The sequence below is a fragment of the Ictalurus furcatus genome, chromosome 19, assembly GCF_023375685.1.
Source record: "Ictalurus furcatus strain D&B chromosome 19, Billie_1.0, whole genome shotgun sequence".
In the NCBI taxonomy this organism is placed as follows: domain Eukaryota; kingdom Metazoa; phylum Chordata; class Actinopteri; order Siluriformes; family Ictaluridae; genus Ictalurus; species Ictalurus furcatus.
The window spans coordinates 1248527-1310828 of record NC_071273.1 but is presented as its reverse complement, the minus strand read 5'-3'; the positions used below and the strand labels follow the sequence as shown (position 1 = coordinate 1310828).

Genomic DNA, 62302 nt, shown 5'->3' with positions numbered 1-62302 from the left:
ACAAATATAATGTGTCTAAAATAATAACACAAAATAAATTCTGATCTTTCATGTCTTTATTGAGAACAACCAAAAAAACCTCAGTGCTTGTGGAAAAAGTATGTGAACCCTTGAGTTAATGACTTCAAAAATTGCTAATTGGAGTCAGGTTTTAGCACACCTGGAGTCTCGTTAAGAAAATGAGTTTGACTACAGCTACTTTGATGGATAAAAACCCCTCAAACTTTTGGAGTTTGCTCTGCACAAGAAGCACACGCTTATGTGAGCCATGCCTCGCCAAAAAGAGCTTTCAGAGGATCTACGATCAAGAAATGTTGATTTACATAAAGCTGGCAAGGGTTACAAAGTGATTTCAAAGACTTTAGAAATTCACCAGTCTACAGTTAGGCAAACATTCTACAAATAGAGACACTTTGGAACTGTTGCTACTCTACCAAGAAGTGGGCGCTCAGTCAAAATGACACCAAGAGCACAACGAAGACTCATCAATGAGGTGAAGAAACAACCCCGACTGACAGCCAAAGATTTGAACTCATCATTGTAACTGGCTAACATCTCTGTTCATGAGTCTACAATACGTAAAACATTGAACAAGCAGGGTATCTACGGCAGGACACCACGAAGGAAGCCACTGCTTACTAAAAAGAACATTGCTGCACGTCTGAAGTTTGCAAAAGAGCACATTGACTCCACAGCAGTATTGGCAAAATGTTTTGTGGACTGATGAAACTAAGATTGAACTATTTGGAAAAACCACACAGCACTACATCTAGCGTAGAAAGGGGACGGCATATCATCATTAAAACATCATCCCAACCGTAAAGTATGGTGGAGGAAACATCAGGATTTGGGCCTGCTTTGCTGCATCAGGGCCTGGCCAGCTTGCAATCATTGAGCTGAAGATGAATTCCCAAGCATATCAGACAATTATTCAGGATAATGTGAGAATGTCTGTACGTCAGCTGAAACTGTGTAGAAGTTGGGTGATGCAACAGGACAACGACCCAAAACACCAGAGCAAGTCCACAACAGAATGGCTTCAGAAAAACAAAATCCACCTTTTGGAGTTGCCAAGTCAGAGCCCAGACCTCAACCCAATAGAGATGCTATGGAATGACTTGAAGAGAGCCAAACACATGAGACGTCCAAATAATATGACAGAGGCAAAGCAGTTCTGCCAGGAAGAATGGGCTAAAATTCCTCCTGAATGATGTGCAGGTCTGATGCACAGCTACAGGAAGTGCCTGGTTGAGGTTATTGCTGCCAGGGGGGGTCAACCAGTTATTAATTCTAAGGGTTCACTTACTTTTCCACTGCCATTATGAATGTTGAATGTGTGTTCAATAAAGTCATGAAAGATCAGAATTTATTTTGTGTTACTATTTTAGACACATTATATTTGTCAATACCCTTGACTTAGATGAAGATCAGATCACATTTTATGACAAATTTATGCAGAAAACCATGAAATTCCAAAAGGTTCACATACCTTTTCTTGCCACTGTGTATATATATATATATATATATATATATATATATATATATATATATATATAATGGAAATCGTTGTCAACGAATCTCATTATTGATTAGTTGGTCTGCACATGGTACATTTACTCATTACGTTACTTCTGTTCCGAAAACATGCTTCGAAGTGTAAATAAGTTGTGTCCCAAATGATGTACTATACACTATGCACTGCATACTCTACCATCTTGTGCACTGTTTGTGTTGAGATGGAGTGTTCCAAGACTGTCCTGCTGAATTCTGGGACATGTTTTTTGCAAGAAGAACTTGCAGAAAAACTTACAAGATGCCTACTCTGCATCACACTTACCAAGAAGGAGAGTGGGAAGCTGTTGCATGCATTTTAGCCATTGGATGGCTACGCTTTGGTTACTTGCCAATTCAGCTTGCACCTCCTTTTCTTAAAGAAGCACTGTCCCTTCCTTCAACAAAAACTTCTCTAATGGAGGTGTTTTCAATTACATTAGCCCAGTAGAGAAGGATGTCTTAAGTGAAGCACTCCAAGACTTCCAAAGTGTTGATATAGATGAAGTGCTCAGTGTACTCAGCAGTCACAGCTGCTCGGTGCTTCCAAATGAAAACAATCTCCAGAACATACTGGAAGAAATTGCACATGAGGAGATGGTGCAACACACAGCCTACACAATAAAGTGCAACCTATTCTGTGAACTATTGGGGAAACCATGACTACAGAACGCCTTGACAAGATAAGTGGAAATCTCCAACCAAAGGCAAGAATTGTGGCAAAATCCATTACAATTCCACAATCAATGTCCCCATCTGAAACAACTGTATCAAATCATCTCCTGCGATTCATTAGGTAAAGAGACCAGAAGGAGCTTGATCTTTTTCTCAGATACTGTACAGGGTCTGAGTTGTTTCCCTCTAAGACAATTCAAGTAACATTTAAAGAAATTAATGAGTTTTCAAGAAGGCCCATTGCCAACATTTGTACACAATACTTGGAACTGGCATGTGAGCACAGAACCTATGCTGAATTTAGGGCAGAGTTTTCCTCTGTGTTAAACAGTGGAGTGTGGGTCATGGATATGTCATAGATGTATGAGTGTTGAAGTAAACATTGAACTGCCTGAGCCAAACAAAAAAAGATGTCTGAGTTATGTTAAATTATTGTTAGAAATTTAAAGTAATATTTTCATGTTTAAATGTTATATCCTGTTCATGAAGTTGTAATAGGAGTCATTTTAAAAATATATTGTTTGCAATAGTGTGGTTTACACTTTCATACTGTTTTTCATCGAAATTCAGTGGGCTGATTTGAATGGGACATTTTATGTTTTCCCCATCAGGTGTTTTTTTTTCCATGTTCATACTTTTTTTTTTTTTTACCATTTATATGTCCAACAGGTAATCTAAATAATCTCTTATTGAAGCAATACAGTTGCACTTTAATTGTTTCAATTGCATCAACTGATTCATATATTTTGTACACAACTGTATGGATCTTTCCATTTCTCTTGTATTAAAACAATGTTCATTAACTCATGTTTTGATCTAATTACTTTGCTACTGTTTTCATTAGGTGTCAAAATTAAACTTTTTATTTTAATAAAACATAGCTAGTTAATAGAAATACAAATAGAACCTGCAGTCTAGAAAGAAAAAAAATTGTATACATTCACACAAAAAAATGCACTTTTATAATATTGTTGTTATGGCATATGTACATCAGCTACACACCTAAAAGTTCTCTAACTACAGGTCAAACATTTTTGTAGAGTCTCAATGCCTCTAGGGCTGTTGCACTTGACTGTAGATTATTCTCCTCCATAATAAGAACACAGAGGTCATATAAGTCATGGTGACAGGGCATGTCTGATTTCCACAGGCAGACATTTTCAGAGGTAATCACATCAAATCTTTCAGGATCTATAGGATTCAAGTAGGCTTTTGATTGATAAAGTTCTGGTAAGTTGTACATGAGGAAGGGTCTCCCATGTGGCAAGTCACCGCCATTGCTAGGTCGGATTCGGTGGTTGTTCCACATTTTTACAACAGTATCCAGTTCATTCTAAAAACAAAGCACATTAGGGATTAATATATGGGTGTAATGACATGCAGTGAATTGCAAAACCTACTGGCAGGGTTTACCAAAGCACTAAGTAGAACGTTAGTTGCACATTATGCTAAAAAGCATTAATTAATCTGTACGGCACATTTCCAAAAGGCATATCTAAGTAACATGTTAAAACATTCCATTAAATGATCTGCTTGTTTTCACAGTTTTTAGACACAAAGGAATACATAATAAATTGTATTGATACAGTTTGATGATCATGGCAAAGCATTATCTGAGAATACAAAAGTGTCTGACATGATGCTCAGCATTCTGTGCATGAGACACAATATGCCTGAATTTACATGACAGACAACAAGGCATCATTTAGGCCAACTTTAATAAGTAAATAATTGCAGCAGATATGATACTTTACTATGATAATCATTCACAAGGAAACTTATTAAATAAATAAACTAAAGATCACTCTCTCGTCCTTCTAACAACCCTATTGTTCCTCCAATGACAGGTTTAAATCTGCTGCAGCAGTCTAGTCTGTAGAATGGCAGTTACATATGGCTTGCTGCATGATGAGCTGCCCGTGGCTCAGATAAAGAGAACCCAATTAAACAAATGTATTATACTAGACAAAAATATTATACTTGGTCATTTATTTATTGAGGAAAATGATTCAATATTACGTCTCTGTGAGTGGCGAAAGTATGTGAATCTTAGCTTTCAGTATCTGGTCTACCCTTGTGGAGCAATAACTGCAACTAAACGTTTGCGGTAACTGTTGATGAGTCCTGCACATCGGCTTGAAGAAATTTTAGCCCATTCCTCAGTACAGAACAGCTTCAACTTTGGGATGATGTTGAGTTTCCTCACATGAACTGCTTGCTTCAGGTCCTTCCACAACATCTATATTAGATTATGGTCAGGACTTTGACTTGGCCATTCCAAAACATTTACTTTATTCTTCTTTAACCATTCTTTGGTAGAACGACTTTTGAGTTTAGGGTCGTTATCTTCTTGCATGACCACTTTCTCTTGAGATTCAGTTCACAGACATATGTCTTAACATTTTCCTTAAGATTTCACTGGTATAACTCAGAATTCATTGTTCCATCAGTGATGGCAAGTTGTCCTGGCCCAGATGCAGCAAAACAGGCCCAAACCATGATACTACCACCATGTTTCACAGATAGGATAAAGTTCTTATGCTGGAATGCAGTGTTTTCCTTTCTCCAAACATAATGCTTCTCATTTAAACTGAAATGTGATCTATATATGATCTTTAGCAAACTGCAGATGAGCAGCACTGTTCTATTTGGAGAGCAATGGCTTTCTCCTTGCAAACCTGCCATGCGCACCATTGTTGTTCAGTGTTCTCCTGATGGTGGACTTATGAACGTTAGCCAATGTGAGAGAGGCATTTAGTTGTTTATAAGTTACCCTGGGTTCCCATGTGACCTTGCAGACTATTACATGTCTTGTTCTTAAGGTGATCTTTGTTGGTCTCCACTCCTGGGGAGGGTAACAATGGTCTTAAATTTCCTCCATTTGTACACAATCTGTTTAATTGTGGATTACTGGAGTCCAAACTCTTTAGAGATGGTTTTGTAACCTTTTCCAGCCTGATGATCATCAACAAATCTTTTTCTGAGGTCCTTAGTAACCTCCTTTGTTCATGCCATGATACACTTCCACAAATGTGTGTTGTGATGATCAGACTCTGATAGATCCCTGTTCTTTAAATAAAACAGGCACTCACTCACACCTGATTGTCATCCCACTGACTGAAAACACCTGACTCTAATTTCACCTTCAAATTAAACTGCTAATCCTAGAGGTTCGCACACATGGATTTGAAATGAAGAAATCATGATGTGATTGAAGTATAGACTTTCAGCTTTAATTCAAGGGATTTAACAAAAATACTGCATTAACCATTTAGCTGTTCAACTGTTCCATTTTCACAGGCTCAAATGAAATTGCACAAACTAGCATGATAATAAATATTACAATTATGTTTAATACTTGGATGAAAATCCTTTGCAGTCAAAGAACTGAAATCTGGATCCCAGGGACATCACCAAATGCTGAGTGTCCTCCATTGAGATTCTTTGCCAGGTCTTTAGTGCAGCTGCCTTCAGGTGCTGCTTGTTTGTGGGTCTTTCTGCCTTCAGTTTGTGAAAAGCAGCTCAATTGGGTTGAGGTCATCGGACATTTAAGAACATTTAATTTATTTGCCTTAGGAAGTTCTTGGGTTGCTTTAAAGGTATGTTTTAGGTCATTATCTCTCTGTACTGTGAAGTGCAGTCCTATCAGTTTTGCAGCATTTGACAGAATGTGAGCAGAAAGTATAGCTGTATATGCTTCAGAATTCATCCTGCTACTTCTATAAGTAGGCACATCATCAGTAAACACCAGTGACCCAGTTCCATTAGCAGCCTCTTTAGACCACATATTGAGAGTTCCCATGAACAGCTACCAAATGCAAATTCACCACATGGAATCAACTCCAGACCTTTTATCGCCCTAATTTGTCATGAAATAATGAGGAAGCAGGCCACACCTGGCCATGAAACTGCTTATCAGTCAATTGTCCAATTACTTTTGAGCCTGTGAAAATGGAGGGACGCTGAAATTCCTAAACAGTTAATGTAATATTTTTGTTCAACTGCTTGAATTAAAACTGAAAGTCTACACTTCAATCACATCTCGACTGCTTCATTTCAAATCCATTGTGGTGGTGTCCAGAGGCAAATGTACCAAAATTGTGTCACTGTCCAAATACTTATGGACTCTCTCTTTCATGTTAACTTAACCTATTCAGTGATAAGATAAGATAAGATAACCTTTCTTGATCCCACACTGGGGAAATTCCCTCATTACAGCAGCTCAATTACACAAAAAACAGATAGGAAAGAATACACATTAAATAGGAACAGAATTGAAATAAAGTATCTAAAAATATATATATACAATAGGAATAGAAAAATAATAATAATGGTAATATGTACACTATGGACACCTCAATGTATGTGTATAATTTGAATATGTGCGGATGTGTAACACCTTGTTTATATACATGAGTGGATAAATGGATTATTAATATAGGGCTGAACAACAAATAATAATAATGTGTGGGTTGCTGGTGCAAAAAAAACTGTTAGCAGTGCTACATTATGTTGTTGTTGCATTAAAGAGTCTGACTGCTGTAGGGATGAACGACTTGCGATAGCGCTCTTTCTTGCACCGAGTTTGCAGCAGTCTGCTGCTGAAGGAGCTGCTCAGGGACCCCAGAACCTCATACAGGGAGTGAGAGGAATTGCTCCTGATAGACACCATCTTAGCTAACATCCTCCTCTCCCCCACCACCTCTAAGCTGTACAGAGGGTAGACCAGGACAGAGCTAGCCATCTTGACCACTTTGTTGAGGCGTTTCCTGTCCCTCTCTGTGCACCCAACTCCCCAGCAAACTACTGCATAGAAGATAGCAGATGCTACCACAGTGTCATAGAAAGTTTTAAGCAGGGTCCTGCACACACCAAAAGACCTCAGTCTCCTCAGCAGGTGGAGACGACTTTGGCCCTTTTTGTATAGGACATCTGAGTTTGTGGACCAGTCCAGTTTGTTGTTGAGGTGAACACCCAGGAATTTATATGTCTCCACCCTCTTGATATCAATACCCTGTATGCACACCTGTGTAGACGGGGTTGGCCTCCTGCGGAGGTCGACTACCATCTCCTTTGTCTTGCTGGCGTTGAGGTAAAGGTGGTTTAATTCACACCAGTTGACAAAGTCAGCGATGACCTCCCGGAATTCCTGATCATTCTCCTCTGATACTTGTCCAACAATGACAATATCATCAGATAACTTCTGCATGTGGCAGCTCTTAGTATTATATCTGAAGTCTGCTGTGTACAGGATGAAGAGAAATGGAGCGAGCACTGTACCCTGCGGTGCTCCTGTGCTGCTGACCACCACATCAGACATACAGTCCTGGAGCCTCACATACTGTGGTCTGTCAGTGAGATAGTTGGTGATCCATGCAGACAGTTGGCGATCAACTCCAGCTCTCAAAAGCTTCCCCCTAAGCAGTGATGGCTGAATTGTGTTGAAAGCACTGGAAAAATCAAAAAACATCATCCTCACAGTGCTCCCAGTATTCTCCAGATGCAGAAGTAACCTGTGCATCATGTAGATAATGGTGTCTTCAACCCCCATGCCTGGTCGGTAAGCAAACTGTAGAGGGTCTAGCTCTGAGTTCACCAGGGTCCGCAGCTGTCGCAGTACAATTCTCTCCATGGACTTCATCAGGTGTGAAGTTAAGGCTACCGGTCTGAAGTGGTTTGGCTCACTCGGATGCACAATTTTGGGTACTGGAACCATACAGGAAGTTTTCCACAGTACTGGAACTCGCGTTAGTCTCAGGCTCAGATTAAAGATGTGCAGGATGACCTCACTAAGCTGATCTGCACAGTCTCTAAGCAGTCTGGAGCTGATTCCATCTGGGCCTGGGGCCTTTCTTGCCTTGATCTTCTTAAGCTCCTTATTCACCTGATTGAGTGTCAGAGAGAGACTACAGGGGGAGTTATTGGCATAAGAGTTTCTGGTTGCTACATGTAAAATCCAGATGTTGGTTTATCTGAGAAATATTACATGTAATCCACTTCGTTTGCAATAAAGAAAGCAAACACAGCGCAAGTGTCACTACGGGAAGCAGAAAGTGTCAGATTTGATGGTTCCATTTTCACCTCCTCCCCCTACTGCAACTGGCAACACTCACTGATCGGTTACATGCAGCCCAAGTCCAACACACCTTTGTGTAGATGCCACAAGTGGTCAAAGTCATAAAATTCCACACCACAGCAAATGGACAGTGACTGATCAACCAAATGAATAAAACAAAACAAAACAAAAAAATAGGCTACATGTAGATCTATCCATTTTATATATATATATATATATATATATATATATATATATATATATATATATATATATATATATAAATTCATGAATGTCACAGAGATTAATTTACTTAAAGACATTACTTAATTTACTTCAAGGTATTGGTCTTTTGAACAAATGACCCGACTTATAAGCCTATGCGTGGCAAAACTCTCATGGATATAACCTATGGGTTACCCAAAAGCCTTTAGCCTTCCCCTCAAAATATTTTATATGAACAAGCAGACAGGCTACTATATCTGAACTGAATAAGAACAGCAGATAACACCAACAGAAATAGACTAATAATATGAAGGGTCAATCGAGCAGTTGGGCTAGACATCGGTCTACAATGGACTTAATTTAGGCAAACATGAATAAACTTGCTAGAAGAGATGTGCCCTGTGGATATCTATTTTAAGTTGTGTTAGATAATTGGTAAATGATTAAGATAAATTAATAGCAGGCTAAACAACATGCAGTTACCTGAATTAATTGAAGAAAACAAAACTGTACAAGGCCTTTTTCAGTTGCATTGCCTGTGAAATCACCAGTTGACTGACGTTCTTTGAACATATCCATCCAGTAATCTGCATTTTGTCGTCTGTAGATACCCAACAAATTTCTATTCTCTGGTTTGCTGGGCTTGTTCCTTGAAAGACACACAGTCCATGGACAGTTCCTGTCAAATCTTCATGGAGAAACTCTTGAAGCCTGTTCATGTGGACATTTTCCATACCCAAATCGGATCTGATTATTTGAGAACAACCGCCTCTTTCAGCAACAGCACAGAAATAATACCCAGCGATTACTCTAGGATTATTATTGGTGAAGTAGGCTTGCATCCAAATGATGTGCTTCGAGAAACCATCAATGCAGACATTAACTGCAATGCCATACAGCTTCAATTTGTCGTATGACTCCATATACCATAGATAGTTTTGGCCCGGCACTCGGTAATGTCTCCTCCGCTACCTTCTCCCTCTTCTTTCTTCCACACCTGATGGATCCAGACTTAACTGTACATCTCTCACCATTTCTCTAGTCAGCCGCAAACCATTTAAATGGCATCTTTGAAACATCATTCTGTAGCCATGCAAACTGACTACTCATTCAAGGTTGCTATATTGTTGCTGACGATAAAGTTGTAGATGTCAATAACTGAAACACTATTTCAGCTTGACTGAAACAACTTTTGTTATGTCGAGATCACGAGAAAATTAAGTCGAGATCACGAGAATACAACAGAAAAAAGTAATATAGCCCAGCTGCTTAGGGTACCTTCTGATACACTTCTAATGACTGTTTTCCTTTTAACACACTCTGCCTTGCCTGTCCAGATAAATTTAAATAAAACTTTGTCAGTTGTGGCACACATATTAGAATCTACATAAAGGGATAATGCAGGATATTCTGGAGATCCCTTCACCCTTGGAAATCAACACACGACTTGAATAGATAAACTTCTTTGAAGCCAACAGTTAAAAATATTTTTTGCTTTTTGTAATCTTTGTGAAAATTCTGTAATTCTCTCTAAAGATGATTTGCTAATTACTATACCCAAGTATCTAACTACCTGTTTAACCTGTATTCCAGATGTACATGAATCATCTAGTTGGTGTACCTCCATAATTTCATTCTTAGACTGATTCACTGATAAATGGGAGGCATCAGAGAACAATTTAAGTGCCTCCAGACTAACAGGGCCCTGACCTTTATTCTTCAGAAATAAATAAGTGGCACTGGTGAGTTGACTAATAGTTAAAGTGAGATCTCCTATCTCAATACCTTTAATTTGGGAGCAGTGTACAGTGTAAAGATTTAAAACTTCAGTTACTAAAATAAAAATATATTTTTAAATGTGTGCATCATATTTAAAATCTAAAAACAAAATAAGAGCTTCCGCATTTACTAGATCTGAATAATCTAAAAGGTCTAACACCACATATTATTTGTAATATTTCTTCCCTTCATTAATCCAGACTGGGTGACAAATATGATTTCCTCCAAACATGGTTTTAGTCTACTGGCATATAGAGATGCTAATAATTTGTAATCAGAGTTAATTAACATAATTGGGTGCCAGTTATCTAAGCACAAAATGTCTATTAGGTTTTGGAAATAGGAGAAATTACTCCCTGTTTCATAGATTCTGCAAGTTCTCTTTTGTAGCACATTCATTAAACACATTTAAAATAAACTCTCTAATATGTTCCCCCCAAAAAACTCTGCAAAACTCATCAGGTCCTGAGCTTTAATAAAAATTCCCAATTTAAGGTATGAGAAATATTATTATTTATTTTAAAAGAATCCATTATTCCTTTAATACCAAAACAATAATTAGAGTTCTGTAACAGAGAGGTATTTAATTTCCAATATCCTGGCTTCCTTAGTGAGCTACAAGTAATGTCAGAAATGTCTCACTCAATATCTGCATGGTCAGTTAATGGTGCAGTGGAAATAGTACATGATTTAACAAAAGAAATCAGATTATCAGATAATAACCAAAGATTAATACACGATTATTGTCAAGTCAGATTTAAACCAAGTAAAGGAGGAGGAAATGTCATTATATAAGAATGTGTAGATATCCACCAGTGAAAGATTGGAACATGCATAGCTAATTAATTTGTTCGAGGTGGTAGTGCTATATTTAGGAGGAAATCTGTCATAACATAAATCAGGAGCCTTATTAAAGTCCTCACCCAAAATTAAGGATGTAGATGGATATTTCATCTTTAAAGATATTAATTTGGAAGTTAATTCTGTGAAGAGACAAGTATTAAGATTGGATCTGTTAAAGCCATAGACATTAGCTAGAATAACAATGTATCCCCAAAATGGATAACAATCATTAACCATCTGCCTTCATTTGAACAATGTGATTTAAGTAGTGTTAAAGTGCTGATTAAATAAAATCATGACCCCAGCAGAATTATTAGAACCATGACAATAAACAATTTTACTCCCCCATTAATTGGGCCAAAAAGTTTGGTCTTTCAAGTTTGAATGCAGTTCCTTATCCAATCAGTCTATGATGTCCTCCCCAGCCCAACCAACCTATTTTCCTGGGGCCTGATAGACACCCCTGCATGCCCTCTGTGCCAAAGAAGAGGATCACTGGTGCACATATTAAGTTGCTGCCCTAAAGCCCTGGGAGAGGGTTATCGGTGGCACCATGACCAGGTGCTAAAGGTCATCACAGAAGCCATCAGCACAGGGATCTCTCTCAGTAGGCACCGGCAGCCAGCACAGCACTTGAATGCATTTGTTAGGGCTGGAGAGGAACCAAGCATGAGGACTTCTGGCAACAGCCCGGGACTGGCAGCTAAAGGTTGGCCAGGGAAGGCAGCTCAAATTCCCAGAAACCATTACCACAACCACGCTTAGGCCTGATAGGATCCTCCTTTCAGAATCATCAAGACAGGTGGTCCTATTGGAATTGACTGTGCCCTGGGAGGACCGAATGGAAGAGGCGTTTGAATAGAAGAGGGCCAAGTATGAGGGGTTGGCAAGTGAATGCCATAGCATGGGGATGGAAGACCCACTTCCTCCCCATCGAGGTTGGCTGCTAAGGGTTTGGTGGCCAGTCACTCTGCAGGGTTCAGAAGCTCCTGGGAATCAGGCGACTGCACAATAAGAAATCCATCATGAAGCCACTGAGAAAGCATCTAGATATGGAACGAAAGGGGTGATCCGCAGACCACACAAGCTACCTAGACCCAAGTTGGGGACTGATCATCCCTGGCTGGGTTGCCCAGGTGAGGGTGTATGATGTTGAAAGACCCGAAACACCCGATGACCCCAGGTTACATCACTGATGATGTGTCTAAGTTGCACTTGCAAGGTGTATGTTAAATATGGGTCAGATGATGGTGAATATATTGTACCTCCTTTTATGCTGGTTTGTTACATCTGAGACATTGTGTTGAAAATAAAAAGTTCAACCTGATACAGCAACTGATGTGTTGGCTGTGTACACATATTTTAAAGGCATGGATTTTTAGGCATACAGAGACATTTAATTACACCAATCTGGATATGAACACTATTTACTGTTTAAAATAACTCCCTTAGTGTTGAGCTATTGATACCTCTAGTGTAGATTCAACCCTTGTTTAGTGTAAATGGAGCCGGTGAGGAGTAAAAAAACCCCCAAAAAACTCAGGTGTTAACAGCGAACACTTACAGTGCCTTTTTTTTTTTTTTTTTTTTATCACTATGCAGGTATAGAAAAAAATAACACTACTTAAAGTGTAAATGTAAAACTACTTAGTGTGGACCTATATAAACACCAGATAAATTAATTTTCACAGTGAGTGTGAATTTAACACTTTAAAATTTGCTGTGTATGTACATAAATTGTGTGGATTTTCACCAATGAATTTGACATTCTGCTTCTTTTCTCTCCATTCAAGAGAAAGAATAGTTTGTCATCTTTCTTTAACACAGTCATTACAGCCCATTTTAAGAACAAAGTAAAAGATTTCTAGAAAACAGGTTTAACCAATAATGACTATACGGGAAAATAATATTTCACTTGATGCATATCAACAGAGTATTTGACTTAAATATTTTTAGTATATAAAGTAGTATAATAGTTTTCTATTTTCTGTTTTGTTATATCTAATATCTCAGTTTTTTTCAGGTGTGAAAGGGAACAACACTGAAAACTTTTGGCTGTGTTGGCCATGCCCCCTCAGCCGATAGGTGAGGTGGAACAAGCTCAGTTCTCTATTAGGATTGGTTGCAGCGAGCAGCCCAGAACCCAGTTCAATTAAAGTTGAACCCCATTACTGCTCAGGAGGGTTGCACTATATACCGGTACTATGGCAGTATCATGATACTAAAGCTTCAAAATACCACCAATGCCACTGTATTTATAACAGTAGTATTGCCTATATGGTAGTATCGTAAGTCATGTTGTATGCGGCAGTTAATACTATTTTCACTAAAACCACACCTCTCACTGCTTTAGCAGAATACACAAGTTAGTGACACTTCATTTAACCTAAATTCTTTATCTTAAAAAAAACTACTGTTTGATAGTAAGCAAGCTAATTTTATGCTAATCGCTGTGTAAATACTCAAATTAGCTGAAACGAGCTAAGTCATGCTAACCGCTGTGTGTAAATACTAAAATTAGCCGCATTTGCTAGTAAGCAGAGATGGAAACCCGAGTCTACGACTTGAACTCAAGTTGCACTTAAGTCTATATAATAAATAAATAAATAAATAAATAAACAAACTGGTCTTGGACTCATGAAAAACTAAGTCGAGACTTGACTTGGACTTGAAGTCAGACTCATGAAAAACAAGTCATTTTGGTTTGGCATTCCCGATTACGGGACCCCACACGACAGCATCACACACCATATTTTTCTATTTATTTCTCATTCATTCATTCCCTATCAATAAGTGCTGCAGCAGCAAATATCAACAATTCATCTCTAAACACACAGAGCCAGCATTATTATATATACATGTCATGTATCTAAAGGCATGTGTTCATCACGCATTGGAAAAGTGATGTTACATAAATTAACAACAAACAATAATATAGCCAAGTATTACCTTGTGATAATCTTCGTGTCATTTCATTTGAAAAGCAATCAATTAATCTGAAGGAAAGCTGCGGTGTTACACAGCTGTCAGGGTCTTGCTTCAGTCCATTTTCAAGAAGTACAAAGGTTTCCATGTCCTTTTCATGCCCCCCCCCCCAAGTATTAGCTACCATATGCATATAATATCCATGTTTACCAGGTTAAATACACTCTATGCATGATCACTTCAGTGTTTTGTCTCGGTCAGCTCAGTTACATCCAGTGCTGCATTGGAAGCAGTTTTCACTATTGACACAGGGGTTTTGTTACAGTGGAAGTCTACTTTACCCATCACTGCTTGAGAACTACAGCAAACTAAGGCAACTCAAATCGCTCAAAATACACAGCACACTGGCATGTTGCACTAAATGGCAAAAAAGTAATCTTTCCTGAAGTTTCAATGAATGTTCTGTTTTCTTGTAATTATATGGTGAACTTTTGGATCAAATGTAATAATCTGAAAATAAGTTTCTTGATTAATGATTTAATTTATAAATAATGATTTAAGTAAAACCTTGTGTGCTTTATTAGACAATTTTGAATAAATGAACAAGACATTGCAGAAGTAATCAGTTTTAATATTTCAAAATTGATTTAGCCTCATACACTGTTGCGAAAAATAGAACAAAGACTTGACTTGGACTCCACCTCAGAGACTTGACTTGGACCTCAGGGACTTGTGAACAGGTCTGCTGCTAGTTAACTATCTATAGTCGAAACACAGAAACAAATATATCCAGGAGGAGACAAAGGAAGTTAAATCTAGATATGTTTGATAAGATCTTATTGCAAACAGAATATTTGAATCATTTTCAGTGTTATAAAGGATATAAAGGTCTATTATTCAGCATTAGCAATAGAGGAGACAGTAAGCCTAGTGCACACTACATGAATTTAAGCCCAATTTCCCAGTCACTGACTAATTTTGGGACTTGATGACTATACCCCCAAACTCTGTGACTACACCTTGATCTTGGCTGTTAATCTCACAAACTTTAGGAAATCTAGCAGAATTTGTAACCTGTCACTTAAAAGGTGTCCAGTTCAATAGTATACACAACGCATTATTTTAAAAAGCTTATATATTGTAGCGTTTGGGGGGAAAAACAGGAAAACAACATAAAATCATGAACTTGGCTAAAACCCAGAGAGTAAGCAATAAAATCCATGCAACAGAATACTAGAGTCCATGACAAATAATATATTATAGTTTAAGGCCTGAATGTCTCTTTACCTCCCCTTTAAAAAATTAAAAACACATATTTTAATTTGAGAACTTCACGTCAAAATCTGATGGTTTTATGTTAGAGCACTTGTGTGCCCTTAATGAACTTGAATGCGTATAGCTCCGCCCACATTGTCTGCAGAGGTACAGCTTCTGTCCTGTATGACTCTGCTGGTGGCTGTGGAGGGTCCTCTGGTCACGAAAACTTTTCCCACACTGCGAGCAGTGATACGGCTTCTCTCCTGTGTGAATGCGCAAATGCTTTTGGAGATTACTCTGAAAAGTAAAACTCTTCCCACACAGTCCACAGTGATACGGCTTCTCTCCTGTGTGAATGCGCAAATGCTGTTGGAGATTACGCTGGCAAGTAAAACTCTTCCCACACTGTCCACAGTAATACGGCTTCAGTCCTGTGTGAATGCGCTCATGTCGTTGGAGAGTCCATGGTTGGGTAAAACTCTTCTCACACTGTCCACAGTGATACGGCTTCTGTCCTGTGTGAATGAGCTCATGTTGTTGGAGATTACTCTGAAAAGTAAAACTCTTCCCACACTGTCCACAGAGATATGGCTTCTCCCCTGTGTGAATGCGCAAATGCTGTTGGAGAGTACGCTGGCAAGTAAAACTCTTCTCACACTGTCCACAGTGATATGGCTTCTCTCCTGTGTGAATACGCTGGTGTCGTTGGAGACTACTCTGAAAAGTAAAACTCTTCCCACACTGGGAGCAGTAATATGGCTTTTCCCCTGTGTGAATGCGCTCATGTTGTTGGAGAGTGCTCTTATGAGTAAAACTCTTCCCACACTGTCCACAGTAATACGGCTTCTGTCCCGTGTGAATGAGCTCATGCTGTTGGAGATTACTCTGTAAAGTAAAACTCTTCCCACACTGTCCACAGAGATACGGCTTCTGTCCTGTGTGAATGCGCTCATGTCGCTGGAGATTACATAGTTGGGTAAAACTTTTCCCACACTGCAAGCAGTGATACGGCTTTTCTCCTGTGTGAATGCGCTCATGTCGTTGGAGATTACTCTGAAAAGTAAAACTCTTCCCACACTGTCCACAGTAAAATGGCTTCTCCCCTGTGTGGATCTGCTCATGATCTTTGAGATGATGACTTTTAGTAAAACTCTCCCCACAATCTGAGCAGTGGTACATCTGGAAAACACAATAAAATTATTCAAGTGTGCATTTTAGATTTTATCCCCATGTGTTTATGGAATTGTTTTTGGAAACGCCTCCTACAATACTGTAATACGGCTTGACCACCCGATCACCCACCTTTAATGGCTGTAACAGCTTTGTAATTTTAGATTTGTAACGTTGCGATTTGTAACCACTTGTACATGTGTAATAAAATTGTCATTTTAGATTTGTAACATAATTCCAGTGATTGCAGCCCAATTTAAGTAATACAAAAACCACTGTGACGGATCGTTGTTAAGAGCCAAGATGAACAAGTCAGTTGACCATACACATAATTTCTCATCACTAATCACACAGAAATAGTTCATGTAAATATTTATATGTTTATAAAATTCAGAGACTAGCCCTACAAAGATGACCTTACTCTGGGCGTCAATGTTTTTTAAAGGTGAAGCACTGTATGTGTTTAGAAATCAACATGGAACTTTGTGTTTCCAAATACAATGGTTTAAAGCATTAATATAATCAAAACACGTTCTCTGTTGAAAAAATAATCTGACTATCAATCAGTTGTGAAGTTATAGCTCATGCCACATGCATGCTTCTTAAAACTCCAGTAATCCCTGTGGACTTGTATGGTGATCCCCAGACTTGTTCGATATAATTAATCCGTACAGGATTTCACAGAGTTTCTTGTAACTGTTATGGCCAAAAGTATTGGCTTTTTTCATCTGCTGGCTCACACATTATTCTTTTGTTTTTGTCTGTGGAAGTAGAATGGAGTGGAATAATTGGCACCCATTAAGCAGCATTCTTTTCTGGCTCATCTTTATGAAGAGAAAAGAGCTGAAAAAATGGATATTACCCAAAAGTGGCAGAAAGTTTACAGCACTCTGGCTCAGACCACAAACTCACATGGATTATTATTTAGAAACCTAAGTTTATAGCCTTAGAATCATATCACACTGGTTTTATTGATGTATCTGAAACAATGACGGAAATCTTTTTAATGATAATGTATATTTTTATGAATTGCTACGAAACTATAAACATTAGTTTTGAACTTGTGCATAAATCTTCATCAAAATCGTTGTGAAGACATAACTCCGCATTAATCCGCAGACCTGCTCGACTTTGTTGTTTGGATGATAAAGTCTCTCTTTAGACATCAAGACCCTGAGACTCTTAGAGCGCTTTTTGCTGAAGATTCTATGACACTATCTAACAAGTGGAGCAAGTGTTACACATTTATGCTAATTGTTTCAGAATTTCCAACAAACATGAAATGAAATCAGTTCCTATATTAATAATCTAAAGCCCACATGAAGTGTGAGCCCTGAACTGAACCCAGCTAACATAGTTACGTTGTATAGACATAACCATATTTGTTGCAATGATGTACCAATTAACATTCCAGCCATGTAACCTTGTGATTCCCATATTCGTGGCAATGTTATAGTTGTACGTTGTTGGAACGTGGCGAGCATGTTCCAAACTGGTACGTTGTAAAGAAGTAACATCACCGGATCATATTAGTCACAGCGACGTACCAAATAACGTTCCAACCACGTAACCTCATGATTCCCATATTCGTCGTGGTGATGTTACCCGCTTATAGTACGTTGCTGAAACGTAGTGAGTATGTCCCAACGACCATGGTCGGGAATCTGATCATTTAATCCTTTCAATCTCAACTCACGAATATATGAGCGGCTGTTTACCTGTCTCCCATGACAATTATTATATTATAATTATTATAATATCTCTACAAAGATAAAATGACAGTAAGTTATCTGGATACCAGGGTACCACCTCAGGCGAGAAAGGAGGGGAAATCCGCAGGCTTCCTTATATAGATGGTAAACGTATTATATGAGCCGGTATTAACAAGTTCCATGTGCGATCAGGTGAGATGGAGGACTGATGTTACAGGAGACTGAAACTGCACTTTTCTTTTTATTCTCTTTTGCACTATCTGCTGAGTTGTAGGTAACAGAGAATTTTGTAGTACTAGTTATATATCTTGTTTTAATCGTTCAATAGGTTTAAATGTCCTAATTGAATTCAAATATTTCCTTTTCTTTGTTAAATTGAGTCTAAAAGATGTTAAAAAGAAGACAATTTTTCTGTTTTGCAAAAATCAAAAGTCACAGATCATTTATATGTTTACAAGGAACTCATTCGAGTTTTCTGATACCATATTTTGGCAAAGACAACAGAGAGATGACATGCTGATTAGTCATGGATCAAATCGATCTGCTGGAGCTGCTATCTATTTAAACAAATGTCCAGGGAAAAAGATAACACAGAGTGGATAAAGATGGACATTGGATTGGTACTTTTCTTCAGCTAGACGAAATTTCATCATTTTGGTAAATGTTCACGGTTTTAATAACCGTTTCCAGAATAAGAATTTATTATTGACAATAACTGAGGGTAAAAGACTTTAAAACTAACTAACCCACCAGTCATGTTTTGGTAGGAGAGGAATTCAATATAATGCCTGATGAATATTTAGATAGAATTCCATCCAAATATAGCAATTCGCAAGTGAAGGGAATTTTGCAAGATTTCTGTCTCTCCAATTTACTGGTAGATATTTGGAGAGAACTAAATCCCACTTCCAGACAGTTCTCATGGATTAAACCAAATGGAAACGCTTGATCAAGAATCGATTATTGGTTAGGTACAAGTGAGATCTCCAATTTGGTTACCAATTGTGTATCATTTCTAATGCCCCTTTACAGATCACTATATTATTAATCTTGATATAAAAGCAAAGGAAAAACCTTCAAGAACAAAAGGCTACTAGAAGTTTAACGCCGAGCTGTTAAAAAAAAACAAAACTATCGTTCCTATATTAAACAAATGATTACTGAGATTAGAAATAAAGATATGTCCAGTGGCAGTAAATGATAATATATTAAATACAAAATTAGAGAATACGCAATTACATTTAGCAAAAATCTGAATAAATGAAAAAGGAAAAAGAATTTAAATTCAAGATATAAATCATTGTTGTTGCAAACCGTTCTTATGAGACAAAAACAAGGAAAAAGCTATTTATTTACAATCTGAGCTAGATGAAGTATATATTAGGAAAACAGAAGGTGCATATGTAAGATCCAGAGCTAAATGAATGGAAAAGGGAGAAAAGAACAGTTCATATTTCATCAAGCAGGAAAAAAGGAGACAAGAAAGAAAATGATTAGTAGCTTAATAGTAAATCAGGAAGAAAACTCTGATCATAGAGTAATTACTAGAGTTGTTTCAGTTCTAGTCTAATTTATATTCTTCTTTGCAAGTGGCTGAAGATTATCATGATTTTTTTCAAAGAAGTGAAGAAGGATATTCCAACAATTGACAGTATTTTTAAAGATATATGTGAAGCGGATATTACATTAGTAGTACTAACATGAACTTTGTTAAATTGTTTGATTTATGACCCTTCCATGTTCCCCTGACTGACAGTTCTGTAGGGGCGTGTGATTTACGACCTATGGATCTCAACGTATGTGCGTGCTACTGGCCATTGTCTGTGTGTGTGACATAATGGAGTTTCATGGTTTTGTTGACCAGAAAATGCTTAGGATGTGTCTGCTAATGAATGTGGTGTGAACCCTACTTTTTACAGTTTTAATCCACACACAATGTATACATTTTGTGGTACAAGTGAATTTGTTTCTGAAATTACCTTTTGTGGTAAGTATTGTTTTAACTTGAAGCTTAAGCATGGTTTAGGTGAATATGGATGATGTAAGAAAAGTGTATCGAATGGTTAGCTATGACGCGTGTGTATTAATGCGGTCGATCCGTTTTGTGTAACTATGCTGTTAGAAAATACATGATGATTGAATGTGGTAGATGTATTAGAATCGTGGATATAAATGTGGATATAAATGAACAGAATGTTATTTGTGAAATAACTGAAAGATTGGTTGATTACAAATGATATTTTATTTTATTTTTTTGTTTGTTTTCTACTTTGGTTTTGAATTATGCAAATGTGATTGTGTCCTCAGTCTGTTATATAAAAAAGCTCATGAATAAGTTGCCAATTTTGCTGTAAACACTGAATACAATAAATTATTGCAAACAATAAATAAAAACACATCTTCACATTGTTCTTAATGAGACTAGTTAGAGAGTTTTTTGAGGACGTGGCCACGACGTTTCTGGACCGTTAGCCAAGATTATATATAAAAATAAACGTTACCAAGACGTGGTAAAGTAACAATGCTGTCATAGAGTAATATCACACTGACGAACAGAGACTAACTGGTGACGTCATCAGAACGCGCGGTGTTTGCGGGGAAGTTTTCTGCTTGTTGTATATAGTGTTGTCATGGTTACTTAATTATAAACAAGTTCTCAGAGTTTAAAAATGAAAAGAGAAATCAGACACATGACTATACTTTACCTCTGAGCCAGTAGCAGCAGGAGTCTGTGGAGATTTTCTTAAAGAGCGCCGTCGGGACTCTGATTTCATTATAAGAGGTGTAAAGAATCAGGACACTGGAAGAAAAATACAGAGATTCATGACTCCAGAATCCCCACTAACCTGTTAACCGAGTAGCTCAGGTGGTCAGTTTCAGATGAACTCACCTTTAGTGATGTCACACAGAAGTTCAGAGCTTCTAAGCCCGTGTAAAGAAGGAAGCTCCGAGACCAAGTGTGTGTGAGTTTCCTTCGTCTTCGTTTCTATTGTTTTATGGCGGTTGGCAAACCAGCATAAGGTGCATTACCGCCACCTACTGGGATGGACTGTAAAGTTCAGCTGGAGATAAAAAAAAAATAAATATAATTTTTAAACCACCTACATCCTATTAATCAAACCGGTGTCCCGCAAGTATTTAAAGAGAATGCTATATACTCTTACCTTTGTCAATGTACATTGAAATATATTTTCTAATGTTATTGTATCTATTCCGAGATGACTTAATTTTCCCACAAAATGAATTATTTCTATATTGTATGCCTCACACTGCAGTATCACATGCTCAACTGTTTTAGCCATTTCACAATCGATCTGAATCACTTTTTCCTAGGGTGTATAGGGAATACTTTAAGAGATTATGTCCTATACAGAGCCTGGATATTACAGTATCTTCCCTTCTGTTCCATACTTGGTTCTTTCGATCCCTAGTAGTAGTTTTGCTTCAGATATTGTGTCACTATTTCATCTTTAGGCAAAATCCTTTCCTTATCATTTATTTTACTGTGCAACTGGAAATCAACCACTGGCATCTGAAACAGCCAAGGAGGAATCACAGGGATAACCACCGTAGGGCTCATTCTATACAGTCAATTCCTATTTTCTTTGCGTCTTTATCAGCATTCCTTCCAAAACTCCTTAACTCCTTTAATAATTAATACATCTCTGCAATTTCCACCTGTATAGCTGAGACGGGAGATGTTCTAAACGCCCCACATCCTGTTCTTAGGACTTGAGACTGTATGCCACTTATTTTCTTTAGCATAGATTATGGTGCTGAGCTATACACCATGCTACCATAACCTATTATTAATCTTATCATTGCACAAAACACTCTTTTCAATGACTGTCTAGTTGCACCCCAATCTACCCCCGTCAGAAATCTTCATATATTTATTCCATTTTACATGTATCTACTACTTTCTTTATATAAGACGCAAAGGTTAGTTTTGAATCCATCCATACTCCTAGAAACCACATTTCTGGAACTTGCTCCAATGTTTGACCATATTGTTTGAACATAATTTTTGGGGATTTCTTTTTCTTTGAAAAACACATCAATTTAGTTTTTTTCTACTGATAATCTGAAGCTCAAATTATTGGCCAATTTTTCTACTTCTTTAACTGCTTTCTGCATACTACTTTCCACGTATGCTGCATTTCTTCCCCTTTTCCACAATGCACCATCGTCCTCATAAAGGGATTTCCCCATTCCTTGTCCAATTCCTGAAAAGATGTCATTTATCATAATGTCGAAATTAACTAGGCTACAAACACTTCCTTGTGGTGTACCATTGTCAATATTATATATCTTAGAATACCTTGTACTGACGCTTACTTGGAAGGTCTTGTCTATTAGAAAATCCATTATCCATTATATAGTTTACCTTTAATTCCCATTTTATCTAATTTGATTAGGAGTCCCTCTTTCTATAGCATATCATATGCTATTTCCACATCAAAAAACACTCCTACTAAAGATTTCATTATTCACCATTGCCTTTCTAACTTCTGATTCTAGGCTTATGATTGAATCCATGGTATTATGTCCTTTTTTTAAAAAACTGCTTTGGTGAGAGTACGGTAAGGGCCTCATACTGTAAAATTACATTGTGGTTAAGGCCTCATACTGTAAAATTATATTGTGGTAAGGGCTTCATACTGTAAAATTAACTTGCAGTAAGGGCCTCATACTGTAAAATTAAATTGCGCTAAGGGCCTCATACTGTAAAATTAAATTGTGGTAAGGGCCTCATACTGTAAAATTAAATTGCATTAAGGGCCTCATACTGTAAAATTAAATTGCAGTAAGGTCCTCATACTGTAAAACACATTTACAGGTAAGCTACTGTAAAGGGGCAGTTGCAGTAAATTACTGGCAATAGTGCTGCCAGTAAGTTATCGCAAAAATGCAATAAAATGTCTAACAGTGTAGACAGAGTACAGGTAATACAGGCAATTATTTTATTTGAGTACGTATAGGAAGGGGGAAGGTGAGTGCGTGAGGTCGCTCCCCTCATTGGTTGCCAGCTGTGTGTGTTTCTGCCGCCCCGCCTCATAGCCACGTGCTTCTGTGCTTTCCAAAACACTTGTGGTGCTGAAGCAGAGCTTACTTCCATCATTAAGACACACCAGATCATTACAATCTAACATTTGTTTTACAGCATTCCCATTTTGATCACTATATTCACTTCCCCACAATGTACTGTGCGCATTAAAGTCCACACTAATGTAAAGTTTCCTTCTCCTCCAATGTTTTTAATTAAGTCCTTATTTAATCTTTTACACAGATTATGAAAATCAATTACCCTTATACTCTGATTTCCAGCTCTTACTTCAACCACTACTAATTCAAATTCCTCGTTCACACCCACCTCCCAGTATGCTACTCATTGTTTAATAAAAGTTACTACTCTCCTTCATTTCCTTTAATCCTATCTTTGCGCACTGCAGAATATCCTTGAAATCACAAAGTTTAAATATGATTTTAACCAAGATTCTTATACACATATTATATGAGGTTTAGTCTTGAAATTATCTATATATTTTAATTTCTTGCCCATTTAATATTAAGCTTCTTCTATTCCAGTGCAAGATTATCCTCACCATTATGAGCCTCCACATGCAGTCTGGGTATTAGTAACTTGCATTTTTAGTTTTTCATTTATCTGATCAACTGTTATTCCATCTACCTTCAAATACTTATCTGCTGCTCGTATGATTGTTTTTATTTTTTCTGTTCTACACACTTTAGGCCGGGCAGTTCACTTCCGCAATAAAAGTAACGAATGCCAACTTATCTGCCATAATATTATTTTCATTTGCCTTTTCTTGGTTCAGACATTCGTTTCTCATCCTCGAGACTGCATCTATTTTCTCTGCTTCTTTCTGTCACATGAAATCCTTTGATTGCTTCAGCCTATGTTAATCCTTCTGTTATCTTAACAATTTGTACCTTAGTAGCATTGTTCCTTACTTGACATCCTCCGTATCCCATGCTATATTCTCCCCCACAGTTGCAGCATTTTGGCTTGGTACCTTCCTCACACTTTCCATATTCATGGTCCCCATCCCCCCACCTTGCACATCTTTGTTTTCCTCTACATTCTGTTGCCACATGACCATACTTCTGGCACTTCAAACATCTCAGTGGGGGTGGGATATATGGTTGAACTCTGTAACTCATAACTCCTAAAAATCTGGCAATTTTTGCTCATCAAAATGTAACATCACTGACAGCCTACCAATCTTCTCCTTGTTTCAAGTATATTTCACTCTGCTTGCATCCATCACGTTTGCTCCTGACAAGCTTTTCTTAATTGTATCAACAGAAACATTAGTAGGTATTCCTGTGATTATTCCTCTCATCCATTTCTTTTTTCCCCTTACATTACATGTTAATTTTGTCCTAATAAGGTCTTTATCCCTAAAAAATGCCTTTTGTTGCTTGCTATATTTACAGAATAGGATCATTTTACCATTTCGCAACATCTTAGCACTTTCAATGTTTCCAATCTTTTCTTTCAATGTTTTTGTCAATTTTAAAGATTCACATTATTTACTCCTTCTAACATAAACTTCACCAATACCTTATAATACTCTTTCCTTCTTATAGACTGGATATCATCTTTCTCACTTTCTGTACCTGATGTTCAACTCCAATCTTTCCTTCTTTTGCACTTTTCAACTAAACTCCACTTGCCAGTTAGTTTCTTCCATTTTCCACACCATCTAAGTCTTCCTTGATATTTGAGTCACTTCTGGCCTCTACGCCATTTCAGACCATCATGACTTCAGTCACAACCCAGTGATGCCAACTGCCACCGTGTTGGTTTCCTGTAATTATGTCATCAATTATGACATGAAGCTTTCATCTGTGTTCAATTTCCGCCCTGTCCCAAATGGCACACTATGCCCTTGTGGACCTCCTCTGAGTCCACAGTTTGGTGATGTCAGCTAATGCAGACCTATGGGGCACAAAGGGGTGAGTCCAATTTCATAATTTATATAATAGTCTAACTAAAAGTAAGTAAAGGTTGAAATTGACCCGAGCAGAACAAAAATGGAAACTTGAGCCATTTCATGCACATGATTGTATAATTATATGATGTTTGCTCTTTTATATCAGTAAAGCCAATTACTTTTAACCTTTCTCTTGTCTCTTGTGACTGATGACACACATCGAACCTAGACAATTTGGTCCACTGTGTAGCAGTTTATAATCTGCAGGTCCTCAGCTGCACATTGCTGCAGCATTACTGGTTAGCAAACTATTCATCTAAAATCTCAAGCAGCGCTACACACTTTCACAACTGCAGTGCAGTAGAGAAAAGCACACAAACAGTGTTTTAAATCCCTGTCCAGTTATAATCACCATCAGTGTTATTTGTGCAGTATTAGATTTCACACTTCCTTGTAGGTCTGTTTAATGTTTTTTTCTATAAAATTTTTTTTTCACCCTTTTTACTGTTTAGCAGAGTAAAAAATAATAAAACTGAAAGTGACGTTTTTGACAGAAATATTCCAGTGGCATCCCTAAAATATACTAAACTGATAGTATATACATATTTAATGATGGTTAAATTGATCACATTGAGAGATTTTATTTCACATTCATAATGAACTATATTAAAATCTCCATTTCCTGTGACAGAAAGCAAGAGCGCCACATCAGAGCATCTTTCAAGGGGAGATTCCAAACACCTGCTCACCTGTCGATCATTCGCCGGTTGATCATTTACACGTCAATAATTCACCTGTCAGTCATTCTGGATTCACATGATTGGCTCATCATGTTTTTATTTGGTAAAATAAGTAGTCTGCTCTTTTTCCGCTGTTAAAATGTGAAGCGCTAAATGTGTAAAAGTTAGCAAGAAAGAGAGGAGTGGTTTGTATGATTTGTAACCTTGTAACCTTATTTTGACAGGTCTAGGTCAAAGGTCATCATCAATCATATTTATGTTGACAGGTGTTGACAGGTGTAGGTCAAAGGTCATCACCAACCGTCATTATCTTAACAGGTGTAGGTTAAAGGTCATCACCGTCATTTTCTTAACAGGTGTAGTTAAAGATGTACAGTATAATGTTACATGTTATTCCCATAGATTAATCATTCTGTCACTTCACGGCGAGCTCGCAACTACAGTTCCCAGAAGGCAGTGCCAACTACAAACATGGCCGACGAGAACTACACCTCCGGACCATGCACGCGCTCACGTTCACCAGAGTACTGAGTCAGTGCGTTTACATGGGCAACAATAATCCACTCTTAACCCAATTAAGACCATACTTTGATTAAGAAACTACCATGTAAACAGCAATTTTTACTTACCTTAATCTAATTAAGGTCATACTCGAAGTAAGCAACAACTGAATTAAGACAGGTAGAGTACTCCTGTTTTAGTCGCATTATGGACGTGTATTACAGACATGTAAACACCTTAATCACATTATGAACGTCGTGTGAGAGTTTTCACTGCATTTTGCAACAGGACATGATCACACACGGCAGTTTTATGTTTTACAGCAGACAAGAGAGTTCAGCTGCGTCCCAAATCGCATACTTGCCTACTATAGGCCTGTAGTGGGGAAAAATACATGTATCTCGGCTACTATATCGATGGTAACTACGCGATTTGGGACACACCCACTGCTTCAAGCAGCTGTCTATTAGCAAGTACAGCATGACAAATAATTAACTGCACTTAAACGTTCGTAAAAAAATTTAATAAAAACACCCCAAACTGTATACGATCCCATAACGAAGACGAACTGTATGTTGATACGTGAAATTCTGGAGGGACGTCGGACGGCGTGGCGCGGTGACGTAATGACGCAGGCTGTTAATCTAATTATGTTCTAAAACATGTAAAATGGGAACATGTTATAGGAGATTTGGATCTCAGATATATGTAGCCTCAGTCCTACCATTATTTCCAGCTTAATGTAAAATACAAGCTGATGTATTATGTTATGCGATGTTATGTGAAAATTATTAAAACTGTATTATAATTATACTATGTAAAGAACCCCAACCTTGACAGTCTGGGGAAACAGAACCACGCGAGGAGAAAAAGAAGAAGAAGGAGGAGGGCAAGACAGCAACATGGAGGAAGACGGATTGGAAAGTCTTCTGGTTCGGGGGCCGCTGAGAAAGCTTTTCCGGACATTATGCACATCCAGCAAGACCTGAGAGATCTACAGCTCGACATGCTGGATATAAAAAGAACTGAAAAGCTGATATGGAAAAATAATTGTGTAGTGAAAGAATGTGATAACATACTGAGTGTGTTAAATCAAATGAAAGCTGAAGCTGAAATGTTAAAATAACGTGCTAAATACAGGAGGACTGAATACATTAGGAAATTAAGTCAGAGACATGGGAAAATAGCGAGACTGTCTAACCTTGCTAGACAAATAGATGAAATGGAAAAATTGATAGAACGCTTAAATCTGAAGAAAGCCCAGTAAAAACATGCATCCTGTTTTTACTTCCTGTTTTTTTTTTTTTTTTTACAGCCAGCGCTAAAACACACACAGCTTTAAGGCGAGTGCTCAAAAACCACAAATCCCCTAACTTCTGTCTATCTGTTAAAGACCCAAATAATGGCATGCTTTCTGTTTTCTACATGCAGCTTCAGAGTTTTCGCTCGTAACCGCATCTGGACACCGTTGAGAAGGCGTTGCGGTTTTGAGCGAAAACTTGAAACCATAAGTGAAAGATGTATATAAGCTTCGAACAGGTGAAGGTTCAGGGCTGCGCCTCGGGTGAAGGTTATTTGTTTTTAGTTTCTTCTGAAGGAAGAAAAACTATCTGATCCTGCGTGATCAAAAAGTATTTTTATGCCTCTGCTTAAAAGAAAACCATTATCAGATACTGTATAGTCACTGGTTTTGCTTTATTTTATTTTCTTTATATTCTGAGTTAAGATAATTGTAATCCTTTTGTTCTTTAATAAACCGAAGTCCATATAAAGGACGATTCGTATATCTTACTCCGTGAGTAGAATTCCTTTGGTACACACCCCTTCAGCGAAAGGGAAAGGATTTCATTGGTTCTCTAGCCCAGAGGCACAAAGACACCGCCTTCTGAGGAGGTAAGAGGAAGTGTTTTTACATGCTCTATCAAGCTGTATGACAGAGTAGCGAGTAGAGGATTAATATTTGGGATATTAATTCTGATGAAATTCTACATGGCGCCCGACATGGGGCTAGAGTAAACTAAGGAACTTATAAAAAAGGATTAAATTATAACTAGAATATAGAATAAGCACACCTTGGACACAAAACTAGTAAGAGAAGCTATTACGCCACTAGGAGGGGACAGGCATGCGCGCTTAGACTCAGAGACGATCTAAATAAGTCCTGATAATCCCAGAAATAAAGACCTGCAAGAGTATGGCTGAAAAAGGTCCGAAATATACTCATGAAGTCGTTAATGTAGGAATTACATGGCCTTACCCTGATAGGGTAGTGGCAGATAACGGCAGATTACAATACCTAGGCGAAAATCACTGGCAAATAAGTGTAGAAGGAGGACAATGGCCGTGGCCAGAGTTAATAAGAGCACTTAATAGAAAAGAAGTGGCTATGTTCCTTAGGGAAGGGAACCTGGCACCCACTAATATACCACTGACATCACAATTAAAAATAAAAGTATACGATATGAACGGGATCAATCACAACTCTGCTAAAGGAGGAAAGAGTTGCACCTCCAAAAGCCCCAAGCATGTAATCAGCGACATCTAGAGTAGAACCAGAGGGATTACAGGCAGAATTATGTAGAAGGCTGAAGGCAAGAAGGAGACAGATAGACGGAGAAGGCTCCGGTTCTTATGAAGCCTCCACAGTGCCCTTATATCCAAACCTGCCACTGCCACTTGATCCACCGCTGCCGTCGCAAACTCCACAAGGCCTATTCCTCTCGCGCCACTGTCTAAACCTATCAATCTTCCGTTACCTATAAATCCAAACAGAATGTATACTCCCATATATATGGGACGCAGGATAAGGGTGCAGGTAATTACAGGCAATGCGCTATAAGAGCAAGGGGATGTGCTAGTGAATCCAGCTAATGCCAACCTCAGTCATAAAGGTGGGTTGGCTAGGGCTATTTGTGATAATGCAGGAGATGGCTTCCAAGCATTAGGACTTGACTACGTAGCTCAACATGGGCCTATCCCAAAAGGAACTATAGTTGCCCAGCAGCTAGGGAAAGGGCACACATTAAATGTTAAACTAATCTGGCATGTGGAAGGGCCCCGGCTACCTGTAAATCCTACAGCAGCAGACCTAGAGGAAAAGATTCCTCAAATAGCTGAAATAATAAGGTCAGTAATTAATAAATAAAGGAAGAGCAGAAAGGGTAAGAGTAGTAATAATGCCAAACTTGTCAACTGGAATCTTTAATTGTCCTGTAATGGATTGTGTAGCACAGTCAATTAAAGGGATTCAACAAGCAACTAATGACCCTGCAGGTGAACCGATAGAACTAAGATTGGTACACCCAATAAATGATGTAGGAAGGCAAATGCAGACAGGACTAATGGTCTTATTTAACCAAAGTCCACCTAATAATTCACAAGGGCTGCAACCAGGGCTTATAGGCCCATTGCCTAGGCTGCCATCACCCATAATTCCATACTCCCAAGCACAGGTGACATTCAAACCATGGCAACTTGAAGAGCCTGGAATGAAAAATTGGCTCAAACAGAAACAAATAATGAGAAAAGGAGCAAATGTAATTCAGCCACAAAACCCATTTCCTATGTACAAACCTACTCCGCTCTATCCCATGGCTGAGATAGGTAATGTACAATATAGGATGACGCAGGCAGGTAAACCGTTTGAAGCGATAAACCTAGCACAGGAAGATAAGTGGGAAGAAGAGGAGGTTCCATGGTTAACAAAAGGAGCCCTTTACACTGCTTTAAATGCAGGAAACTCATTCCAAATATTACAGGATCCCACAATAAACAGAAACACCAGAATTAATTTATTAGCCGCTAAAGCTGACTTCGGACAAAATGCTGTAGCTGCATTAGCCCAGCCGGTGGTGCCACTAGACCACTATCAGCATTACTATAATGAACCAAATGCTAGAACAGAGTGGGATAATGGTCTAAGACCAAACCCAAGGATGGGGAATTGTAAAAATCCAAATCCTTCTCAAAGGGGCCCAAGGATGCCTTTAGTCTCAACTCCCGTGCCACAACCAGATTTTTTATGAGGGAGAAGAGTACATAGAGAAGGGCTATTATACGCCACCTGATAAATATGAGGAAGAAGAGGTTATGGATCAGCTGATAGAACAGGCCCATAGATTGAGAATTAGTACTAAAAAATCAAAACCAGCTCCAGTCAGAGCTACTAGAACAGTAGTAAGACAGGAAGTGGAGCGGGAAGAATCAGAGAGTGATAGAGAAGAAGACGAGGGAGCTAGAGTTCTGTGGAAATTAATGACAGAAGACCAATGGATGAAGAAATGTGAACAGCTTAAGTATGATCCAAAGCACTCTCTCCTAGAACAGGCTAGAAAAATATTCGAGGATGGAAAACATGCAAAAATCCCCGAAGAAGTACTAGAACAGTTTATCCAATTAAGAATAAACTGCAGATTCACCAGGGACATGTTAGAAATCCATAGGGCTATAATACCTGAGGATGAGGAAGAAAAGAGACAGAAAGAGTTAGTCCACTCTGTCAAGACAGAGAGAAACTGTAGAGAGAAACTGGAAGATAGATGCTTTAAAGGGTTCAAAAAGGCCTATAATAGGCATCCACAACAGCAACAATCTCAGCAGACACAGCCACAGCATAAGCAGACAGGAGGAGGGGGAACACAGGGCAGAAAGCAACCCCAGTAAACCTTCTAACTGGATTCCCAAAGAAGAATGGGATAAGGTTACACCCGAGCAGAGAATACAACGGAAGAAAGGCAGTGGTAAACCTCAAAATAGTCCAAACAAGAGAGTAGGGATGGTTAGACAAGAAACACCAGAGCTCTTAATAGCATCAAGCTCCTGTGAAAATAACGTAAGAAAACCAAGCTATGTATACCAACAATAGGAACCAGCGGCCTCGCTAAAAGAGCTGCTGACCTCAGAAAAAATCAAAGAAAATGAGGATAACTTATATGTTGAATATGAAGGCACAAATTTCAAAGTAGATACAGGGGCGGACATTACAGTAGTTTAAACAAGCGAGGCTGGAAATCCATTAGAAAAAAGAGGGATCATACAAAGCTATGACAGAACAGAAACTACTAAATGATTACACAAAAAGGGCAAATTAAAATGTATAATAGGCGCAGAAAATTTGCTAGGAGGAAAAGATGTCAGAAAAGTATGCTGGAACAAAGAGGTGAATCAAGTGGCTGAAATACAGAGAATAATAAAAGAATCTACAGGAAAGAATAAAAAGAAATTGGAAGAAATTGTGAGGAAATTCAAAAACTTCTATGCAAAATTCAAAAATGATTGCAGAAAAGTAGATCCAAAGTATACTCATAAAATAGAAGGAGGTATACATCGGCCACAGGGACAATATCCTTTAAACCCCAGGGCTGCAAAAGAGATTGATCAAACCGTAGATGAACTAACTGAATTAGGTATCCTAAGAAAACTCGACAGAAATGAGTCAGCACCTAATAACTCTCGAATACAAGCAGTAGCAAAACCAGATGGGACGTGGAGATTAGTTACGAATTACAAGGCACTAAATAAGGTTACGATACCAGATACTAGATATCTGATAAATGCTTCGGATGCAACTGATAGGACTCAAAAAGGGAAGGACCTGATGAAGATAGACCTAGCAAATGGGTTTTGGTCATACCTATTTTACCCATAGATAAAGAAAGTCAAGGAAAGACAGCTTTCACTCACAAGCAAAGTCAATATGAGTACACAGTTCTTCCCCAAGGACTTTGTACCTCACGAAATGTGTTCCAAGGATGTATAATAGAAATAATGGCAGGACTGCCAGTAACCGTGTATATAGATGACATCCTATTAATTACTCAAACTGAGGAGGAACACTTAGACCTATGAGATCAAGTGCTAGATAGCCTAACCAAAGGAGGGCTAAAACCTAGCCTTAGGCTTAAGGCTTAAGAAGAGCCTTACATGATAGTGTAAATTTTTTAGGTTTTGAGTTGACAGGGGAAACCAAGGGCATTTCAAAAAGTATGAAGGAGACCCTGCAAAATCTAAAAACAAAACAGATGAGTAGTAAGAGAGATATACAGAGCTTAATGGGATCATTAGGATTCTGTAGATGCCTAATTGAAAATTTGGCAAAAATGGCCAAACCAATATTCGACACTACTCGTGGAGATGTGAAGGATTTTGCCTGGACAGACAGAGCTGAAGAAGCAAAGCAGGAATTAATTCACAAAGCCTTAACTTCAGGGAAACTACTCCGTAGAGCTCCGGAGAGGGACCTAGAGATTGAAGTAATGGATGAACATGGTAGCCTAACCATAGTATGTAGAAATAAAGGGGATAAAATCCCCATTTGTTTCCTTACAGATACTAAAATAGGACCAGAGCTAAAATTAGAGCAAGGATCAGCCGGAGAAATCTTAGCAGGAATAGCTAAGAGGCTAATACCGCTCAAAGCTCTAGCTAAAGACAAAAAGATTGATCTTGCATCTCCCATAGGAGAAATGCATAGGTACAGGGAAAACCTAGTAAAAGTACAGGGAAAAATCCATGTCTATAGATGGGATAGTTGGATGATGATATTGGAAGACCAACAATTTGTCTTTCAAAGGCCTACTACTCCGAGGAAAGAGAAGCTTATTGAAGTAAGTAAGTCTCAGAGCCAGCTACCTAGATTTTATACAGATGGTAGTCACAGAGAAGGAGTTACTAGTTGGGGTTACTTTTTAACACAAAACAGAAGAGAGATAACTAAGGATAAAGGAACCATGGAGGGTTTGGCACAAGCAAGTGAGATAAGAGCAATTCTGAAAGCACTAGAGAAGGCTAAGGAATTAGGAATCACAGAATGTGTGATCATAACCACCTTATATTATGGTTACAAAGGGATGACAGACACACTTAGACACTTGGGTTCAAAATGGGTTCTTTAATGCAAGAAAGAAACCAGTATCACAGTCAGAGGACAGGGAGAAAATAAATTCACTCAGACAAAACATCAAAGCGTTCTGTTATCATCAGGTGAGTCACACACAACAGATAAGATAACAGACACAGCAGAGGGAAATCACATGGTCGATAGGTTTTTATACCATGCAAATGCAGTCACGAAACCTGATGCAAAAAGAACGCTTCAAACGTTGCATGATCAACTAAAACACCCAAGTATGGTAATCAAGCATGAGTGTAATAAGCTAGGCTTAAATATACCTAACATAGTGAAGATCTATAATGGTATAAAGCTAGAATGCATTGAATGCCAAAAAACAGTAACTAATAGAAAGACACAACAGTCTGAATTACCACATGAATTTGAAGGTCAACAGATCAGTATTGATTTTGCGGGACCAATAAGAAAACAAAATAAAGCAAAGAATGTATACTTTCTGGTAATAGATAACCATACAAAATGGACAGTGGTAAAACCATGTAGGCAAGCAACAGAGGATGTAGTAATATCAGGACTAGAGGAATGGATTTTACACCATCCTAGACCCATGAGCATATGAACGGACAATGCCCCAAATATCAGTGGTAATAAAGTTAAAAAGTGGTGCCGGGGGAAAGGAATTGAAATAGTACACTCAGTGCCATACCGACCTGAAACCAACGGAATAGCTGAGAGAGCTATCAGGGAGGTAAAAGAGTGGTTTGTGAGGAATGAGGAACTAGGGGACTGGGACGAATTGATCCCTGAATGCCTGTACTTTCTCAATCCACAGGTATACCCGAGACATAGACCACTAGAAAAGGGTGATATCAGCAAGAATCCGTTAAAGGTAGGCGATACAGTATTCCTAACTAGACGTCATAAACTAAAGGAAGTAGGTTCAAAAGGGCGTTAGGAACAGAGGATCAGGTAAAGAAATAACTGGATCAAATACTGTGCTACTGGAGAATAACGGACTACAATCCATAAGAAATTTAATATAGAAAGTAGACAAGACCTAGGAAATCTTCAGGATAGAGGAATGAGCAGGGAACAGAGGGTTTCCCTGATAACTAAACGAGCAGGCATAGTAAGGGTAATAGTGGACCCTAAGCAAATTGTAATAACAAGGGCAATGGATCGAGAAAAGGATCGTTGCCAGGGTAGGCTGGGTAGGCTGGAGCCTGATCACCTGTTGACCTACGCACCCTACCCACCGGGCTCATGTGTCATTTGTAATGAGCCCAGTAGATGAGTGAAGTGGCTAGGGCCTAGAAGATACTCAGGCCCATATAAAAGGTTGACCTCAGGGGACCTTAACATCTTTGAATGGAACTTAGATGACTGGAACCTACCTGAATGTCAGATAGGTAGTATTGTGGTCTGTGGACCATGTAGAGTGAAATACCTGAAAACAATTATATTTGAACAAGAAGTTAACATAAAATGTGACTGTCTGAAATGTTCATACTGTGCATCCACCTACGGAGAGCTAGGTAAGACCTGCCTCTGTAATTGGGATGGATGGCAAGTAAAGAAGTGTCCGAGGTTCAAAATATTAAAAGGAAAGGGTATTCTAAAAACGATAACACTAAAGCAAGTAGAAAATACTAGAACCTGTCAGCTCCCATAGGCCTAGTAGAAAAGATACAAACTAGGCTAGGGACCAGGAGAGGGAAAATATTGACCTCCTTCGTCAAACACCCATCAAATGGGTATTCACCCGAAAAACTAGCCTTGTTTCAGAACTGGCTAGAGGGTCATGTGGATCACTCTGGATTAAATCCAGAAGAAGGCAGAACAGGTAAGAATAGCCTAGCACATGTGAACAGTGTTTGGGAACTCAGGATGTGGCAGAAGGTTTTATGCAATAGTGTGATACAGACAGAATCCTGCAAGATAAAGTGGAATGAAGAGAGAGGAGAACACACAGGATGGTTAAAGATTAAGAAAGGGGAAGTCTAAGGGTTGACAACCTGGGAAAATCTAGTTATCTGCGAAGCCATGAATCTTGAATGGCAAGTGGACAGATATAATAGGCCCCTGCACAAGGGGAGATAAGAGTGATGAAGCACTGGAAATCATAACAGGTCTTAGCCATCGTAAAAGAGATTCAGAGACTGTAATGGTGATGCCTGAAAGTGCACAAAAGTTCATCCTGTTAAGTGGCAGGCCCAAGTTTAGAGTGAAAAGCTCAGATGGAGAACTTATAAGCACCAGTCTTCCAGTAGAAGGATTGAAAGTGCTAACAGAAGCAGGAGAACAAGAGCTGACCTGTCATATTAGGTTTATAGCTACTATAGGAAGGTGCTCTCATCTTGACTATGAATGGCTAGAAGGGATTACATGTAACCTAGCATTCACTGAATTACCAAGAATGAAAAAAATGAAAAAAGGACTGTTTGGAAAAAGAAAATGGCATGGGCTACCTAACCCATCAATCTCTGCTATGTAACAAGGGGTTAGGGGAACCGAGTAACCCTTCCCCTTCCCCAAATTTTATTTTTCAGATGACCCACAGAAGATTAAGAAGAAACTCATCCACAGAAAGTTTAATATGCCTGGAGAAGGAAGCAGCCAGGAGGGGCACACAGGCCTGTAGATGGGGAGTACTGATATTAGTGGTAACCACGCTGATAACAAGTCCACTCTTTATGACTTATGAAGAGATCAGACATAGCAATATAACACATGTAGAATGCAAACAAATCCACATAACAATACCATGTATAGATATTAGGAATATAACTATTGGAAATTTAACCTTCACCGTGGAAAACCAGAAAGAAGTAATTAGAGAACAATAGCCAGCTGTAGATTGGGAAGAATTGGGAAACTACACGAACAAAGGAATTTCTGATGAAAACTATATAGGGAATTGGAGTAAATACATTACACCTAAAGGTTTACAAATTTCTGAAGACAATACCTAAGAATTTTCATGCTTGAAAGGAATAATTAGGCTAAATAATACCCACTGGAGGATAACTAGAAAGGAGAGTAACCATTCGAACACAGTAATTACCAATACTTGGAAAATTACAATTAAAATTTGGAATGAAATCATTAAAGAAACCTATAAAGAAGAAATATACGACTGTGGGGTATATACCATACAGGAATGGGAACCAGAGCCTGAAAATACTGACTATACCTTGATCCAGCTTGTAGAACCCGAGGTTAAAATAGGAATACAAAATAAAAATAGGAGTAGAATAAAGAGAACTACATATTCAGAAAAAATCCCCGAATGCTTCACAAATGGAACAATAAATAATGCTAAGGCTCAAATAGGAGCTATTACGTGTCCTTGTGTATATAACAGGGCTGTAAAGGCTCAGGGATTACAGGCCTCTTGCAGCGAGAAATCCTCGTCATATGTACATTACAAGAATAGCCTGGTCATAGCTCAAACCCATGTTCAGGCCAGAACAGTAGTTAACTATCTAGGATGGGTATCAAAATACACCCACCATCATAGTAGGAAAAATCATGGACATGCACAGGAGGGAACCTGGGAAGGAGTATCAATGATCCCATATGCGGCATATGGGAACCAGAGTAGTGGAGGATATATATCATTCAAAAGAAGGAAAAGTTCCCTAATCCTCGTATTCACCCTAAACACAGAACGACACTGTAAACACCCTGAAACCAAGGGAACAAACGGAGGAAAATCAGTATTATGGGTAGTAAACGCTAGCGAGAATTGGAATGAAACACTATACTGGGATAAATTGGCAGATATCCGCTATCTAGTGTCAGCCTACTGTGCCAAAGTGCACAGTTGTAAAAATTATGAAAAGGATTGGGAAGCGCAGGCCAATATGACTGAAACAAGTTACAAAGTAGATTTTCAAAAATCCGGCACTATGGCAACCAGCAAGGGGGGATATGAGTTTCAAGTATATCTAGGAATATGTGCGTGTAATGAGAAAACCAGTAAAACCGTTAATCACACAAGTTTCAATGTGAGAGGAAGAGGTGGTCAACTAATGTGGCACCCAATAACACACTGGAGATTTCCCCCAGGCCTCACAGCACAGGAAGCCAAAGACACGAAAGTATGGGACGACATACTAAACCAGCATTGTCAAACAACGTGTATGAATCTAGTACTTGATGTAATGCGTCATGAGCAATATCCTATTTTTTCATATGACCAAAGCCAAAGCAAGGTCAGGTATATAAACACACATGTATTTCCAGTAGGAATGAAAATGGATAACATGGAAACAAACAAATGGACCACTCGGTCATTGTAACTATGGGCAACGGCAACTTATGATAGGAAAGTTCATATTAAACCTACTAAAGCCACTGTGACTAACGAAAGAGGTACACAGATAATAAAGGAACTAGGCATAACAACAGGAACCTCTAGCACACTTACATACTGCGGAGGATGGTCATTGAAGAATTACGTGTGGGAACCATATATGGGTTAAAATGGCAGTAGTAATAAAGGTCCTAAGAGAAGTAATAGAACGAGTATGCGCGTCTTCACTAATCAATGGACATGAAAATGAGGCCCCCTGGATCCCAAATGTTGACACTATTAGCCATAGTGGACCAGGGGTAGCTACTAATAACTGGTACTGGATTTGGAATAGAAATAGGTATTATCACCAAGTTGACCAAGGACTGTTGGCAGCAACTTCCTGGGAATGGTTTAGAGAAAGAGTTAGACTTACGGGAGGCGTCGTAAAAGCTGTCGCAGTGAATATAGCAGACACTACTATGACTGTATGGAACACAATGTGGGATGTTGTAGAATGGATAAAAATTCATTGGTGGTACCTGGTCATGGGTATAAGTATATTTTTTGTAGTGCTAATAGGACATTTCTTAGGAGTTTGGAAATGCTGTATATGGACAGCAAAAGGATGTATATGCTGTTGTAAGCAGAAATTACGCAAGGATAGAAAAGGATACAAGCAAGAAGCCACAGAAAAACTGTTAAACAAGAGTGATTACGTCAAAACTAAAAGGAAGAAGCTCAAGTAAAACGGTAGTTACCTGCTGTGAGGAGCAAAGATAAGTCACAGGAGGGGCTTCTTGAACCTGATAAATATAGATCTAAAACGCAGCTATATTGACACAGTTCCAAGGACCTCCAGACCAGACTAAATTTCGATTTGAACTTGCATCCGGGATCTTGATTTAAACCAATCCTTAAGAGAAATAGCAGAGGAAAACAACTCATCACAAATTGCGAACGAATCTCTGAGTGAGGACCAAGCCCAGGTTGGAACTTCAAGGGCCTTTGACCCAGTCATGCTGCAGGTAATAATCTTTTATTATTTAATCTGGATTACCTGGTCAGTATGGCAAATCATACAAAGAAATCCCGGATGCCAGAGTATAATTGCTGTAATAGGAATTATTTGTATATACTTAAGTTATAGAATACCTGTAAGCCTAATAGGAGCCCAACTGTTCACAGGCTTGAAAGGCTGGAATAAATTGTTGGGACCCAGAGGGCATTACTCACTCATTATGGAAGTAATTTTGATACCGATACTGCTGTACCTAGGAGACAAATTCCAGTTTGCATACTGTAAATTCATTGCATTGACGATACACTGTTTATGGGTATGATATAAAACTGCCCTGAACTTAGTAAGAAATGGACAAACCTTAATCAGAACAATGTAACGTATAACTATATTTTCTGCGATATGTATAATGATGGGAGAACTGTACAACAGTCAAGGATCCACATGAATAGGAGTGGTATTCTTCTTTACTGATATAAAGAAATTAAGCAAAGTTTGTAGAATAATTAATTGCAAGTGTTGTACCTGTGAGGACTCACAAGATGTCTTATCCGAATAGGAAGAAGACATGAACCTAGAAGACATGGTTGCACCAATCCCCAAAAGGAAAGCTCCTAGAAGATTAGAAAGATGTGATTTATGTTTGGATAATCCAATTAAGCAATATTATATGTTAACTACAGACTATAAGCATGTATGTTCGGACTGTGCATGTAGACACACAAAAGTGTGTGGACAAAATGGGGAATTAACCCCTATACAGATGATATCCACTGGAATATCTGTACCTAAGAAAGTTAGTACACTAGAAAATATATTCAGAAGTTTTGGCTTAGTTAAATATGAACTCTCACTAGATGAGAGGGGTGCTACTTTCACTCCAGATTGGTGTCAAGTAGTAAACCCAAGGAAGTACTGGGCGGTAGAGACACACGGAGGTAGAGACTTTTACAATCTGTTGGAATTCAAAGAAATGGCTAGCATCATAGTGGAGGGATATAAAGTGGTATGGCAACCAACATGTCAGATGGGCATGTGCTTAATATATAAAAAATATCTGTTTTACAGCCTGCAGTAATATTGGAGGTCCCAAGGGCCAATGGGGAAGTCAAGATATAAGTTATCCCCAGAGGCTGGTGTCCCATCTTGAGGAACTGGGGACCGCCCAGGGGTATTACCCGCTGCTGGCGTCACATTAATTACTTATGCTCATTGCCCAAGGATTCTGAAGGCTTCCAACCACGGTTTTTACACGGATTAGGCCCCTTAAATTCACATGTTTTGAACAGGGACCCAGAATGGTGGGAGTGTACCCTGATTCCTAAATTTAATGATGGCCAATGGCATTTTCAAATTCTAGCCGAATTCGAACTAGGTGTCCAAATGTGGTGTGATGATTACCTTCCGTTTGTACTACCCTACCCAGCATCTGTGGGGTTAATAGATAATGATATTTGGAATTGTAGGACCAAGTCTCCAGAAGGAGGTGTTATAGGAGATTTAGATCTCAGATATACGTAGCCTCAGTCCTACCGTTATTTCCAGCTTATTGTAAAATACAAGCAGATGTATTATGTTATGTGATGTTATGTGAAAACGATTAAAACTGTATTATAATTAAACTATGTCAAGAACCCCAACCTTGACAGTCTGGGGAAACCAGAAGTAGGAGAAGTAGGGGGGCAAGACAGCAACATGGAGAAAGACGGACTGGAAAGTCTTCTGGTTCGGGGGCCACTGAGAAAGCTGTTCTGGACATTAGGGCCATCTTGCAAGACCAGAGAAATCTACAGCTCGACACGCTGGATATAAAAAGAACTGAAGAGCTGATATGGAAAAATGATTGTGTAGTGAAAGAGTGTGATGGAATACTGAGTACCTTAAATCAAATGACATCTGAAGCTGAAATGTTAAAAGAACGTGCTAAATACAGGAGGACTGAATACATTAAGATATTAAGTCAGAAACATGGGAGAATAGCGAGACTCTCTAATCTTGCTAGACAAATAGATGAAATGGAAAGACTGATAGAACGATTAAATCTGAAGAAAGCCCAGTAAAAAAAACATACATCCTGTTTCTACTTCCTGTTTCTTACAGCCAGCGCTAAAAACACACACACCTTTAAGGCGAGTACTCAAAAACCACAATCCCCCAACCTCTGTTTATCTGTTAAAGACCCAAATAAGGGCATGCCTCCTGTTTTCTACATACAGCTTCAGAGTTTTCGCTCCTAACCGCATCCGAACACCATTGAGAAGGCGTTGTGGTTTTAAGCGAAAACTTAGACTCCAACGCTTGAAACCACAAGTGAAAGGTGTATATAAGCTTCGACCAGACGAGTGTTCAGGGCCGCACCTCGGGTGAAGGTTATTCGTTTTAGTTTCTTCTGAAGGAAGAAAAACTATCTGATCCTGCATGATCAAAAAAGGGGATAATTTTATGTCTCTTCTTAAAAGAAAACTATTTTCAGACTCTGTGTAGTTGCTGGTTTTTCTTTATTTTATTTATATTCTGAGTTAAGATAATTGTAATCCTTATTGTTCTTTAATAAACCGAAGTCCATTCAAAGGGACGATTCATATATCTTGCTCTGTGAGTAAAATTCCTTTGCTACACACACCTTCAGCGAAAGGGAAAGGATTTCATTGGTTCTCTAGCCCAGCGGCACGAGACTCCACCTCTGAGAAGGTAAGAGGAAGTGTTTTTACATGCTCTATCAGTTGAATGACAGAGTAGCGAGTAGAGGATTAATATTTGGGATATTAATTCTGATGAAATTTAACACCATCCTGGTTGGCTTGAGTGTGGTTGAGCAGAGCTGTACAGTGAGGTTTGTGGTTGATTGAGGGACAGGCTGGGATGACGAGAAGCTCAGATTTTACCAGATTGAGCTTAAGATGGTGTTCCCTCATGCAGACCGAGATGTCTGACAGGCAAGCAGAGATGTGTGCAGAGACAGATGTATCGTCAGGCTGGAAGGACAAATAGAGCTGGGTGTCATCAGCATAGCAATGATATGAGAAGCCATGAGACTCAATCACCTGCCCTAGAGAGGTAGTGTAGTTAGAAAAGATGAGTGGACCCAGAACTAATCCCTGTGGAATGCCAGTTGTGAGTTGCTGAGTTTCAGAAATACCTCCCCTCCATGATACCTTGAAGGATCTGTCAGAGAGATAGGATTCCACCCAGCGCAGAACCGTTCCAGTGATGCCCAGGCTGGAGAGAGTTGACAGGAGGATCTGATGGTTCATAGTGTCGAAAGCAGCAGAGAGGTCAAGTAGGATGAGGACAGATGATCTAGAGGTTGCTCCTGCTAGTCGTAAGGCTTCAGTGACGGAAAGCAGAGCAGTCTCCGTGGAGTGATTGATCTTGAAGCCAGACTGCTTCATGTCCAGGAGGTTGTTCTGTGTGAGAAAATTGGAGAGTTGATTAAAAACGGCTCTTTCAAGAGTTTTGGAAAGAAAAGGGAGGAGGGAAACAGGTCTGTAGTTGTCAACTACAGCAGGGTTAAGTGATGGTTTTTTTAAGCAGTGGGGTAACCCGGGCCTGCTTAAATGAGGTAGGGTATGTGCCAGTAGAGAGGGATGTGTTAAAGATGTGTGTGAGTGCAGGTAATAGTGTGGGAGAGATGGACTGAAGAAGGTGAGAAGGGATAGGGTCAAGAGGACAAGTTGTGGGACGGCTAGAGAGGACTAATAGTATGACTAATAATGTGTCTGTGCCAAACCCCAAGATCTCATAAATTATTTGGAATGCAAATAGGTTGTAAATAAGAATGTATATTGTAAATGTAAAAGTTGTTAGTTCTCAGTACATAAATATTCATACCATGGTCTATTTTGAAAACAAGTGATGTTGATGCTTTTTGAATAGAACTTTAATCTGAGTTCTAGTTTTAATAACTGTAATCTCTGTATTCAATCAAGGTGCCTGCAGTAAGGCATACTCACACCAAAAATCCCAGAGTGTGGAGGAAATGATTTCTGTGACCCTAAAACATGCCCCATATCGTGCAAAAACAGCAAATCAACAAGTGCATTATAACATTTAATTCTAGCAGTTATAAACAATCAGCCAAAAAAACATTTATGATTCTCACACTGATGGATGGATGAACAGAGATAGACAGACAGATAGATGGATAAACAGACAGATAGATGGATAGACAGACAGATAGATGGATAGAGAAAGACAGATAGATGGATAGAGACAGATAGATAGAAGGACAGACAGATAGATGGATAGACAGACAGATAGATAGAAGGACAGACAGAGAGATAGATGGATAGACAGACAGATAGATAGAAGGGCAGACAGAGAGATAGATATGCAGCATATTATAATTTAGACCTTTTTGTTGGCGTTATAGCTTAGGGTCACACACTTTGATCCGGATGATCAAACCCAAAATGGAGTTCCAAATATAGTGCGTAATTTACATAAAGTTTCCTTAGCTTTATGCTTTATGTAACAACTCTCCAAATTTATGCTGTGGGCAATAATATCAGAACAATATCAAAGATCATAAAATATCAACATAATTCAATTTATATTACTTGATGTCACAGTAAAACATGAATAGTGCGCTGAGTTCATGATCTCTGATCTGTGACTGAGATGCCCATGTGACAAGGTTGCCCTGGAAACGACACTTGATTATGAGCTCATACTCATAATCTAAAGAGATCAAGCAATAGCTATAATTTAGTGTTTGCTTTTACACTACACACACTGCATAAGTGGGTGACACCATTATTTTAACTTAAAACAAGTAGCTAGCAGAACATTTTACATATATAGTCTATAAATTTGGTTGGCAGGGGAGAAAGGGCCAAGTGAACTGCTTTGGAACAATTGTCACCCACCTAACCAGTTGATCCGGATGAAAAGTGTAAATGCGTGCGCAATCAAGTGCCAAAAATCACGCATAATTAACAAAGAGTTTCGCTTTAAGCTGCAGACAATATCACAATAATATCAAATATCCTAATAAAAACAATCAATATAGGTCACAAGATAACTTACATTACCTGATGTTACAGTAAAACAAGAATAGAGGGTATTTTTCCTACAGTGAGCACATGATCTCTAAGCTGTGCCTGAGATGCGTGTGTGACAAAATTGCCATGCAAAGTAAGTTACTTTATGAGTTACATTATGAGCTCGTATGTAGAGATCGAGCAGTATGATGTTTGCATTTACACATATGCACAATGGGTAACAACTATCCAAATTCACCCACTTTAAAGTTTGAGTAAATATTCACACCAATAATGATGACATAAACAGGTACAAATTAAAATATTAGGTTAAAAAGAGACTTGGGTGAATGCTTTTCAGTTTTAACACAGAATTTTGTCTCCCTCACCTGTAAAGAGATTGCTAGGCAACATTTTAGACATATCAAATCGTAACACTACTGAATGTGTTCATTTTGTTGTTTTTTGGTAAAAAGCCAACGAGAAGAATTACCATCTGAATAACCCCGGCCACAGCTGACAACCAGACACACACACACACACACACACACACACACACACACACACACACACACACGGAAAGAGCACAGCACCTTTACAATTGTTCAATTAAAATAAATGTACTTGTTCCTTATAAATTCTCATGTGTCTGTTTTCTCTGATTAACCGAAAAGTAAAATAAAACTATGTTCAGAGGACTTTAAGTGAAAGTGTACTTTAACATTCATGTGGACCGGAGTGACTCTGTGGCGGCTAAGGAATTTCTGTCTCTAATTGATTGTTTTAACTTCACACAGTTTGTAACTGTTTGTAACTGCAGTTAAACTCTGCTCTTGCTACTAATCTTGACTCTTTTGCTCCCCGAAGGTCACGTATAGTCACATTCGCCTGCTCTGCTCCCTGGTATAATGACAATTTGCGCTCTAGAAAGGCTGCTTGTCGGAAAATGGAGCGCAAATGGTGACTTACTGGACTGAATGTCTACTGCCAAGCGTGGAAGGATCTTCTGGGTGATAACCGAGCATTAATGGAGACTGAAAGATCATCTTACTTCTCTCAGGCTATTGGAAATAATCAAAATAATCCCAGACACTTGTTCCAAACCATAAACAGATTGCTTCAAGTTAATGCTGTTACCACCTTGCCTGTTTCTCAGCAGCTGTGTAATTCTTTTCTTCAGTTTTTTAATTCTAAGATTGATAATGTTCACAAAGAAATTTCTGTTACACCTGACTCTGCCTTTTCACTCCTTCATCCATCTGGGTTTGCTGGTGTTTCTTTCTCATTTCTCACTGCTTGACTCTGAGGCTCTCACAAGGGAGGTATTGTTGTGGATAAAAATGACGAAATAAACATGAGGGAGACCTAGTATGAGTAATGTGTAATTTTATTGAAAATTCACAGGACTGGTGGGTGCGTAATCTTGAGGAGAGCGGTAGGGGGAAGAAAATGGGGTGTGTCCTGGGGACATGGGATAGTCAGCAAAGGTGAAATAAGGAGACCACTGAGAGTATGGCGGACTGACAGGTGAGAAGAGGGAAGAATGGTCAGAGCCCAGATCAGAGAAGGTGACATCATCCTCAGACTGAAAGCTGGAGGGAGGGTCTGTCTGTGTAGAGGTGTCAATACACACATTCACGGGGTGGATTCTGTATCTGGGGGGCACCCCGCATTTCCATTTCCAGAGGGGGTGCTGCGAAGAATAGTGAGTGCACGAGCTGATAGTGAGTGTTCAGATCCAAATCCAGGCCCTCCAGTAAAGGGGGGGAAGTAAAAATGACGACAGGCACCTAGACACAGAAGCGGTATTAGGCGGATATTGACGAATTGGATTCACACTTTAAGATCTTTTAAGAGTAACACACTATAGTTTATTAGTCACAGAGAAGTATAAGAGCTGAGGAGTGCAAACACACACACTCTCGTACAGTCATGGGCAGGCATGCAGACATAACACACACACACACTCTCTCTGTCTCTCTCTCTCTCTCTCTCTCTCACACACACACACACACACACACATAACATTATAACTTTATAAGGATAATAAAAAGGAGTATTAAGATATTATAAGGGTAATATCTTATAATAATAAAATATATACTCGTTATGAAAAACACTTTCTAAAAATAAACAGTAGTAGGATATGTAGGATATTAGAAGTGTAATATAATGATATTATGAAGTAGGAAGTACAGTAAACCATTTGCAAGCAGTATAACTATATATAAAATAGAGATATAGAGCAAATATGAAAGTAAATTATAAACCAGAAATACAGAAAAATGTAAAAGAAACTTACTCATAATTCAGATGGTGAAGATTCTTGTCTCGCAAGGAAGGCCTTAATTTTAAGAGAAAACCATGAGGAGCCATTTATAAGGTAGCTGAGTCAAGCTACCCCCGCGAGATAAGAGTGAGACCAAGGTCTCTCTAAATTGTTTTGTCTCTCTCCCACTTTCGATCCTAATGGTATCCAGAAAGTCCTCTTTCAAAACATAATGGTAAATTTGATAAGCCTCTTTCAAAACATAATGGTAATGTAGATGAGCTCTTTTTTAACCCTATTGGTATTGATATCATAGTCTTTCTGAAATATATTGGTTACCTACTGTGTAAATACAGTATAAATACTGGAGCTTGAGCTCCAGGTGTCAGATCACTTCTGAGAATTCTCATCGGTGTGGATCTCGTGTGGTGGAACGGAACCAATAAATCTGGACCCTTGCTTCTTCTCACTCACGGCTGGTGTCTTTTTTTCTATCTCCAACTGGGTTCATAGATGTGAGTATTTGCTTCTATGTTGAATTTTAAGTGTTTTTGGGTAATAAGCTAAATTTGGGCCAGCAGTATCTAGCATGAAATCAACCACTTGCTTGCTTGATCCAATTCCCACAAACCTATTTAAATCATGCTTTGATGCTTGGTGCCCTACTATCCTCAGCATTATGAATGAATCATTGGAGACTGGGGTCGTTCCAGCAGTACTAAAGACTGCAGCTGTTACACCTGTACCAAAGAAAGAAAATGCTGCTGTGGATGATTTTAACAATTTTTGTCCCTTCTCAAATCTTCCATTTTTGGCAAAAATGCTTGAGCATGTTGTTGCCTCTCAATTATGTAATCATCTTACAATTAATAACCTCTTTTAACCCCTTTCAGTCAGGTTTTTGTAAATTTCACAGTACTGAAACAGTGTTGGTCAAAGTTACCAATGACTTGTTGATGGCCTCTGATTCTGGCACTACTTCCATTCTTATTCTTCTTGATCTTAGAGCTGCTTTCGATACTGTGGATCATGGTCTTTTACTTACCCGCCTTGAAAGTGTTTTTGGTGTGTCTGGGACAGTTTTAAACTGGTTTAAATCCTATTTTACTGACTGTTCCCAGTTTATTTCTATGAGTGGTTACAGGTCTGACACTAGTTCTGTGCTCAGTGGTGTTCCTCAGGGTTCAGTTTTAGGCCCTCTTCAATATTTATCTACTGCCACTTAGACATCTGCTGCGATCACTCAGCTTCCATTATCACTTTTATGCTGACGATACCCAAATATACATTCACTTAAAATCTGGTGAAAACCTTGATGTTTGTTTTGTTTCTGACTGTATTTCTGAGATAAAAACATGGATGAATAATAACTTTCTGTGCCTGAATAGCGGGAAAACCGCTTGAGGTTCCCGTCATCAAATTCTCAAAGCTGGTCCACTGACTCTGTTTGTTGATGGCTCCGTTCTAGAGACTCAAAGTAAAATGAGGAACTTTGGAGTAGTTTTTGATAACAGCCTTGCATTTGATTCTTTTCTTGAGAGTACTGTGTAATATTTTCCCTGAAATTCCTTATCCCAGTGTTCTGTGTTCTACCCACTACTCTTATTATACAACTGGTAAAGCTTGTAGAATTACTTTCTCTTACCTTTCTCAGGAAGTGAAACCTTCTTGCCTCTGGGCTCAAGAACTCTTTGAAGTCCTTTTTGTTCTCTGAAGGTTGATAACAAAAGGAGTCGTACTCTTGCAGTGAGATATATGAATCGTCCTTTATATGGACTTCGGTTTATTAAAGTAAAGAACAAAAGGATTACAATTATCTAATCAAAAGGATTACAATAACTCAAAATATAAAGAAAATCGAAAATAAAGAAAAGCCTTAGATCACACAGGATCTGAATAGAGGTCTTCTTTTTTAAAGAAATTAAAACGACCAAACCTTCACCCGAGAAGTGACAAATTAATGCTGGCTTATTCCAAGTATTTATACCTTTATCTATTGTGGTTTCAGGCGCTAGGGTTTAAGCTTGATGCTCAAAATATCATGTGGTTTTTGTGCGCCAGCACAAAAGAAAAGCGTACAGAAAAGCGTACAGCGCTAGCTCACTTTCTTAAGAGAAAAACAAGAATGTAGTGGTTATTTCTAAGAAAAGCGTACAGCGCTAAAGTTCAACATATTGGTAAAGAATGCTAACTTGCTTTCTTAAGAGAAAAACAGGATGTAAGCCCTTACTTGAAGAGTGCTTACTTGCTTTCTTAAGAGAAAAACAGGAAGGTGCGTTGTTTGAGAAAGCAAGATGCATGTTCTTTTATGGTTCACTGACATGCTTCAGTTTTATATCAATGCTTTTTATCAATCTTTCCAATGTATCCACCTGTGTGGTAAAAGTAGAGGGTCTAGGACTCTCAAGACAGACATGTGCTTTTTGTTTCATTTTCTCAGTGTATTTTTCCCATATCTCTGATTTAGCCATCTAATGCTCTCTGCACGTCTAAATTTGGCTCGGTCTTTTAACATTGTAGCTTCAGCTGCCTTTTTATTCAAGACACTTCTTATACCATCACATTTCTTCATTAAACGATTACATTCCAATATTAGTTCCTTAGTTCTCTTCACATCCAGCGTGTCGAGTTGTAAACCTCGCAGGTCCCGTTGGAGAACGTCAGGATCAGCCTTCTTAGCGGAAGATTTTTTAGCTAAGTGCTGAAGTGTGCTATTACTGCTATTAAACAGGATGTTTTTATAACTCAAGCATACAATGTTCAATCTGCACCAAACTTCATATGTTTTATACTAATTCTCGCATGAAGACATCTACATGCCAATATTCAGTTATAGTCATAGCGCCACCTGCTGGCAACAGGAAATTACATGTTTTACTTCATGATACACTCGTAACAACATATAAATGCTAAAAAGTGCTAAAAAAAATGGGAACAGAGTGCCCCTGGCAGAGCAGACCCAACATACAGCCATGCGAGGGCCCTACATCCCCCTGTGGCAGGGGGACCAATGTCTCGTTATTATTATTTTTGTTCATGCATTCGTGTGATTTTAAGGGCCTCAACATACCCGAAAACTCACGAAACTTGGCGACAAAGTTCACATGGATGTATCTGACTCCACCCAACAGGAAGTCGGCCATGTTGGATAAAATGTTGGCTTTTCAAAGTTTCTTGCGGCGTTTTGAGAGACAACATGGCTGAAAATCCATGAAACTTTGCATATGCATTTGTCTTATGACATTAATTGATGTGATGTTGCATTTTATCATAGTTGTGCCTTATAGGCGCCATAGCGCCCCATATGTTTTAAATGCACATTTGACACCACTGAAATGCACGAAAACTCAGGATATTTAGCACACTTATTAAAGTATGGTAAACTAATATTTATTTGGTCATTTAACTTGTGCACTTGTGTGTCATTAACATGTGCACCTCGTGCTACGTTTCACCTACATGTACGGAATTCGGTAAACATGTGTAAGATGCCAATACGTACGAAAACATCTCTTGAAGCCATGCCCTAAACTCAACAGGAAATTTTTCTCTGAAATTTTTCTCAGTTTTTTTGCCATTTCCAGGTCTTGTACTTTAACATATTCCTCCTAGAGCTTTTATCAGACCGGCATCATATTTGGTCAGTCTTATCTAAAGGCATTGACGATGCTAAATTGCGAAGCTTTTAGTTTTCATTGCACAACGTGGGCATGGTGGTCTCGCAAATTCGATGTTTTGCCATGAAAAAGGAAGTTGTTATAACTCAAACATAGAATGTCCATTCTGCTCCAAACTTCACGTTTGATAAATGTCCCGGCCTGAAGACATCTACATGCCAATATTCAGTTATAGTCATAGTGCCACCTGCTAGAGCAGCCCCAACGTGCACGCGAGTGCGAGGGCCCTTTCATTGCTGCTTGCAGCTTTAATTATTATTATTATTTTTTTCATGCATTCGTGTGATTTTTAAGGGCCTAAACATACCTGAAAACTCTCGAAACTTGGCAGACGCGTCAGAACCGGTAAACATTTAATATTTACATAGGGCACGGGCATGGGCATGGTCGAGGAGCTCCATAGCACCCCTGAATGCAGGCATTGGTCGGGATGAAGTTGCTCCCATGTGCACGGGATTTATCATAGTCTCTACTTACTACTTACTCTCATCAAGTGCGTCAAAGTTCACATGGTTGTATCTGACTCCGCCCAACAAGAAGTCGGCCATGTTGGATGAACTGTTGAATTTTCAAAGATTCCTGCGGTGTTTTGAGAGACTTAAGATGACTGAAAATCCATGAAATTTTACCTATGTATTTGTCTTACGAAATTAATTGATGTGATGTTGCATGTTTTCATAGTTGTGCCCCATCGGCTCCATAGCACCCTCTATATTTTAAATGCACATTTGACACCTTTGGAATGCTCGAAAACTCAGGATATTTGGCACACTTATTAAAGTATGGTAAAATGATACAGCTATTTGGTCATTTAATTTAGGTGTGGCAAATTGGGTCGATAGCACCACCTACAAAATTTCACCAAAATGCACCTCACACTACGTTTCACTTACATGTAGGAAAATCAGTAAACGTGTGTAAGATGCCAATATGTACAGAAACATTTCTTGAACCCATGCCCTAAAGTCAACAGGAAGTCAGCCATTTTGATTTTTCTCAAATTTTTGCTTTTTTTTTGCAAATTTTTTGCCATTTCCAGGCCTCGTACTTTAACGAACTCCTCCTAGAGCTTTCATCACAACGGCATCAAATTGGGTCAGTCTCATTTAAAGCAATTGACGATGCGAAATTGTGAAGATTTTGAGTTTTCGCTGCACGGCGTGGCCGTGGTAGTCTCAGAATTTCAATGTTTTGCCATGGAAAAGAAACTTGTTATAACTCAAACATAGAATGTCCAATCTGCTCCAAAATTCACAAGTTTGATAAAAGTCCTGGCCTGAAGACATCTACATAACAAGATTCACAATTACTCATAGTGCCACCTGCTGGAAACAGGAAATGATGCATTTTACATCACAATACTCTCCTAACAACATGTAAGTGCTAAAAAGTGCTAAAAAATTTAATGGCATTCTCTTGGCAGAGCAACCCCAATGTGCACCCGGGTATGAGGGCCCTTCCATCGCTGCTTACAGCTATATTTATTCTTCTTTTCTGAAATGAATCGCATTTTAGAGGGCCTAAACATACCGAAAACTCACAAAACTTTGCAGATGCATCAGAACTGGTGAAAATTTACATGTAATAGGGGTTGCAGAATTGACTGTTGCAAAATGGCTCGATATTGCCAGCTACAAAATTCACAGATGTGCACCTCGCACTATGTTTAACCTACTAGAAATTTGGTAAATACCTGTAACATGGCCATATGTACAAAAATGTCTCTTGAACACTTGCCCTAAACGCAACAGAAAGTCAGCCATTTTGATTTTTCTCTTAAATTTTTGCTCCGTTTTTTTTGCCATTTCCAGGTCTCGTACTTTAACAAACTCCTCCTAGAAATTTCATACAATAGAAATTTCATACAAGTCCTGGCCTGAAGACATCTACATGCCAAGATTCAGTAATAGTCATAGCGCCACCTGCTTGCGGCAAGAAATGATACATTTTACATCGTGATACACTCCTAACAACATGTAAGTGCTAAAAAGTGCAAAAGAAATTGAATGGTATTCCTCTGGTATAGCAGCCCCAACGTGCACAAGGGTGCGAGGGCCCATTCATCGCTGCTTGCAGCTTTAATTGTAACTTGCTTTTGATTATTTATGATCCTCATCAACGGTGCCCCGAATAAACTGCTGGTACACCAAGACCAAAACAAACGCGTGCTGGTGATGTCAGTAACCCACACCATGCCATCTCAGTTGACCGAAAGATTACATTACATTACAACATTTGGCAGACGCCCTTATCCAGAGTGACTTACAATTATCTCATTTATAAAACTGAGGAGTTGAGGGTTAAGGGCCTTGTTCAAGGCCCAAACAGTGGCAGCATGGCAGTGCTGTGATTTGAACTCACAACCTTCCAATCAGTAGTCCAATGTCTTAACTGCTGAGCTACCACATAAATTTATATTTAATATTTTTTTATTGTCATTATCGCCATTCTTCCAGTCAAAGATGGCAAATAAGCTTAGGGATAGTGACTACCAGGTACGCACATTGTCTATGTTGCACTTGTCACTTCCTGTTAATAAACCTGTTGGCCAATAGCGTTTAAGCCTTTCAGTGGAACAGACAATTGATAAGAACTTTAGACATGCCCATTACTCCAACCTGCAGCGACCCACACTTGAGAATCTCCACTAACTTGTTAACTGAGTAGCTCAGGTGGTAAGTTTCAGATTAACTCACCTAAATGGTAAATGGCACACTTATATGCGCTTTTATCCAAAACGCTTTACACTGTGTCTCATTTACCCATTCACACACAAACGGTAACAGAGCTGCCATGCAACTTGCCATCTGGAGAAATTTGGGGTTCAGTGTCTTGCACAAGGACGCTTCGGCATGTGGAGTTACGTGGACCGGGAATCGAACTGCCAACCCTACGATTAGTGGACAACCCGCTCTACCACCTGAGCCACATGATGTTATGTTACACAGAGTAGCAGAGCTTCGAAGCCCATGTGGAGAAGGAAGCTCTGTGACCAAGCGTGTGTTTGTTTCCTGTAAGGACGTCACCGATGATGACATTATGCCGAACACAATGGCCGAATAATCTAACATTGGGGGGTTATAAATATGGCTTATGCATGGTTTTCCCCTAGAAGCCTGATATTTTGTCATGCACTTCTGGAAGAAAGGGGAGTTTTCTGCAGTGTGAGGGAGTTACTTTCACTGGGAAGAAAAAACTAATCCAACCTTAGTAATCACTTCAAGCAGCTCTTTATATGCTACTCTCAGTTTTTAGTACACCATTCTGGCTCCTCGGAGTCAGAGAGGAATTATTACTATTATTTTTGTGTGTGTTTTTTCTTTCTTTTTTTCCTTTTTGGCTTTCCCTAGCGGAAGGAGGAATCGTGATGCGAACTCCAAAATCCAGCGGAGAGCCGGACCCGGAAGACAGAGCAAGAATAGAACAGCGCCCAGATCCACGAGGTGCTGAAACCCAACTTGCTTCAGCTTCCGAAAAGAGAGTGAGTCACGAGCGTAGCTGCCTACTGTAGGCATTACAATGTGCAGCCTCTCGAGGCTGCCATTGCATGTGCTACCCTAGACACTTCACATAGAAAGTGTGCACTACGCCTCGTGATGAAATGGGAGCAAGCCATAACACACTTCCTGAATTCTCTCAGTCATATTTTTCTCTCTCGCTCATTCCTTTTTTTTCTTCTCTTTTTTTCAAAGGGATAGAGAAGTTCTGAGATTTTGAGAAAAGATAGAGAGGAAATGAAGCATCTTTTGTTTCTTTACACAAACAACCAACATGCAGTCTCGCTGAAGATAATAAGGCTGATGGCGCAGTTCACAGGTGCCATATTTATATAACACGACGTATTTAATTGCCACATCACCTGCTCATGGCAGGTCTATAAATAGAGGCATGATTTTGATACCGGTCGCACGCGCAAGGGCGCTCCCATACTGTTATGCTAAACGCAACGTCAAGTTCCCTTTGAAAGGGAACTTGGTTATGTTCTCATCTTCTTTTAGAGTGATAGTTTCCAGCTTTCCTGGATCCATCTTTGTGGGATACATGTCTCTTACAGCGTCCCATATCTCCTGTCAGTACATTCCAAATGGGACGGGATCTTCCATGGGGTCTTTCATTAATGTTTCGTTACCCGCTGTACTCATGATTTCTTTGCCCGACCTTTGCCCACCGTGTGGCATAGTGTGGCCTTTATGTCTCCAATCGCCAAATGTTGGCCTGCCATTTTTTCTTCGAATTGAGTGATCCATTTCTGTCCCCCTTCACACATGTTGGGTAGCTGTTGAACTAGACCTGTCAGGTCCATAAAACTCCAGGGTGCGTACTGCAGTGCTCTTCCCTTTACTATCAGGTGATACTGTGTGGTGGGGTAGTTGTGTGTGGTGTAGTCGGGGTCAGCGGTGGAGATCCTTACACTTTTCTTCTGGGTTTTTTTCTGACCATACTGGAACTTGGCTGGGGGTCGCAGTTGTTTTCTGTCTTGCAGGTTCATTGTGGAACTTGCGCCCCTTCTCTTTCCATCATGGCTCTTGCACCATTTTCCTCTTCATCCTCACTTTCTTCTTCATCCCTGCTTAGCTCCATATCCGAACTTGTCCTTCTCGACTCCCTTCCCTTCTCTCCCGGGTGGCGGTGTAAGGCTTTCACTTCGTCTAGGACCTTGGCTGTACCACTTATTAACTGCAACTGTTCTGTTGAGGTACCGTTTAATATCTCCTCCATGTCGTCTAGTCACATCATCCTTTCCATTTGCATTGAGTTTACTTGTCGTACATTCTGTGCTGCTTCCCAGGTCCTGGTCGCGAGGTCCTCCAGTCTCCTCATTTCTCCCTCTTTGTCCACTGCCACAAGTTTTCCAGTTGTCACACACGTTCTTTCAGTACTTCTCCTTCCTCAAATGGGTAAGGGGAAATTGTTACATCTCCTTCCAGGTGAAGTGAACTGTTTGTCCTCGTTCTCTCCCTACCCCACGTTCCTCTTCCGCTCCCTCTTTCACTGTTGCGTGATGTTCATTTTGGTTGCAGAATTCTTTCTAACCTCATTTCCTATCATGCCTGCTTGATCCCGTATGATGAGGTCAAGTTCATTTGCTGTCTCTTTCTTCTTGGTTTTCAAATCTGATGGGCCCTTTTGTGTAGCTTGTGTTACACACCGGTTTTCTGTCTTTCTACTTACCATTGGTGTCCTAGTGTATTGATATTGTGGGTATTTTCTCCAATAGTCCTGCTCATTCCCTTGCCTGCTGCCAACATCTGGTAGCTTGATCACATCATCTCGTTCTGTTCTGGGATTATCTTCTTCAGCGTGCTCTCTCTCCTCCTCCTCCTCCTCCTCTGCATTTTCTTCTTCCTCCTGTCTTCCTTCCACAGGTTTTCGGAAGCCTTTGAATGTTCCTTAACTTCCACTTCAGTAGGTATCCATTTTCCTTTCTCTGATGTCTGCAGCATGTATATTCCTGCTGCCGGGGTGCGCGTTCTGGGTTTTGCTTGTGGAAGATACCATGGGTTATACGGGGGTGGTGGCCCCGTCCCCCATAGTTTCTCACCTGGTGGCACGGTTCCCTTTATCTCATTTTCTCTTCCTTTCTCTTCTACTACTTTTCCCTTTGTCATTATTCACCTCTTTTACATTTTCTAATTGTTTTTTCTCCTGCTCCTCTTTTTTCTTCCTTGCAACCTCCGCACACTCTTTCTGTACTCTGTCCCTTTCCCTTCTTTCTCTTCCCTCTTCTTCAAACCTTTCCACTATTTCTTTCTTCTTCCCATAGCTTTGTCCATGCCTTTGTCCCTCTTTTTTGCTCATCCTAAACTGCAAATCTTTCCTTCATTTTTATACACAGTTGTTTATCAAAAGTTCCCACTTTAGGCCATTTCAACACCCCAGTCGTTCGTTCGTGCCATTTTTTGCAGTAATGTTTAATGTCTTTCATTTTCTTTGTGCTTTTCAATAATGATCTCTATTGGATTTTCTCCTGTTTTTCCAGCCACCATTCTGTTTTAGTAAAAATATGTTTGTATGTATTATTTTGTCAACTTTTCTCAGGCTGTATCTCACAATCGCCAGCCCTTTGTAAATAGGAAAACACTTTCAGTGAGTATCCCTCCCTCTATTTTGGGTGTGCCTTTGTTTCTACTTAATGAACAGTTTCACAACCAAAACGCTTTCCTCCTTACCTTGTCCTTTTGTATTGCCTCTCTCACACCAGGTGCTGCCTCTATGTTTTCTCATAATGTGGTGATGGGTTTTATGGGTTTCCTCCCCCCTCTTCTCCTTGGCCCAGCTTTCTCTATGGGCTTACAATATTTATTTATTACGTATTGGTTATCTTATTATCACACACTTTAAACATCTCTGATTCACACTGCTTTTTTCTCCACGGACGGTTCCCCGTCCTCCCGTGCTCGGTCCACTTCCTATATTTATGAAGTCACACACACATTTGCTCACACTCTTTGTCTCACACACTCTCACTCACACCCTGGGCACGCTTTCTCACAATAGGTTTTGAAATTTTGTCCTTACCCTGAATAGCGGTGACCTGGACCTGGGCCCAGGAATTTTCTTTTCCCCTCTATGCAGCCTCCTTCTTGCAGCGGTATTAGGGGTCCCCACCAAAGCAGCCCTGCCCTTTTGAGCAGCGGTATCTGGGGAGTGAGGCCTCACTTTTCACCTGTATTCTAAGCAGCCCTGCTGGTTTGAGCCTCTTGCTCTTCACTTCCAGCAGCGCTATCACAGGTCTTCCCTAACCCTAACCCTTTCCTTATGCTTATTCAACACACACACAATTCATAAACACAATAACCTCAATTCAGCCATGGTCTTTCAGCAGTTAATTTGACTCACCTCCACAGTGTCACTCTTACTTTTCTCAGTCACTTTGGTTCACTTCAAGTATTTATTTAATTTTTTAAACATCCAATCATTCATACAGGTTCTATATGAATGATTGGAGACCAATCCCAGCTTCCCTCCCTCTCTGGGGCTTTCCTCCCCTGGCAGCAGTGTAACTAAAGCAGAACTTTGAACACACAGGTGCCTGCTTTACCCATTTATTATCCGGCCTGCCTGCTGCCCATGGAGCAGTGAAGTCCCAAGAATGGGGATCAGACTATGGGCCTGAACCAATCCCACTTCTAGCACCAAATGTTGTGCCCATTTTTCCAAAAGGTTAAACACTACCAAGTTTTAAAGTCAAATAGTTACATCAGCTTGTGAATGAAGAAAGACACATGAGTGAGAAAAGCAAGGGCCAAAGTTTTATTGTTCACCAACACGAGCTCCACAATGTGAGAAATCCCAAAGTGATCTGAATTCCTCTTAGTCCAGGCTTCCTTTTTATACCCTATTTTGTCCTTTCCCAATATGTGTAAGTTTTGGTTTCTTCCGTTCCCAGTATGTTTATAGTTAAAGCTTTTTCCCAGCCCGATATGTTTTCATTTCAGACTTTCCCAAGCCCTATATGTTTAAGTTTTAGGCTTTTCTCATGCCCTTAAGTTCCTTTTTTTGTTTTTTTCACATTCTCTTAAGTTCGGTTGTAGAGAGAATTTTGGTTTGTATGGTCCATATCACTCATTGGTTTTGACAGGTCTAGGTCAAAGGTCATCAGAAATTATGATTATCTTGGCAGGTCAAAGGTCATCACCAACTGTCATTTTCTTAACAGGTCAAAGGTCATCATCAAATGGATAACGGTTTATATAATAAAAGTTTGTTGTAATCTATTGCATTCCCGCACACACACACACACACACACACACACACACACACACACACACAATACCCCCTGACCAATCAGAACAAAAGAAATTAAAATGCTACATCCAGTAGGTGGCGGTTTTTAGAAGAAGAAGAAGACCACACCCACCCTCTTAATTTTAAATACTCTGTATGAACAACACAACATGTATGAGCTTTCAACATGGCTTGCCCTAATGCACTGAAAAAAGATCACTCTGTTTTGGGAAGATTAGAAAAAATTTTAGAGCATGAAAAGATTCAATATTGGGTAATGTCAAACGGTTGTACAGACAGATTTTTTTAATGTAAAAAAAGGAGTCATAAAAAAAGTTCTCGGTCCTGGGTCACATCCACTGGAGCCATGCTACTGAGATCGTAACTTTTGGCGAGGGTGACTGGAAAAAGTTCAGAAAATGGTGCAAGGATTTTGACTACATTGTTAGAATGGATTTATTTTCCCCGGATGTGTACAGGCATAAATGGAGCAGTACATCTCTGCAATGCAAATATCACATCAGAGCAACAAATTTCTCCAAGAACCAGGTTTCACTGCACTGTGTTGCTGTATTAACCGGTGACAATGCACCTGATAACAAAGAGAACTGTGAAGTGAGGTATGAACAAACCAGCTGGCACAATCTACAGCACTACTTCCAACAAATCGGTGAACTATTCCAAAAATTTGGAAGAAACAAAGAAACAGCGAAAATAAAAGTAAGGCTACAAGATCTCTTCTGAGATTATTACTATATTACTCTTGAGCAGAAACTCCACCTTCCCTAAGAATCCTCCCACATGATATAAAAAATGAGTCTGACTACATATCGAGTCAAAGCCTTCTGAGCATCAACAAGCGATATGGCTCGTGAACTCAGTCCCATTTTCTACAACTCTGATGCTGCCCTGGATGATGATGTGACCAGTTCGGGTTTTGAAGATGACGAAAACCTAGGAAAAAGAAATCTGATCTATCTGACAACGAACGATGACACAGACGGGTGTATAACCAACACCGTGATAGCTATCATACGTGCGGTTACAGGAGAACTGTTGGACAGAATTATCGAACAAGATCTGATGGACCACTTCCAAGCAACGCATCGTTGGATAATTACCCTAATAATAAGACTGCGCACTACACTACTAAATTCGCCAAACCAATGGATCTGAACAGATGGTTCAATATATCCAGAGTTGGTACATATTAACAGAGTAAGACTGTCCATGTCATATTATCCTGAGGGATGGAAAGAAAACACAAAACAGTTACTTTAATATCACTCCAGGGTATTATAAAAGTATTGAAGACCTGGTTAGTGAAATCAACAAAAACATGAAGAAAATGGATCTTGAAATGGAGATAACTTAGAACCCTATGAAAAACAACAAAGTCGTCACAATTACTTATGATTAGCTGCATTACGTACCTCTCACCAAGAACCACATTACCGATATAGTAAACGAAGTCAAAACAAGCCTATACCTTTTAGTTACGGGAAGATTATAGCTACACTACACTTTAGACCCGTTAAACATTTGGATAGGGGCTACGTTCATTCGCAGTCCTACATGGATTATTATGTCCACCAGGCTGGAAATGGCCTTCCAGGATTTCGAGGCGCCCCCGCCATGTATGGGTCGAGACTAGGCAGTCTGTTCAAGGGTCTTTTTAGAATGGCAGTTCCGTTCCTCAAAAGGGGATTTGCTATTGCAAAACTTCATTTAAAAACAGCGGCCAAAGGTATCATAGCAACGTAGTGAGCATTATGAACAAGACACAAACTCAGAATCAAAACCTTACACTAACTCACTAACCTTAAACTCAGGCCTTACATTGATTGCGTGTAAAAAATCTAATAGACTCCCAGGGTGTGGACATGTGATTCCGAATAAAAGACGTAAGGTTACTAAAATCAAGACCAGTGTGAAAAAGACTGAGCAGAGAGGCAACAGGCAACCTTCCATCTCTCACAAGAGAAAGCGGCTGAACATTTTCTAACTTCATGGCTTCCTTACACAGTCTATCCTCAGAGTGTACCAAGACAGAATTGGATATTTTCACATTACCTTATACCCAAACTAGTATCGAAAAGTACACTTATGTCGAAATACCTCCACTTTCTGCTCTTACGGACAATGAGCCCCTGGAGTTCTACGTGGCTGGAAACGGGGAGGATTACCTCAACTTGAACAACACTTTTTTACATCTAGCCTGTAAAATCGTGAACCCCGATGGTTCCAACATAGCTAACGATGCAAAGGTTGGGGTCGTTAACTATCCTGTAGCTCACTTTTTTCACAAGTGGATGTCATGCTCGGGGATCATCTTATATCTCAATCTAGCAGTACATACCAATACCATTCTACCTTTGAAAGTCTTCTCAACTATGGAAAAGGTACCCTGGAAACACAATTTTGCACCAGGGTATTCTACAAAGACACAGCGGGGCATATGGATGCCACAGACCCAGATGGTCGAAATGAAGGTCTCAAAAAAAGGGCCAGTTTCAGTGCTGAAAGCAACACCTTTGACCTGATTGGACACATTCACAAGGATATATATATTCAGGATAAACTTTTATTGAACAGTATCTATTTGAGGATTAAAATGGTTCACAGCAAAGATGAATTCTGCTTGATGAAGGAAGGAAATGCAAATTTCATTCTGAAAATACTCAACGCTTCTCTTTTTGTGAAGAAAGTAACCGTCTCACCATTTGTAAAACTCGGTCACGGGCAAGCACTTCTCAGTGCCACAGCCAAGTACCCGATCGAAAGAGTCTGTTTGGGAGGGGGCGCTGCTGAGCTGCCAATGGAGTAAGACGCGAAGTTGGAGGCTCCTGCTGATTTCGATTAAAATTGAAATTAACTTTAATAATAGCTTTTCGGTCATACAATAGATTTTGACTCATTCTACTCTGTTTTTTTGTTTGCATATTTAACTTTGTAATACGATAAAATGTCTGGAAAAAACTCGAAAGCTTGTAGTACTAATCAGACACAACTGAGGCCTAGTGTATGTGCCGTGACCACGGCTGTGAGCGAATCACCTTATTCCCCTGAATCTGCCTCACCGCGCGTTGACCCTGACTTCACCGCCCTCAGGCTCACATTGCTGGCTTCGCTGAGGAAAGACATTACAACTATTTTTAAAAAGGAGCTCCAGGAGACTCTCGAGGAAGCACTGTCTTCTATCAAGCTTGACCTGCAAGCCATGAAGACACAGCTGGTTAGGGATAACGTTGCTACTGATGCTTCCTTATCAACACTGAAAGGTACTGTTGGGGAAATGGAGCATGCTCTCTCTGGTTGTACCGATGACCTAGCTCAGATGAAGACTACTATCGAGTCTCTCACTGTGACTGTAACCAAGTTGGAGAATAAATGTGAGGACTTGGAGTCTAGGTCACGGCGCAATAACATTCGGATAGTGGGAGTTCCAGAGGTGCCTGACACCTGTACAACTGCTGCTGTAGCGGCCTTGTTGAAGGAAGCGTTTGATCTGGAGAAGAAGCTGGTTTTGGACCGGTCCCACAGGACCAAACCTAAGCCCAAGCCTGATGAATGACCATGAGCTATTGTGTGCAGATTCCATTATCACAGTGATTGTGTTGACATTTTATGCCATGCGAGAAAGCTCCAACAAATTAAAGTGAGGGATTTAACCATTTCAGTCTTCCCGGACCACACAGCCAAGATAGCCCGGGCTTGGGTTTAATGAGGTTAAGCGACAACTTCGTGGCATTGAGGGCGCTCGCTATGGAATACTTCACCCAGCACGGCTTCGCATTACTTATAACGGTGTTCATCTGGGTGAGCTGCATCACCTATGTCAACGGCATCTTTTTTGCTCTCCTTGTTTTTTTGCACTCGGAATCCCAGCTCTACAGTATTCCGATTTTCAATTAAAATATTGTCGTTGCATTACTTCTCCTAGTTTTTTTGGACTCACTCCTCTTAAATCTACCTCTGTAATAATGTGGTTCTCTCTTTTGATGTTCTGACTAGGTTAGAGTTTCTGTTTGTTTAAAATTATGTTAGAATTTTTTCCTCAGCCTTACGTGCTACACTGTTACGTTATCAGTATTTCATCTAATTTGTAATAAGTCTTTAAAAGATAATATATTGTATCTGTTATTGAGCGCAGACTGTTTTGCAGACTTGAAGTCAGTTGGGGCCTTTTCTCTTACTTAAACTTTTTTTTTTGATAATATTTTTTGGTTAGTTGAGCTTACTCTCCGAATTGTTTTCACATTGTGGACAACTTTTGGTTACTGTGGGGAAACACTGCTGTCTCCTTTGTTCTTTTGTTTGATAGAGACTTTGGGTGTGTGTGTGTTTGGGGGATTGTTGGGGGAGGGGGTCCCACTTCGGCTCTAATTGGCTATTTGTATTCCTATGGTTTACTTTATTTAAATGGTTAATAGTAATATTGATCCCAGCACAGCTGGGACAGGTGCACCTCTAAGATTTATTACTTGGAACGTCAGAGGTATGGGTAATCCTGTCAAGCGATCTAAGGTTTTTACCCATTTGAAACGTTTAAACTCTGATATAGTATTTTTACAGGAGACTCAGATACGTTTTAAAGATCATCATAGGTTACACTGCCCTTGGGTGAGTCAAGTCTTCCACTCAAACTTTAATTTGAAGGCAAGCGGGGACACTATTTTAATTGGCTAATGGTCACAGTTTTCGTCCACCAACATTATTGCTGATGTGAATGATAGATATATTATAGTTGCTGGTACCCTAATGCAAAGACAGGTTTTGTTGGTAAATGTATATGCTCCAAACTTTGATGATGTGGAATTTGCTAATAGATTGTTAAGCAACCTCCCCTTTTTAAATACACACCTGTTGATTTTCGGAGGGGATTTAAAATGTGCTTTTTTTTAACCCAAACTTGGATCGGTCTAATCCCCGATCTAATCAATCTGCTATGACTAAAACATTTTCTGATTTTATGTGCCAGAATGGTCTCGTTGATCCCGTAAACCCTCTCTTAAAAAGTTTTCTTTCTTCTCCCAGGTAATTAGAAATTAGAGAGTTATTAATAAAAAAAGTAATCAATGCA

At 39.3% G+C, this 62302-nt stretch overlaps 2 protein-coding genes across 10 annotated transcripts; one reads left to right on the top strand and one right to left on the bottom strand.

Annotated features, from left to right (window-relative positions):
- Positions 1 to 14592: 14592 nt before the first annotated feature.
- On the bottom strand, positions 14593 to 20974 carry LOC128623045 (zinc finger protein 501-like). Its single transcript, XM_053649904.1, has 2 exons — positions 20898 to 20974; positions 14593 to 16489 (listed from the first exon to the last, which is right to left on the bottom strand). The coding sequence occupies exons 1-2, from the start codon at positions 20964 to 20966 to the stop codon at positions 15371 to 15373; spliced, it is 1188 nt and encodes a 395-aa protein (XP_053505879.1). The 5' UTR covers positions 20967 to 20974; the 3' UTR covers positions 14593 to 15370.
- Positions 20975 to 20987: 13 nt separating this feature from the next.
- On the top strand, positions 20988 to 28186 carry LOC128623054 (uncharacterized). 9 transcript variants are annotated; one of them, XR_008388507.1, is made up of 9 exons: positions 20988 to 21155; positions 23782 to 23825; positions 23947 to 23973; positions 24209 to 24531; positions 24808 to 25176; positions 25384 to 25453; positions 25846 to 25997; positions 26119 to 26212; positions 26297 to 28186. XR_008388507.1 is itself a non-coding variant. In XM_053649918.1 (5 exons), the coding sequence occupies exons 1-5, from the start codon at positions 21073 to 21075 to the stop codon at positions 27382 to 27384; spliced, it is 624 nt and encodes a 207-aa protein (XP_053505893.1). In that variant the 5' UTR covers positions 20988 to 21072; the 3' UTR covers positions 27385 to 28186. The 9 variants fall into 9 exon arrangements, 1 of the variants encoding a protein (XP_053505893.1); XR_008388511.1 differs by having other exon boundaries at positions 23947 to 24347; positions 24458 to 24531; positions 24974 to 25176; XR_008388508.1 differs by having other exon boundaries at positions 23947 to 24347; positions 24458 to 24531.
- The last annotated feature ends 34116 nt before the right edge of the window (positions 28187 to 62302 follow it).

Coding starts and splice junctions, on each gene's coding strand:
- LOC128623045 (XM_053649904.1), bottom strand. CDS start 20,966: ATGAAATCAGAGTCCCGACGGCGCTCTTTAAGAAAATCTCCACAGACT. Junction 16,490..20,897: donor CTGCTGCTACTGGCTCAGAG/GTAAAGTATAGT, acceptor TGTGTTTTCCAG/ATGTACCACTGCTCAGATTG.
- LOC128623054 (XM_053649918.1), top strand. CDS start 21,073: ATGAACTCACCTTTAGTGATGTCACACAGAAGTTCAGAGCTTCTAAGC. Junction 21,156..25,845: donor AGCTCCGAGACCAAGTGTGT/GTGAGTTTCCTT, acceptor TTCCTGTGACAG/AAAGCAAGAGCGCCACATCA. Junction 26,426..27,218: donor CACGTTCACCAGAGTACTGA/GTCAGTGCGTTT, acceptor TACTATGTAAAG/AACCCCAACCTTGACAGTCT.